The following is a 70833-nucleotide window of genomic DNA, read 5'->3' on the forward strand; positions in this document are numbered from 1 at the left end:
TTTCTTCTTGCATCTCTGTTCTGACACTGTTGAGAAGTTTACCTCCGCTCATTTCCTGTTATCTGAACACCTGGTGATACTGTGTGCCTTTCATTTGTTAGCTTTAAAAAGACTTGAGAATTTTACACTGCCACTTCTTACAAATTTGGTAAAAACTTTGTTAAAGAATCCAAGTAATATTTGCTCCTAGTGCCTCGTGCTGCAGTTGACATCTGTTAAAACAAAAAGCCAACCTTATTTTCTTTGAAATTCCAATCATCTGCTCCATTTGTAGGAGTCAGGAGGTTAAAGCTTTTCATGATAATGAACAATTTATATCTCTTTTGTTATAAAAGTTGGCCACATGTAGCTTTTGAGTATTTTAATTACAACCTTTAACTTTCTTAATGGCTTTTTGGTCAAAATTACATTCCAGATGAAGCTTTTGCATAAGTGATCATTTGATTTTCATCTACTTAACGGTTCATCTCTTTGAAACAGCAAATCTAATGTGAAAATAGTATTTAACTTTTATAAATGACCGGTCTTTTTACAGGTCTGTTTTATATTGAATAGAGTAGTTGTCTGATGTGGGACACGTTCAGCACGTGCTGTGGCAGGAGGAGCACTCATGGGACACTCTCCCTATCTTGCTTGTGAGTGTTTGTTGTGCTACTGAACAAGTGTCTGCGTAAGAGCAGCTTCCTGTTGATAACATACCTTAAAATACAGCTGCCCCAACCAATCTGCTCGCTGGGAAGGAATGCAGTGTTAAATTTGGAGGCCAGTATTTTATACTGTGAAACCTTTGCTGAAAGGGGGTTGTTTTCATTTGTCAACATAGGTTGTGTTAGTGTTAAAACACTAATTCCTGCAAGATCACAAGGAATTTATTTGCAAAGGTCTTCAGTGTTGGTAAATCTCTTCCTAGTTTGATGTTATTGCTCATTTATTTATATATAAATCTGACTTGAGAGGAGCTTTTCCAAATATGTGTTGGAATGATCCAATTAAATCGATCTTCTGGTGCGGGAAAGAAGTGCTTGTAATTAAATTTCTGTGTTAATGTACTGAACTGGAAAAACAATTTCATTTCCCTGGATGAAAAAATGTTGATTATGAAACTGTTGCTTGATCATTCTGTACTGCAGATCAATAAAAAACATGTCTTTTGTGACAAACATTGTATAAATAAGACTTTGGCTTAAAGGATAGTGTTATTCCAAGCATCAGTCTGGAAACAGCAAGAATCTCTCTTGAGTTTTTTTTTGGGATTGTTCTAAAGGTGAGGCATGTCAAAGTACAATGTGGGCGAGAGGGAGGCTGCTGCTTGGAATGTTCAGCTTGATTTGCAGTGGGGAAAAACTGGATTAATCATATCTGTTGTACTTTGTACACTGGTGGGCTGCCAGCAGCCAACTGCTGCCTGCACAGGTCTGCACAAAAATAACTGTACAAGGGGCCTGTATCAGGAGGGAAGGGAGGAGCTGCTGCATGAAATGATGAAATATGACCTTTCATCTCTGGATTGCTCCCCCTTCTGCCAAGAAAAAATTACTCCTTACAGCTGAATCTTCAGCTGAGTTCTTCCACTTCACACGTTCTTGTGCCTCACTTAAGCACTTTCTGCCTTGGGTGCTGCCCCTCCAGCCTTGCAGGGGGAAAACAGATCCTCCTGAGAGCGTTAAAGCCCAGTTTCTCCTGAAAGGTGCTGTTGATGCTGCTCAGCCCACCAGTATTACTCCTCTGCCAGCCCTGCCTGGCAGCTGTTCCTCCCTCCCTGGCTGAGCTGTGGCAGCAGCTGCAGGTTCTGGGAGGATGAGTGTGCAGAGGGTGTTTGCTGTTCCAGCCTTGTTTGTGTTCTCTTGGGTCTCAATGCAGTGTTTTGACACAACTGGCTGCTGCTAATTGTCTTGGGCTCTTGAGATGCAGGTAGTGCTAACACTTGATTAAACAAAGCATCATTATATCCAAGTCTTTCCTGCACAAATAATCCCTGTTTTCATAACATCCTTTCCCCACCTTATCTGTAGAACTGTGTGTTCTGTGCTGCTGCCCCCTTAGGCTCAGTGGGAGGCAGATGAGTCCATGTTCAGGCCAGTATGTTCCTGCTGGGCTTTGCTGGTGAGTTGCCCATCTGTAATCACACATTTCTCTTGAATTTTCAGACCTTTAAAGAGACATCTAAAGGACAACATAAATTAGCCTAGGGGAGCCTTTGTAGCTAAAGGTCTGAGAGTCAGCATTTTCCATTGGGAGCTCCTATTTTTCAGGAGTTAGTAAGTTGGCCATAAAATCCTTGGTCTAGAGTTAAAGGTCTCTCCAAGGGAGATTTCTGCCACAATTAATCAGTTAATCAGTTTTGCTTTAAATATTGACTAGATGGCTGGGATGCAGCTCTTGTAATCCTATTCGCTGATGGCAAGCTGAATTAAAGTATGGGTTTGCATGTCAGCCCATGAACTAGACTTGTAGTGTTTTGAATATTTTTAACAAAAAAATGTAAATGCTGGTATTTGATGGTTTAAGTGTATTTCTATTCTATCATGAGTACTGTTCTGATCTATTAAAGGAGGCAATAATGCAGGTGTTGACACCTTTTTCACTTCTCCAAAGGAGCATCTTTGCATTTGTACCAGGATTCCACTTTTGTATCTTTAACTGTAAAATAGCTGGTCCAGAAAGGATGTTAAATGGATGACAGAGGTCTGACTCAAACAGGCAGAAGCAAGAGAATTCAATTCCTTACTTCAGTGCATTCCAAAAATAAACATCATGAACATTTTTTGTATACATACATGTAGTTACTGTGAAGTGGAGCCGTGGTGGGACATGAGAAGGGACTCAGTGAAGCTCTTGTGTTTATTCTATGGTCCAGACTTGTCTTAAAAGGTGTGAGAGGTTCATGGCCAGATTTGAGAATTTAGCAGTTCCATGAAAATACCAGTACAACTTCCATACGCTGTTAAGTGTCTGCTACTTCACATTGCATGTTTACTTTAAACCAAATCTTTTTTTTGCTAAGCATGGTGCTTGTATTGGTTTAAATAAAATGTTTCATTAAGAGGTTGTGTTGCCCTGTTTTAATTGCAAAGCGGTCCCTGTGTGACAGTGGAAATCTGGTGATGCTTGGTATGACCTTCCTCCTTTTCTCAGCTTCCTGGAGTTTGTGTTGGACTTGTCACAGTCCAGTCTCAACTGCTCCCTCATTTGCTGTTGTATCTAAAATAATTCCTGTTTCCATCTGCTGTGCTGGGGAGGAGAGGAGCTGTTGGAACCTACAGGGAGCTGCTGTGCTCAGCTGCTTTGCACCTTTGTGTCACAGACCTCCCACTGCCTCCAGGTGAGGTGCAGGGCAACGTGGGGCTTAGCCTGCAGTGTCACATAAACTTCCCTGTTCCACTTCTCCCACACAGCTCCTGGCAGAACCTGGAGCTGTGGAACACAATACAGAGCACAGGTGCCCCCTGAACAGTGTCACAGTAGGTGTCAAGGAAACCCCAAAGCTTGAAGGGGACAGAGAACTTAGGTTTTGTTTCACCTTCCCACAATCATTGGCTCATCTCTTTCCTGCCCAAGAGACCACTGCATTAATTTGATTTAAGCCCTTCTTTTCTGCATTCTTGCTCTTTCATCCTGTCGTGATCTTTGGAGACTTTGATTCCTCTGTTGTTGAAAAAACTGCCAAGTATAATCCAAGGACTTATATCTGATGTAGATTGTTTCTGTGAACACCAAAGAACAGCATTAAAAGGCCACAGATTAGACATGACAAAAATAAACCCCTTTGCTCCCAGGTGAGAGAACTCTGTGAAGGAGAAAATGCACAGCTGCTTCAGCACATCTGGCTTCTGAATGGCATCTCAGTCACTGAAAGGCAAAATCTATTGCCAAAAGTTCAGGGAAGAAGAAGCTGCTAAGGGAGAAGAATGATTTTCCAGAAAATGAGAGAAAAAAAAAAAAAGGATAAATAGCTCTCCTATGGGAGGAGAAGGTCACCTGTGGGGTCCTGTGGCATTCTCTGCTCATCACTGAGTGTGCTTCACTCGGAAATGGGTAGTAGTGTGTTGGTATTGCCACATCACAGGCAGTAAAACCAGCAGCACAATAAAGAGAATTGCCAGGAGATCGGGGATATGAAGTGAAGGGCAGCTGCTTCCATTCAGGAAAGGTCATTGGCTTCTAATAGTTATGATGAAAAGGTCAGTTGAGTGGTGATTAAAGTCAAAGCAGAGAGGAGGGAGTGGGAATCAAAATGGGAAACCTGCACAGCAGGACAAGCCTGCAGCCTGAGCATCTCTCAGTGGTGCTTTCCCTTCCAGGCTTGTGGAGACAGCTTGCCCAGGGCTGGGAGTTTGCTAAGGAGATCTGTGGCTTGGCAGGGTGTCTGGGAATAATATGGAGAAGAGGAGAAATGTAGTTTGTTCTGAGGAGCTGGAGGAAGAACCATAGGATGCTTTGGGTTGGAAGGGACCTTAAATACTACCCAGTTCCACCCCTGGGACACCTTCCACTATCCCAGGCTGCTCCAAGAGGTGTCCAACCTGGCCTTGGGCACTGCCAGGGATGGAAGCTGGGGCAGTTGCTGTCTGTGTGTGACAGTGTGTGAGTATGCCTGTGCCTGCTGTTCCATGGGTTGTTGAATTGACTGGAATACAAGCTGGCTCTCCCAAGCTCCTCACAGGTGAAGTTCCTGCAATGTCCTGTTTAGGTGCAGGTGAGGGTGGGAAGCCAAGCACAGGCAGATGAGGTTCTGACACGGTGCCATTGAGAGGCAGAAGGGACATGGAGCAGCCTTGAAGGGAGGGCTGGTGGGGCTGTGGGAAGGACATGAGGCACTCTGTAGGTGTAAGAGTGCCTGGAATTTGATCAGCTGCACTCCTGTATGGCCGGAGTGAGGATTTAAGGTGGGCCTCATCCCTTGGAACAAAACTGAAGATGTGGCAGGTGGGTCCATCCCCTGCACTTGTTAGTTGGCACAGTTGTGTCAGCTGCAGTTTTGGTGATGTTCTACAAGGTCTAAACAAATGAAGCTCAGCTTCCTTGGGGAAAGCCTCCACAGAGGGGTTTATAAATTCTGGAGATGTTGGATTTGACTTCTACATGTGTAACTCCAGTTTGGTTACATCCTCTGCAGGGTTTCCCTTATGGTAGGTAACTGCTTTTCTCTCTGCAAAGAGAGAGCTGTGGAGATGATGTCATTTGTTCTCACCTCCTCCAGAAGGGAACTGAGCCCAGGAAATTGCTCCTGTGGGCTGAGCTGGCCTTGAGGCTGGTCTGGGAACAGAGTTTAAATGATAAGTGCTGGGGAAGAGAGAGTGTTTCTGGGATCTGAGAGGTAGCCCTGGTGTTCTTGAAGAGCAGCCTTGAACTACAAGACATGCAGGCATATAGGTTCCTGTAGTACAGCAGAGAAAAGGAGTTGTATTTCTTAAAATATGGATTTGGGATCAACATCTTGGGAAATTGGCATCCTCTCTCTGGGCTGCAGAGTAAGGGAGTGCACTGGCTTGGTTTGTGCTGTGTTCAAGGCATTGGAAATGTCAATTCCAGCATTGTTTTAATAAATACAGTTCTGAAGTACAAGGACCCCTGGATTTAGCTTTTAACTTTTCAAATTAATCCCCATTTGTATCTGGCAGGTATCTGTATTGAAAGGTTGAGCATAAGGCTGAGCAATTGCACACCTCAAATTTTCTATTTTCATTTTGTGAGAAGCAGCAAAGGGTGAAATACTAAACAGTGAATATTCTCTGGTGGTGGTTAGGACACTGCTGGCATGTCATTGACCTGTTGGAGTGAGTCCACAGGAGGCCACCAAGTTGATCAGAGAGATAGATCACCTCTGCTGTGAGGAAAGACTGAGAGAATTTGGATTGTTCAGCCTGGTGAAGAGAAGGCTTCCAGCAACTGAAAGGACCCTACAAGAAAGATGGATAGAGAATATCTACAGAGGCCTGGAGTCCCATGACAAGGGGGAATGGCTTCAAACTGAATGAGTAGGTTTAGATTGAATATCTGAAAAAAAAATTTGACTGTCAGGGTGGTGAGACACTGACACAGATTATCCAGGGAAGCTGTGGCTGCTCCTGGATGCCTGGAAGTGTTCCAGGCCAGGCTGGACAGGGCTTGGAACAACCTGGGATCGTGGAAAGTGTCCCTGCCTAGGGCAGGGGGATTGGAGCCAGATGATCTTCCAACCCAAACCATTCTGGGATTCCACAGTTCTAAGTTCACATCAGTGTAAACTTGGGCACTGTTCCCCTCCCAGGTCCTGTAGGTTTTTTTCCATGTCTGCTGTTCCTTTGGGTGCTGTTGAGATGCTGTGATCCTGTGTGGATAACAGGCTGGCTGATGCAGTGTGTGTGTGCAGCGTCCTGTGCAGCCTCGCTGTGCTCTAACCTCCCTGTCTTTTCTCCAGCCATGGAGCCAAAGGGATGATTTTGATGCCTTTTTATAGATGTGATTAATCAAGAGTGGCCATTGTGTCCCAGCATGGGGGGATCATCTCTGGACTGTCCTGTTGAGTTTCATTCCTTCAGGGACTGCAAACACGCTCTGGGTTAACCCTGTTCACCTCTGGAGCAATGTGGGGTGTCTCCTACAGAACGTGATGGAGCTGGGCTGAAACTCCCCTGACAGCTCTCACAGCTCCTCAGCAGGGGACAGAGGGGAAACAGGAGCAATTACCCAGAGGGACTCTGAATGCAGAACAGATGTAAACACTGGGAGAACAGCACGTCTGTCTTTCACGGCAAATTTACTCCTGTGACACGGCAGTCCTGTCCAGGCTGTTTGAAAGGCACACGCTGTCACCCCATTCCTGCTGTTCCATGCCATGAGCCCCATGAATGCAGCTCCTCTTCCCTCTCCTGGAGCCCTTGGCTCAGCAATTAATATAATGTACCCTTGAAATCCCTCTGCCAAACAGCAGCTGGTGTTGTCACCTCATTTCTGTGGAAAATGGGAAGACAGCAGGAGAAAATGGGGCAGAAAACATTCAGTTGAAAGGGAAAGGGGCACCAGCCATCCTATACTTTCACTGAGCCTTAGAGGATGGAAGCAGACCAATGACCAGGGGTCATTGTCCCTGTAGAGCTGAAGAAGGAACAAGAGAGATCTAACATTTCTTTAAAATAATGTCTAATTTTAAATATCCACTGTTGGAAAATGCTGCTGGATAATTGGAAGGGGAACGTGCCCGCCTTGCTCACAACTGCAGTCTGCCTGGCCATCTGCTCTGCCAGCAATAAATCCTGGATTGATCTGCGAGTGTGATTAATTCAGCAAGGACGACAGGATCAAGGGATCAGCCAGAGACAATATTTGTACCCTACCTCCAACTGTGAATGTGCAATTGTTTGCTTCAGGACTACAAAACAAATTGCATAGCTGTATTAGTGGGAGAATAGAAAAATAGAAGCATCCACTCCAGAGCCCTTCTTTCCTTGGATGGCCCCATTCCAAGGTCTGTACGTACAGTTTAGTACAAGCCAGTTCCCTGTCTGGAAGATGAACAAAGCTGTTCTCATCTACTGAGAACTTCTGCATATTTACTGCTTCTGCCTCATTCCTGTGGTTTAGTCCTAAATCCTTGGAGGTACTGGCTCTGTGCCCTCATGCACACGGGCTGTGGATGTGGAGTGTGAGTCAGCCACTCCACCCAGCTCCCTGTGCCTGAGGTTACTGGTGGGAGCTGCAGCCAGAGCAGAGCTGGACTTTAAATATCAAGAACAACCAGTGGGGTGGATTTCTAGCACTGGTACAGCTTTGAGCTGATTGGATAATATGGATGTAGCTGGAGAGATCAAAAGCAAGATATGTGAAGGAATTTAGATGTGGATGGAGGCTTTTGAAATCCTATTTAGTGTGTAAATACACATTGGGCCTGAAGGTGCCATACTCAGGGCCACAAGGGATGTCTGTGGGAGAGCAGGAAGACCAAAGTCAGAGCCCTCCACAGCTTATTTTTTTCTGATACAAAGCTGAAGTTGTGTGTATCTTGCCTCCTTTTGAGCAGAAACAATAAGGATGTTAATCCCTGGAAGTGTTCCAGGCCAGGCTGGATGGGACTTGGAGCAGCCTGGTCAAGGCTCCTTCCAACCCAAGCCATTCTGGTATTCTAAGAGCTAAGGACTAAATGTGACATTTTTGGAGCCATCACTGCTACAGCTAGATTAATGCAGAATGTTTTGGAAAATCCCCTCCATTGTTGATGAACAGCCAAATCCTGAAATGCATTATACATTTTTTTTTTTAAATACAACACTTGGTCCCTTTTCCTGTCCACACACTGTTATCATGCTCAGAATTATGTGGAAAGCCATTAACAGCTCTACCCAGCATGACAAAAACAAACCCTGTTATTATGAGGACAGGTTGAGTATTCAGTATTTAGCCTATTAAATGAAAACTGTTGCCATCTGACCATGAATGTTAGAGGGATTGAGGCCACGGGTGGATTCTCTAATGAGTCCTGGTGAGATGCCTGGCAGCACCCGTGTTCTGAAATTGGGTTTTAAATGAGATTGTTTCTCTTGAGACTGGCTTTCATGTGCAATGGAATTTATAATGTTAATTTGTTTATGTGATCACTACTAAATGGAAGAGCCTAAGTAGGGATTCTGGAGGTGAGTTAATTAGTGCAATAGGAAAGGGTATTTGCCAGTGTGGAACGGGAGTTGGGACACTGGCAAGTGCAGGGATCTGTTTATCCTACTGGTCAAAGTCTGTTAGTGGATAAAGGGGGTGAGTGAGTGAGGAGTTCTGTGCTCTGGCTGCTCCTGATGGGTATTTACAGGTGCAGGAAGGTGACCTAGGCTGGATCTGTTAGAGATACTCAGAGAGTCTCTGCTAAACTCACAGAATCACAGGATGGTTTGTGTTGGGAGGGACCTTAAAGCTCACCTCATTCCACCCCCTGCCACAGGCAAGGGCATCTCCCACTATCCCAGGCTGCTCCATGCCCTGTCCAGCCTGGCCTGGAACACTTCCAGGGATCCAGGGCAGCCACAGCTTCTCTGTGCCAGGGCCTCACCAACCTCATAGGGAAGAATTTCTTACCAATATCCCATCTAACCCTGCCCTCTATCAATTTGAAGCTGCTCCTCCTTGTCCTGTCACTCCATGCCTGTATAAAAAGTCCCTCCCCCTCCTTTTTATGAGCCCCTTAAATTGTAGATATAGACTCAGTTTTTCCTCTCCTGAAAACCCAGTAAGTCGAGTCTATTAAACTCAGCGGGATTTTTATTACCAAGTTCAATAGTATTCGATTTCTCCTTGATATCCATAACTGAAATGACAATTTTTAATGTTGAAGGATGTGGTTAACCTGTGCATAATTCAGAGAAATTGCTGCACAATCTTTCCTCACAGTTCTCTGCCAAAATCTTCCTCATGAACAGCCTTTAACACACTGAATTATGACTGATTATACGGCTGTTTTCCAATAAGGACGAGTACTTGAGAGGGATTTAGGATGAAGTGAACAGACACTGACATTTTCCCTGGGGATTCCAATCAGGATTAAACTCAGTGTGTCCAGACTAACAGGAAAGTGCATTAAGAGCTGTGGGCCATCTCCAGAGCTCCTCTGTGGCTTCCTGGCATTGTTTTCAGAGTTTAATGAGAGAAGATACTCAGTCATTGTTTGATTTGAGATACCAAATGGATGTGAAATTGATTAGACCCTTTTCTACAGAATTAGATTAGACAAATTGATTAGACCCTTTACTACAGAATTTACTTGTCATTTCCTTTTGTGCTATCTTTTAAAAAAAATAAAAATCTATGATACAAGAAATCCTTCAGTGCAGAAATCTTTGTTGTGCAAGATTACAGCTGCCTTCCGCTTTTCCTGACAGGATAATTGCAGATGAATGGTATGCCAGCACCCGAGGGAATAAAACACTGCATTCCTCGAGGCAGAATCAGGATTAATTGCAAATGCAAGTATGTAGCTGACACGCCTTTTTACTTCTGAGACTGCACATCCCTGTTGCACAACATTTTCATGTACAAAAAGTCATCAAATACTGAAGTATCTACCTTGAATGGATCAAACTGCAATGGAAAACCTGCATTCCCCAGCCCCAAGGTATAACAGGATCTCTGCACACATCCTGTTTCTCTACCTCCCACAGCTCTTGTGAAGCAAACTGGCTTTGGATGGCTTTGGAAAAGCCTGCACCAGGGAGTTTTCCAGCACAGCCCTGTCCAATGTCTGTGGGAATAAGTGTGCCTGTGCAGCTCAAGGGTTCTCCAAATAAGAAGTGAACAATTTGCAAATAAATAAGGCTAAAGAAGCATCAAGTGATAGGAAGAAAGCTGTTTTTGCGAAGGGATTGCAGAAATGGTTGCTTCTGGCTCCTCAGGAGCGAGGGATGAGGAATGGCTGGAAGGTGGCTGTGATGCACTGCCAGGGCCTCTCTTCCTAACCCATCCTGGAAGGAAACCACAACAGGCTCAGCCCTTCCTGATGTTCTCACTGCCTGGTGGTCTTGTCTATCCTTCTTGCAAGGCGATGGCAAAGCTCCTGGGACAGAGTTGGGAATGGCTCAGAGCAGCTGCCTGGGCTGCAGTACCCACCCCACTCTCCTGGCTTTCTTATTGATCTCTGAGTCACAGAATCATAGACTGGTTTGGGTTGGAAGAGTCTTCAAACCCCATCTCGTTCCAACCCCCTGCCATGGGCAGGGACACCTTCCACTACAACAGGTTTTTCAGGACTCATCTTCACTAAAATTTATTTTAAAATGTTTCCTGGGTTTTACATCAAAGTTTCATAGGTCATAGTGACACCGCAGCACTTTTATTTGGAGTAGTTTGTGGATGAGATGAGTGATTTTATACTGAAACATCAGCTTTATCTTTGCAACAGCTGATTTCCTAAAGACAGCTCATTTGCTACAGTTTTTCCTGTATTTTGATGAAGGAAATAAAGTTTCTGCTCATCTCTCTCTCGTGACACTCCATTAATTGTGTATAAAGCTTTCCAGCAGATAACACTGGAAAATATTATTTCGTTTGGCAGCTGTTGGTTTTATGGAAATCATCCCTCACTCTGCTCCAGAGGAAATGATTGCAGCAATGTCACCCCAGCTTTCCTTTACTGCAAGGTGTCACTGCTTACACTGAAACAACTTTTACATAACCTTTTGAAAGGAGAGTGGGGTGATCTCCTCAAACTGTTTTCTCATCTTGCTGTTTCCTTTGGGCAGGCTCCAATTTGTATTGATTTGGGATTGTATGACCAGCCCTCCCTTCCCCAGGGCTCACACAGCACAGCCTTCTCCAGCATTTCTTCCTAAATTTGCCATCTCCCTTTTCTCCAGATGTAGCTTGTGCTGAGCAGGGAATTTTACCTAGGGATAGGACACGGGGGAATGGATGTAAACTAAAAGAAGGAAGATTTAGATGAGGAATGAGGAAGAAATTCTTCCCTTTGAGGGTGGTGAGGCCCTGGCATGAGTTGCACAGAAAAGCTGTGGCTGCCCCGTCCCTGGAAGTGTTCAAGGCCAGGTTGGACTGGTCTAGTGGAAGGTGTACCTGCCCATGGCACTGGGTTGAAAATCAGTGGTTTTTAAGTTCCCTTTCGACACAAGTTTCTGTAAAAGCTTGGACAGGTTTACTCTAGGCTGGGCTAAGAACTGGCTGGGCCCAAACAATAGTAGGGAATGATGCTGCACATTAGTGGTGCCCCCAGGGATCAGTGTAGGGCCCAGTCATGTTTAATGTCTTTATTGATGATCTGTCTGAGGGGATTGAATCTACCATTAGCAAATTTGCAGACAATGCCAAGTTGTGTTGGGAGTATGGATCTGCTGGAGGACAGAAAGGCCCTGGAGAAGGACCTGACAGGCTGGATCAATGGACTGAGACCAACAGTCCAAGGTTGAGTAAGACCAAGTGTCAGTGACTTGGGTCACAACAACTCCATGGAGCGTTCCAGGCTGGGGCAGAGGGTCTGGAAAGTAGGAAAGGACCTGGGGGTTTTGTTTGACAGTGGCTGGACATGAGCCCAGGTTTGCCCAGGTGGGCAAGAAGGCAAATGGCACCTGGCCTGTGCCAGCAATAGTGTGGCCACAGGACCAGGGCAGAGACTGTCCCCTGTGCTGGGCATGGGTGAGGCCACCATGTACTGTGCCTGGTTCTGGGCTCCTCAGTTTGGGAAGGACATTGAGGGGCTGGAGTGTGTCCAGAGAAGGGAACAGAGCTGGGAAAGGTCTGGAGAACCAGGAGAAGCTGAGGGAGCTGGGAAGGGGCTGGGGATTCCTGAGGGAGCTGGGAAGGGGCTGGAGAGTTCCTGAGGGAGCTGGGAAGGGGCTGGGGATTCCTGAGGGAGCTGGGAAGGGGCTGGAGAGTTCCTGAGGGAGCTGGGAAGGGGCTGGAGAGTTCCTGAGGGAGCTGGGAAGGGAATGGAGAGTTCCTGAGGAGCTGGGAAGGAGCTGGAGAGTTCCTGAGGGAGCTGGGAAGGGAATGGAGAGTTCCTGAGGAGCTGGGAAGGGGCTGGAGAATTCCTGAGGGAGCTGGGAAGGGGCTGGAGAGTTCCTGAGGGAGCTGGGAAGGGAATGGAGAGTTCCTGAGGAGCTGGGAAGGGAATGGAGAGTTCCTGAGGAGCTGGGAAGGGGCTGGAGAGTTCCTGAGGAGCTGGGAAGGGGCTGGAGAGTTCCTGAGGGAGCTGGGAAGGGAATGGAGAGTTCCTGAGGAGCTGGGAAGGGGCTGGAGAGTTCCTGAGGAGCTGGGAAGGGGCTGGAGAGTTCCTGAGGAGCTGGGAAGGGGCTCAGCCTGGAGCAAAGGAGGCTCAGGGGGACCTTGTGGCTCTCACAGCTCCTGACAGGAGGGGACAGCCAGGGGGATTTGGGATCTGCTCCAGGGAACAGGGACAGGACAAGGAGAAATGACCTCAGAATGCCTCAGGGGAGGTTTGAATTGAGTATTATGGAAACTTTGTCCATGGAAACGGTGGTCAGTCATTGGGAAAAGCTGCCCAAGGAGGTGTGGAGTCCCCATCCCTTGAGATGTTCAAGGAATGACTGGAAATGACACCCAGTGCTCTGGTGTGTTGACAGTCACAGGAGTCACTGAGTCGATGATCTTGTAGGTCTTTTCTAAGCTAGATTCTGCGATTCCATGATCCTACGCCAAGCCGCTCTCCCACTGCGCTCCGCGAGGCGCGGTCGCACTGCCTCCCACGCCTCGGGTGAACTCCCGCTCTCCGCCCCATCCCCTCGCCGCCCCCCTCACGGAATGGCGGCGGCGCGCGGCCGGCAGGGGGCGCTGCGGGCGCGGCCATGGCGGCTGCGCGGCGCCGCTGAGGCGCCCGGCAGCCCCCGCGCCGCCCCGCCGCCATGGCCTTCACGTTCGCCGCCTTCTGCTACATGCTGGCGCTGCTGCTCACGGCCGCCCTCATCTTCTTCGCCATCTGGCATGTGAGTACGGGCACCGTGGAGCGGGGGGACCGCCCGGGGAACGGCCCCGGAGAGCCGCCGGGGCGTCCCCGGACTGCGCTGAGGGAGCGGGGAAACCGCGTCCGGAACCGCCCTAGGAGCGGGAATCGGCCCCTCCCGGATAAAATGGGTTTTATACAGGCACAGAGTGGCAGGACAAGGGGCTGTGGCTTCCCGCTGACAGAAGGCAGCGTTGGATGCGATATTGGGAGGGAATTCTTTGTGAGGGTGGTGAAGCCCTGGCACAGGTGCCCAGAGCAGCTGTGGCTGCCCCTGGATCCCTGGCAGTGCCCAAGGCCAGGCTGGATGGTGCTTGGAGCAACCTGGGATGGTGGAAAATATCCCTGCCATGGCAGGGTTTGGAATTGGATAATCTTTCAGGTCCTTTCCAACCGAAGCCATTCCATGATTTGTGGTTTGCTCCTCGAGCCTGGCACTGGGGGAGCAGCAGCAGGACCCTGCAGATGAGGTGCTCTGAGGGAGGATGTGATGCTTGGCAGAACACTTGTGGTGTAAAAGTGCCTTTTGTACCTCATGCTGCATCGTTATGTCAAAAAAAAAGACCAGTGTATTTTTAAATGGATGCACCTTTTGCAGGTATAACCTGCTCTGTGTGATCCTGCTTTGGCAGGAAAGTTGGACTGGATGGTCTCCAGAGGTCCCTTCCAGTCCTAAGAGTTTTGTAATTCTGGGATGTATGTGGGCTCAGCATTTACTTTGACAATGAGGAAGAATATCCTTTGGCTTTTAAGCTTGCTCTTGCTTTTTCTGTATTAAACCCCATGCCAGATTCCTGTTGGTCACCAAGAGTATCCTGGGTGAGGCTGGGGTCTGCACAGCGAGTGGGGTTGAAAACTGATAAAGGGGAGGTAGGAAATTCATTGCAGGTGGGAAGATAAAAAATTGGAGAGTAGTCAGAGGCTTTTGAATAGCTGATGAAACTACTGCTTTCGTATTTGTAAAACCTGTTCCACATCTGTCTTACCTGTGAGTTGATGTAGGCAGAACTTAGGTGAAATGTTACTGAGAGCAAAGGTAGCAGCTTTGTGCCAAAATGCTACTTTTAATGGATAAAATACACAATTGCTCCTGGGGAATCAAAACTTTCATTTTTTTTTCCTTTAGATTATAGCATTTGATGAACTGAAGACTGATTACAAGAACCCCATAGACCAGTGTAATACACTCAATCCTGTAAGTAGCACACCAAACGTTTTGTTTTGCTAAATAAATACATGTAAAGTGCTTAGTTTTGGTGTTATCTTGATGCAATCAGCCTGGGCAATAGAATTGCATCTGGGTTGAGAAGCCCTCGCTGTTGGTAGAAGTTCTAGGGCAATTCTTTGTCTGATTCTTTAGTTTCAAGTTGAATATTCTGACTGTTATTAATCTGATGATGATCTTGTCAGCTGTCATACTAACATTCTTTCAATCTGCTTTCCACATTTTCGGCACAAAGACAGTTGAAAAGGTCAAAAAGATTAAAAGAGTCAAAATTGCATTAAAGGTGTGTACTGCTTTTCAGTTTCATGTTTTTTAACTTCCCTTTCATTTTGTTAGGAACATTTGTAATACTCTTTAGCTGTTTTGTTTAGTCTGCCTGTTCATCTGCTCGTTATTTGTTTGTTGGGGTTTATAACAACCTCATGGATTTCCATATTTTATGCCAAACCAATTCTGCTTGCTTACCCAGCAACTTGGGGAAAACTGTTACATGCCTGTTAGGTGTCAGAAAATAACTTTAGGCAGAAATAAATTGTGTTTTTCAAGTCAGATTTACTCAGTTCAGATTAGAGGAGAATACTTTGGGGTTTTTTGAAGCATTGACCAAGTCAGTTCTGATCTTTTTTTGAGGATTTGGGTGAGTGGAAGGTGATAGGTGCTATCCTCACTTCTCTGTTCTGTGTTCCAGGATCAGGGGTGTGTCCCAGTGTCCTCTCTTGGATGCAGCTCAGACACTCGTTGGCTTAGGAAAAGAATTTGAGGCAAACTTTTTGGCTGCATCTCTGACAGGCCAGCAGCATCAGGGAGGCTTGTTAAAGAACACAGAAGTTGACCCTGCAGCATTTTATGCCTTTCTTATGGCTTTTCCTTTGTGTGTGCCCAGGCTGAGGGATGATGCAGGGGCAGCACAGCAGTGTGGCCTGAACTGTAGCTTTAGTTTGAAGTAAAATATGCCACCAAAAAATAAATTTGCTGTAACTGGGGGGCTGGGGGAGAGCGTGTTACGTGTGCAGCGGACAAATGAAAGTGAATATTTCAGTGTGAGGAGGGGAGGAGGAGAGGAGGTTTGCTGCTAGGAGAGCTGTGCATCTAACAGTTTCCCTTGCTTGGTCTGTTCCAGTCATCTCTGCTGCAGTGTGGGAGAGGCCAACTCTCATTACATTGATGCATTATGACCTTACTGCAACCTTTGTAGTGTAAAAATGTGCATGTTTAACTGAATATTAACCTTCTGCTGCCCCACTTGCATGGAGTGTCCTTTACATGGCAGCTTTGCAACTGAAAGTCTGAAATAACCTCATTTTTGCTGTTCCTGTGGAAGCAGGCTAATCCCCAAAAGTGAAGTTCAGGCTCTTGAGGGGGTCTGGTACATGATGCTGGACAAACACATGGGTGTGTTGTTTTCCTGTACAAAGAACCAAAGATCTTGGTAGGAATTGAGGCACCTCAGTGCAAAGATTAGCCTAAAATAGTAACTCCTTAGTACACTGCTGATTCCTTCTCTTCTCTGCTCCTGTTATAGTCGTGTCTTTTCTCAGCAACCAGATCCATCCTCCCTCACTTCTGTGATAAATATGGTAGGATCTGATGTAATTCATTTTTCTTTAGGACAGGCAGGGAGGATCAAGTGGGGGAGACTGGAAAAATGCAGGGATCCTGATGTGGTAGTAGGGTATAATAAACAAGAGAAAAGAAAAACATATTTTGAGATGTGTAGGTAAATAAATACAGATTTTTTCAGGCCCAGTGTATCTGTCTGAGCAGGCTGCCAAATGCATTGTGTGTTGGGCAGGGTGGTTGTTGTTCTGCTATAAATAATTGCCATGTGTAAATGGTAAGTATGCAGAGAAGGATCTGGATGAAAATATTTACTTGAAACATTTTGTGTACAACAGCTGAATTTTGGTGGTGTTATTGCAAGTTTGCAATATTCTTCATTTAGAGAATTAGAATTTCATAGCAAAGTAGGCAGTGAGTGTGTTTGTTGGTAGCTTTTAGATTTCTAGGAAGATATTCTTAGGTTCTAAAAGAAGAAAAAAATTGGAAACCACTGAAACTTTGATGTAATCATCCCATGCGATTTAATCATATTGCACAAAAAGAGGGCAGAGTGTGTCGTGTGTGTACCTGCACATATGTAGGCAATTTAAACCTTTTGGGTAAAAATGGGGTGTTTTCCATGAGGAGAAGTTCTATGGGGCCTGAGTTAAGAAGGCAACAGTTTTACAGATCTTCTGCTTCTGCTCTGGAGCCAGGCTGGGAGAGCTGGGGGTGCTCACCTGGAGAGGAGAAGCTCCAGGAGAGCTCAGAGCCCCTGGCAGGGCCTGAAGGGGCTCCAGGAGAGCTGGAGAGGGACTGGGGACAAGGGATGGAGGGACAGGACACAGGGAATGGCTCCCACTGCCAGAGGGCAGGGATGGGTGGGATACTGGGAAGGAATTCTTCATATGAGGGTGCTGAGGCCCTGGCACAGGGTGCCCAGAGAAGCTGTGGCTACCCCTGGATCCCTGGAAGTGTCCAGGGCCAGGCTGGACAGGGCTTGGAGCAACCTGGAATAGTGGAAGGTGTGGAACTGGATGGGTTTTCAGGTCCCTCCCAACCCAAACCAGTCTGATTTGTGCGATTCCTCTGAACCTGGTAATAAAGCAGTAAATAGCAACACTTTGGGGTGTCTTATATGAAATTTAATTCGTGTGTTGGGTGTGAGATTTCACAGCTCTTTGCATGTGTTTACTCTCTGTTCCTCTCCATGTTGTTCCTATTAACAGCACTAATCTCCGCAGCATTCCATGCTTCCTGTGATTCCATAGTACCTGGTACTGAGCTCTGTGGGCTTCTGCTGGAAGCATGATGCTGTAAAGCATGCACAGTGGGAACCTGTGAGGGAGAACCGCCCGATTCCCCCCAGACTGTGCAGAGCAGCTCCTCTGTGCAGACCTGTGTGTGCCACCACGTCACCGCTGGTTTGGTTGGGTAAAGCTCTGCCTGGGGCGTTACATTTTGGGAATAATTTGACTTTGAAAAGTTCTGGATCTGTGAAGACCATAACAAAGCTGTAAAACGGGAAACCACAAACATCTTTTTGCCTATAAACTGTTCTGCAGAGCACGTTTCCTACTGATATTTCTATGTTGCATGAGCAGAAATATCTCAGTGACTTCTTCTGAGTGTCATGCATAAAGCATAGAATCTGTTAATTTAATAGAAGTAATTAAAAAATACTGACCTGACCATTAAATCTTAGAAATTTTTCTCCTTGGTTCATGAATAGCATGTGAAAACAGCAAGGCACATAGTGCTGGCTGCTGCTTTCACGTTCCAAAGTCTTGTTCTTGTTAGTGTTGGTTTTCAATAATATTTTTAAGCAATCGCGTGCCTCCAAAGTAGCTGAAATGCCACGTTTTGCTCTGTGCAGTTGAAATTTCTAACTCGCCTTTTTCTTTTCCAGCTTGTACTTCCAGAGTACCTCATCCATGCATTCTTCTGTGTCATGTTTCTCTGTGCAGCAGAGTGGCTCACACTGGGTCTCAATATGCCCTTGTTGGCTTATCATATTTGGAGGTAATTTTGGCAAGTCTGTTATGCTCGGTGAATTGTTACTCATTCTCCTGTTGCTGTATTCCTGTCCAGTGTTCTGTGTCTTGGAAGCACACAGATGCTTTCTGGGAAGGTTCAGGTCATGGCTGTACAATAAGAACCAACACCTGGCTTTCTTGGGGTTTTTTTAATTCTCTTGTGCTGTGTGAGAATTGAGTTGTGTGTGTTAAAGTCACTGACATGTCACAGGTGCACTGAGACAATTCCCAGTGTGGAATGCCAGTCGAAGCAGCAATTCCAGTCTCCTCTCCCATTCCTTAAGACATGGGAATTGAATTGCTTCTCTGTCAAGGGTGTTACTCCTCGTCTCAGCTGTGGCAGTCCCTGGTGGGTGGGGGCAGGACTCTGGTTTCCTGTGGCTGTCACCCCACACCTGCCTGTGCCTCCTTCCAGGTACATGAGCAGACCCGTGATGAGCGGCCCGGGGCTCTACGATCCTACGACCATCATGAATGCAGATATTTTAGCCTATTGCCAGAAAGAAGGATGGTGCAAATTAGCATTCTACCTTCTATCTTTTTTTTACTACCTATATGGGTAAGTTTTCCTCTTCAGTCTGAAGCTTTGGCTCAGTGCAGAGAGAAATGCTGTCCATAGGAATATTGTTCTTCTCGTGCTGGAAGGGAGCCTGTGGGAGCTGGACAGGGACTTTGGACAAGGGTGTGTAGTGACAGGACATGTGGGAATGCCACTGCCAGAGGGCAGGATTAGATGGGATATTGGGAAGGAATTCCTGGCTGTGAGGGTGGGCAGGCCCTGGCACAGGGTGCCCAGAGAAGCTGTGGCTGCCCCTGGATCCCTGGCAGTGCCCAAGGCCAGGTTGGACAGGGCTGGGAGCAGCCTGGCATAGCCAAAGGTCTCCCAGCCTATTGCAGGGGTTGGAGTGAGGTGATCTGTAAAGTCCTTCCAACTCAAAACATGCTGGGAATCTGTATGATCACCTACTGTGCCAGCTTTCCTGAAAAAGAATCCACATTCACCCCTGATTCTGCTTTAAAACACAAATCCTCATTTGGTCAGAATTTTTGAGTCTCTGTTCATGACTGTAGACCGAAAGTTCCAAACTTCCATTAAGCATAACACAATAAATCCCAGGGTGTTTTAATTAAGAAGCGGAAACATTGTTTTCAGAGGAAAGTATTTCATGTAAATGTGGTTTTGTTGAAGTCAAAAGTAGAAGAGTCATTGTGTCAAATCTTGAGTCACGATCCACCTATCTCACATGGACTTGTTCTTTATAGTAGACCCTGTTATAATTAAATGTGTAACACTAATCAAAACGATGCATCTTAATATTTTTATTTTCTTCTGCAGCATGATTTATGTTCTGGTGAGCTCTTAAGAAGACATTCAGCAAGCTTTGTTCCAGTTAAGTGCATGCAACAGCCACAAAAAACATGGATTCTTTACAACAAGAACCTCTGACCAAGATTAAATCTGGAACCCGATGTTCAAAATTGAGTTAGAAAACAATGACTCCCCTATTTTTTAAATATTTCCACATTTTATAATTGTGGAAAGACTGTTTTCTTATATTTTACTGGGACGCTGAAATTAATGAATTATGTGTAAATTAATATAAAGATGACTGGGGTTTGAAAAGTTTTGACTTTGCACTCCATAAGGAACAGCCATAACCTTCAAGTAGGTGTTGGTTACTACTAGCCTTAGTACTCTAGGGATTTGCTGTAGGATGGGCTTTGTAGTGGCTCACTTGGACTTGTGTATCCCACTCTTTACTCTAAACCAGCCCTAGCTCCAAGTGCTTGGGAACAACTGGAATACTGTATGTTTTGCCCATAGGCAACATGGGTCTTAGGATATTAATTCATGGACACAAAAGCAAAAATAGTTCTGTTTTGGTTTATTTTTTTATTATCTGGTTAATCTTCCCCTGTGTGTGCATCCATAAGTCCACAGAGCCCTCTGTATCTTCTCCAAACATTAACCCTGCTTTAATCTCGAGTCTGTGCCATTGCGGTAGGAGAAGCTGAATTGTCCATGAAGGAATGAATTTAAATGGTTTTTTTGGGTTTTGTTTTTTTTAATGTCTGTGCTGTCTGATTAACAAATGGACAAACCTCCAATGTTTATCAAGTCCAATGATGAAAACACTCTTGGATTTAAGAGTAGTAAATACTACAGACTTTTCAAAGCAGAAGGTGAGATTGTGAAACTGCCCTGCTGTTCCTTAGTGCAATAAATGATAATAAAAAACAAATCTCAAATTCAGCAACACTTCTTTTTATGTGGTGCCTTTTGTTTTGTTTATAAATTCAACAGATCCTCACTGTTGTTTTATAGTGGATTATTGCATTCCCTTTAAAAATAGAAGACAGAATTGAATTACCTCTGGAAAAGGGAAGTTCTGAATTCCTGCTTTTTTCCCTTTAGTTAAATAGCAGATGGGGCAGGGGAAGATGTTGCAGATAAATATTGCATTGTAAATTGTGACTGTGAACAGCTGCTTAATTTACAAGTAATAATTAGAGATCTTTTTCATTTACCTGTGCTGGAGAACAATGCAGTTTCCCCGTTCTAGTAAATTTTTTTTTTTGCATAAACTGTGTATTTGTTCACTTTGGGACTCTTGGGTGTAAGGGGCAGTATAAATTGCATGAATGGCTGCACTGGGTTCCACCAGAAATCCAGATGTTCCAACACTGGTCTGTTGGGCAGTGGCTGAGGAAAGGAATATGAAACAGGCAGGTGTGGAGTATCTGCCTGAAGAGTGAGAAATTTGGAAATCTGTGTGTTACAGATGTCCTGAGTGGGCTTTGGCATTTCAAAAAGCTCTGAATGGCTTTTCTGCCATCAGTTCAGCTGCTTTTAGAGCACTTTTATAGCCTGGTCTAGAACATCACAGAATCCCAGAGCAGTTTGTGTTGGAAGGGACATTACATTAAATCCCATTTCATTCCAACTCCTGCCATGGCAGGGACCCCTTCCTCTATCCCAGGCTGCTCCAACCTGGCCTTGGACACTGCAGGGTTGGAGCAGCCACAGCTGCTCTGGGCAATCCTGACATTGAGTTCTGCAGTGGAATTGCTTGTGTAAAAACCAGGTATTTAACAGTTCTGCCGACTTCACTTAATGACTCTGTGCTCTTATTTTTTTGGACATGGTGAAAATGTCCTCCTTTCCACCTTGTTTGTGCTGGGTGTGAATGAACAGACTTTGCTCATCTGCCACAAGGCAGTCCTTCCACAGGTTTGGGACTGTCCTTTCTCCTCCACAACCTTCCCCTTTTCTAGGCTATCATCACACAAAGATTGGGTTCCATGGGGATGGAGAGTTGTAGTTTCTAGTTTTTATAAATATACTGGGGGTAAGAGAATTCAGGCTGTGATAACTTCAAATTCTCTTTCTTAATAATAGTCCTGGCAGCTTATTCCTTTGTACATAAAATTGTTTTTCTCGTGTTTCCTTGCATTGATTGAGCATTTCCCATGCCCCTACTGCTCAAGCCTTCAGCATTCCATGATTTTTTTTTACTCGTTCAACCATAATTTTTAGCTTTTCACAGAAGAATTTTTGAAAGGCTTTTTTGGAAACTCATTAATATTGTTCCTATTGGATCATTTTTACTTTTCTGCTGCTTGGCTCTTCCAAACATGTAAGAGATTACTTCAGCCTGTGGAAGCAAAGCTCATTAAACCTTTCTTATGTTTGTATGTTTATTAATGCATTATGGAAACAAGACTGGCTGCTTGTAGCCCCTGGCTCTCCTCAACCTTTTAAACAAATCTCTTGTTCCCTTGGCATTTGGGCTGGTTTGAGCCAAATTCCACACTGGAATAAACAATGCAGGCTGCTCCTGCAGCCCCTGCAGCTGCAAGGGCCCAGCAATATTTACCAAAGTGTCTGCACTGTCCTGCTGATGAGCAGCTTTAGCTGGATGTGGGGTGCAGATGAGCATTCCCAGCTATTCCATGTCCAGCAACATCAGCCTCGTGTCCCAGGAGTGTTGGCGTAGCCCTTGTGGGATTCCCTGCTGGAGTACCAGTCCTTTGGCATTCAAAATGTGAACCTGATCATTGGTTTTGGAGTTCTAGGAGGCAAAAGATTATGGAGAAGATAAAGAACATTTCTCTTGCTCTCAGCAAGCTTCCTGCTGAGTTATGTGATAAATATTTAATATCTGAAAAACATTAGTTGCAAGGACTAAGTACTGAAGCACATTTGGGGCAGGGCATTTGCTGTAAATTCTGCGCTGTGGGAACTGGAAAAGTTCCTGTTGTTTGCCATGAGTGGGGATGGGAATAGCAGTAAACACTAATTAATCTGCAGAAATCACCTTTGTGCTCAAAGTTTAATTAAAGATAAATTCTGAAGTTCGCAAAGCAGGCACTTGCTCAACTCAAGCCCCCTGGTGTTGTGTGGAGTCTTGTCCCAACTTTTGACTTGAGATGGTCCTGAACTTTAGCAAAATCTTGAACTTTAGCAAAAGCCAGGAGCTGTTTCATCTTGCTTTGAATGGAAATAGTGAAGCAGGAGGGCTGGGGACTGCTAGAGGACTGTTCTGTGAGATCCTCCCAGCCCACAGCTGATTGTTTGTTTACTCTCAGCAGTGGCAGCAGCCAGAAGGGCTGTGCCAGCTCACCCACGCAGCTGACACAGTCACCTACAACCCCCCTGCTGGGTTTGTCACAGATTTGTGGTGTCACAACACCTCCTGCTTTTGGAATGAGGAAACTCCTTCCCAAATACCCCTCAACACATCGAGCAGAACTGTGACATTTCAGAATGAGTTGTTACGAGCACCTAAGGGGTAAGTGCTCCAGCTTGACTTGACTTTGCTTTACAGCAGAGCTGATGGCATGAGGGTGTTTTTAAACGGCTCCAGAGATGGAATTTCTATCCAGCTCCCTTATCCCGGCAGAACAGCAATGGACACAAACACACTTGTACACGTATTTTTCAGGCAGTGAGTATTAAAGTCACCAAAGAGGTGACTTTGTTCCTATCCATGTTCTCTAGGATTTCCTTCCCCATCCCAATACTTTACACATAGATTTGGAAGGCAGCAGCTGAGTCACACAGGCAGTAGCACTGAGGAAAGGTCAGGAGGGGGGTGTCTTGTCCAGTTTTCCACACAGGCACAGATGGGATCAGCTACCGCGATGCCGATCTCAGCACCGGGTCCTTTGTTGCCAGGTGTGCAGCCAGGTTCTCCCGGAAGTCATGGAGGAAATTGTACTGCTGGAAATGCACAACCAGTCTGCAGTGAGTGCTCTGTGCTTCAAGAAGAGGCACCACCTGTGCTAAAAAGCTGTTTGATACCCCTGCATGAAAACCGCACCCTCTGGTTCATTTGTTCTTTGTGTGCTTACTCCACACCTCTGGGATTTTTCAGTCAGACAAATGCCATGGATCTTGCCTTGGATCCTGTGGTTCCCCAAAATGGCCACAGGGGATGCATTACCTCAGGGTAACACAAAACATGGTCCTCAGAAGTGGGAGTTGTCAGAATTCAAAGCTGCTTTATTTTGAATCATGGAATCATTTAGGTTGGAAAATCTCTCTAAGATCTTTGAGTCCAACCATTCCTCCAGCACTCTAAGGCCAGCACTACCCCAGTCCCTACGTGCATCCACATGGCTTTTAAATCCCTCCAGGGATGGGGACTCCACCACTGCCATGGGCAGCTGTGCCAGGGCTAGACAACCCTTTCAGTGAAGAAATTTTCCCTATTATCCACTTAAACCTTTTCTGGCACAGCTTAAGGCATTTTCCTCTTGTCCAGTCACCAGTTTCCTGGCAGAAGCTGTTTCCTGAAAGCAGGAAACAGCTCAAACCCCAGAGAGAGCTATTGGAAGGGCAGAGCTATCTCTGGGATAGTGAAGTGAAGGAAGAGAGTGGCTGAACTCTCACTGGGGTTTGGACCTGTGTATTACCTGCCGCAGCCCCATTACCTTGATGGTCTGTATGGCCCCTGATCCTCTCAGGTTCCTGAGGCTCTCTATCACCTGCTGAGGTGCCAGGGTGTCTGAAAGCTGGAGCAGGAGACATGCAGCCACTGCAAGGGAAAGGGTTTACACCTGAGTACTGCTGAGCACCTCTGACTGCACACAGCCACTGATTTGTCCCATGAAAACCACCTTGGCAAACCTATCCAGGTCCCAGAGCTTTTGGATCTCCTGCAGAATCCTATTTCTGGCACTGCTCCATCTGCCTGCTGCTCCTGCCTGAGCCTATGGGCTTTGGAAATAGGTGAAAACCATCCCACTATTTTCCCCCTGCCTTCCCAGCAGCATCTGGGATACAATTCTTAGGCTTTTCAGGAATGAGTGCCAGTACACCCCGTTAATTCTCCTTTGTGTCTTCTGGCCATATCACCACCTGATCCTTCTGGGAACACACAGTAACTAACACTCCTGAAAGCTTTAAGGGGCAACACTGGGATGAATCAGATGCAGAGGAATTGGTTAATGTCCTTTCTATTAACCAGGCTGCTCCTGGTAGTGGCAGTTTGGATTGCATCCACAGTGAAGCTTCCAGCAGAATTTGGGTTTGTGGGATGGGTTAGTCAGGTGTGGAGACAAATGCTTACCAAGACATGAGCGTCCAAGGCCACCATAACAGCTGGGAGAAAAGAAAACATCTGGTTGAAACAAGCTGTAGCAAACTGCAGCACCCAGGGACCCCCTGAACACAAAAATATATGGACACAGTTCTTACCTTAATATAATCAAGAGGAGCAGGTGCAAAAGTCAGAATAAGAATTTCTACATATTTTCTATATTCTATTCCTATACCTACAGGGATATATCCTATTTAGTCTCCAGATCTTCTCTATCTCTCCATGGAAACTTCAATTTTAAAGTTCCCCTTCATTCCTGCTAATAGTCCCAAAGGCACAGGAGGACAGGAAACAGTAGGAGGATGGACAATCTCAAATGTCTTTAAATCCTACTTCAGATTAATGGTTTGAGGACAGTTGTGAGGAGAACAGCAAGGGTTCTGTGTCAGCAGGAAGACCAAGGACTCAGTGGCTTTCTGTACAAGAAGCTGTCAGTGGGATCATTCAGGGGACAGAGAATTTGGTAAACTCTTCCCCTCTCTCCTGAGGTCAGCTAAATAAGTTCCTTTAAACCCATTCATGGAAATTAGGAGTGAATTTTGCACCGCTGGAACCCACTGAGTCCCTGATAAATGGTGCAGGGAAGTGTTACAGAATCATGGAGTGGTTTGGGTTGGAAGGGACCTTAGAGTCACTTCATCCCACCCCCTGCCATGGGCAGGGACACCTTCCACTGGATCAGGGACATCATCCACTGGATCAGGCTGTTCCAAGCCCCATCCCTGGCCTGGAACACTTCAAGGGATGGGCAGTCACAACCTCTGACAAAGAAGTGTTTTAGCTCCCAACTCATTCTATACATCTGATATCCAGGTAGGCTGGGAGGAAGGAGCCCTGTGGTGCCACTCAAAACACCTTAAAATTCTTGCTGGACAGAGCAAGGGGAAATGGGGCACTGTGACATCCTGAAAGGAAGAATTCTCTGCAGATAGCTCCAGGAGGAGGAACAAGCAGAATTCATAGCATGAACTAGCCTTAAAGAGTGCAACTGTCTTTTCACAGCATCCTATTTCCCCTGCTCATACATCTGGAGGGAAGCTGGCATCCTTTACAGGAATGTGGGGTGGTGGGGAGGCAGCCAGAACCTACTGTATCACTGTCTTCTGCTTATTTTCCAGGCAGGTTCTGAGCTCTTCCAGGATCTTGCAGCAGGTGGCAATGTCAGGAGCATTCCCATCAGGAATGGGGTGGTGGTGCACACACATCCCGTGCTGTTGGTAGGTGTCGAGCAGGTTTGGTACTCGGTATTTTGAGAGCTCTCCTCTGGTACAAAGCACAAAGATATCCTGGATCCCACAGCTCTTTAGTTCTCCTGCCAAGGGATTAAGACACTTGCAGATAAACAAAAGCCTATCAAGCTTAAGGATAAACAGATAAGCCCCTTGGTCCCGAGTCTCTTGTTTAATCTTTGGGGCTACAGCAATAGGAGTGAGCAGTTTTGGTTTGAGCACTCTTTCTTCCACTGAGTCTCTCCCACATTTCGCTTCAGGTAATCCAGGAGAGGAATTTTCTCTGTTCAGAGGGAATCCCGAGAGAAGTCTCACTGGAGAGCACAGCAGCACTCAGGACAGCCTGTTATCCACTTAAGTATGTTTCTGTTCTAGCTGTAGTTAAAAATCACAGAATCCCAGGGTGGTTAAAGCCCATCTCATTCCACCCCTGCTATGGGCAGGGACACCTTCCACTATCCCAGGCTGCTCCAAGCCCATCCAGCCTGGCCTTGGGCACTGCCAGGAGTTCCTTCCTAAGCTTGACTTACCCAGACACTGTGGGGATTTGCTATTAGTCTCTGCTCTTTAGTGCTTACAGCTGAATACTCAGCACAAATCTTTACGTAATTCCGTATTTTCTATCCCAATTTCACTTTTCTCTGGGAAAAAGGAAGTTTTTAATTCATCTTGATCCCAGCTGCTCTGAAGATGCTTCATGGGTACTGTGCAGCTCTTGCCTGGAAATATCCTGACTATTGATTCCATGGAATATTTATGGAATTGCCCTTGACACAAAGAAGACTCACCTATATCTTTCTGAAGATTTCTTCTGACATCCTTAAACCTGCAACCTGAAACAAGTTATGAACAACAATTACCACTGCAGGTAAGTGACATTTATGGGATGGCTGCTGCAGCAGAAGAACAGAGCCTCCTCCCAAAATCAAAAGCAAGGACCAAAGCCACATCCTGAATAAAACATAGTTCTTGTTTTTGCAAGAAGATCCCTGGTGCATAAGGCAGTTTAAACACCATTATCTGCTTAATACTGTAATGTAATAGGATTAACAAAAGAAATCTGCCCAAGGTTTTAAGGTGCTTTGTGTTTTCCAGATGAAAAGTTTTGGATATTTTAAATCAGGATACAGCATAAAATCCCCCCACAAAACACAAAAAATCATCTAACAAATAAAAGGGGTGAATAATGATCACTTAAGAGTTGAGCGGAGATTCACCATGGCTGCAGTTTTGGTAGCTAAAAATGCAGTCAAAGTTTATATGTTTACTTTTATGACTTTACAAAATGTGATCTTGCATTAAGATACTCTCTAGATTAGCTTTGGTGTTTCCAAAATGCTTCTTCCAGGAGTAGATTACAAAAGGAGTCACCCACAACACAGAAATTTGGGGTACAAGGTATTACCCCTCTTCAGCTTTCAAATATGCCTGCAAATTTCAGTGAATGCTTCTTACCTGGAAGGGAACATAATCCCAGGAACTCTGAAGAGTAGGGAGGAGACAAAGACAACCTTTTAGAAAATAAAAAGTAAAATAAATAAAATTCAGAATGCAAGATTTCAATTATTTAAATATATAAATATATTTTGGGGGGGGGTGGGGTGGTCAAGAGGGTGGGGCCAGACCTTTTCACCAGTGTCTGGTGGGATGATGAAGAGCAACAGGCACAAAATGAAACATGGGAAGTGAATATGATGAAAAATGTTTCTTTGAGGGTGACAAAAGGTTTGGGTTGGAGAGGACCTTAAAGATCATCTTTTTCTAATCCTCTGGCATGGGCAGGGACAATTTCCACTACCGCAGGTTGCTCCAAGCCCCGTCCAACCTGACCTTGGGCACTGCCAGGGATGGGGCAGCCACAGCTGCTCTGGGCACCTGTGCCAGGGATCACCACCCTGTGAAGAACAGAGGCATGGATCGGCTGCGCAGGGAGGTCGTGGAGTGTCCTTCCCTGGAAAGATTGAAAACCCAGCTGGATGTGATCCTGGGCTCCTGCTTGGGCAGGGCGGCTGGGCTCGCCGGGCTCCAGAGGCCCCTTCCAACCCCAGCCACATCCACCGGGCCACCCCCAGCCTGGAAGGCCACCAGAGCCCGCCTCGGGGTTCCCTTGCCAAGAGAAAACGCTCTTGTTTCTCAGGAGAGGGACTGAATACAATTCCCTCAGAGAAAGGATCCCGCGGGTGTCGCCTCACCAGGAGATGTGGAGCGGGCTCGACTCCCCTTCGGCGGCCTCATCGTCTGAGGAGGCAAAGCCGTCGGCTGGCGCCACAGCGGGCTGGGGGGAGAGCGGGGGGCTCACCGTGGGGCCGGGACCCTCGGCGGTATCGGGATCGATATTGGGATCGGGATCGATATCGCGATCGGGATCCCGAGCCCTCAGCGGTTTCACCATGGCGCCGCTCCCGGCCGCCGCCCGTTCAAACTGGCCACGCCCACCAGCCCATCGCCCAATGGGAAGATGCGGCTCAGCGAGCGCGTGCAAAATCGAGCAGGCTTTCCCCTCCCGTTTCATGAGAGGAGCTCTCTGATTGGTGAGCAGCGAGGACGGCGGGCTTTAATATGCAAATAGATGTGGTGATCTCTGCGCTGATTGGGTGAGGCGGCGAGGCGGGAAGGGGCGGTCTCGAGCGTTGGGGGCGGGGCTCCGTGAGGGCTCCGTGAGGGCGGGGCGGATCCCCTTCCCCCAATTCCATTTGAAATCCCTCTCGGGGGTGTGTTCATAACTGTCCCATTCCTGGTAATCCCGGTAGTTCTTAAAAGTGATAGAGCAAAGGGGAATGAATTCACAAAGATATATGACAGTGTTAGGTGGAATATTGACAAGAAAACTCTCCCTTGTGAGGGTATAGCGAGGCCCTGGCACAGGTTGCCCAGAGAATCTGTGGCTGCCCCGTTCCTGGCAATGTTCTAAGATCACCTGGTCTAGTGGAAGGTGCTGATGGCAGAGGGTGGGACTAAATGGGCTTTAAATTCCCTTTTGACCCAAACCATTCCATGATTCCATGATAAAACATAGAGATGGATGTGAGCCTTTGCCCACAGGATGTGGAAGAACAGGGATGATCTTAAGCGGGTGCCTCATGCAGGTTTTGGGTGGTGAATTCTATGGGCAGGGACCGTAGAACATTTTAACAGAAAATTATTTGTTTCTGCTCTTTTAAGCCATGAACTTGAAGTCAGATATTCTTGTCATGGTACTGCTTTAAATCGTCCTATAAAAATAAGTTTTTGAGGCTCTTGCATGGAGTTTTTATCTGAACATAACTAGCATGAAGGATTGCTCCAGGGAGGAAAAAATACTTTTGGCTCCTTCTTTTGAAGAACTGAATGCCCTGTGCTTAGGGCATTCTGGTAGATATTTTTTTTTCAGAATTTCTGGTTTATTCTGTGAGTAACTCTGGCCATTAATCAAGGAGTACATAAATTAACATTGTGGGATTTTGGTTTTTAAAATTGTATTAAGGCATTTCTACAGCCTGTGTTTAGACACGCATAGAGCTATGCTGTGAAAGATCCAGGCACAAATAGTGAATTTTGGCATCCATTTAGAGAGTAATGCCATGGAGACCTCCAAAGGTGTTCCAAGTCAAAGGAATGGCTGGGCACAAGTGGTTTGAGCTTGGCAGGAATCCCAGCAGGACCAGTGCAAGATCTCCAGGTGTGGAGATTTTAAATTTTAGTCCTACATTAGTAACTTTAGTTCCACAGCTGGAAGTTTTATTGAAATCTGCCTGAGAAGGATTGTAGGAGCAAATTGCTTGAAATGGCAGGATTTAGGATGGGCTCAGGGAATGAAGAAACAGATGATGGGAAGATCAAGGAGAAGGCAAGTTTATTAAAACTCAGAATATGATAGCAGAGGTACAAAAATTACATTACTCAGTATAATGGGGAATTAAAACAATCCAGATGTTGCAGACTATGATGAACTATGGGAAGAAATACATCCTAAGGATTGAGGCAACATGAGGACAGCCAGCCACTGTAGCTGCAAATATGATTTTAATAACTCAGGAAAGGCACAAAGGAGCAGGTATGTTGTTTTTGTTTTCCGCTGTGGTCCCATTAGATATTATGTGCAACACTTGTACTCTGATCAAAATGTGAAATTTGCTGTATTTCCCCCCCCCCCCATTATTGATTTTTGCCTATTCAGAAGAAAGTTATTGCAGATTTGAACTCTGGGGGTTACAGCTTTATGGAAGCAGCAGCGTGAGGCTGATAAATAAATATAAAAAGAGCAACAATGGTAATGCTCCTGGTCATTCTTTGAAAAGATCAAAAGAATTCTTAGGAATTTGGGTGCCTTCATGTAGTGGAAATCCTAATTGGGATCTAAAATGCTGATAATGGCTATGGCAGAAATAAATAGGGATAGTATATGTGAAATTTGAACTAGATCTAGGAAAAAGGTTGGGAAAAAGAACCCCATATCCAGGCTTAGAGAAGTCCTGTGAGTTTCCTTAGTATTTTTTAACTTGGCATCTTTCAGAATTAAATGACAAATATTGTGTTTATTGTCTAATTACCTATCAGGGTGGTCTGTTTATTTCTTAAATTGAGCTGTTGCCCAGCACATCAATTTGTTTGTTGTGTATTTCGTAGGAAAGATTAATTTTCTGCCAAAAAGTATCCTTTTGACATATAAAAAGGAGAGCATCAAGATCAAGGCTTTACATTCTGGAAGTCTTTGTCAATTCATGGACTGGGGACCTGTGAAGTGGATAAAAATAGCCTCAGATATAGGTTGAAATATGTAACTTGGAGGATTTAGTTATTGAAAGGTATGATTTGATCAGAATTTTAATTGGGCTTTTAGATAATTGGCTGGGCCAGGAACTGTGATCAGATGTTCCTCTGGGTACACATGGCTCTTGTGTCTGCCTGCACCAAGCAAAGTGAAGAGCTTTATATCCCAAGTTCATGACTTTTCATACCAGTAAAGTGTCAAAATTCCAGACAAGCACAGCTAAGCCTAACCTGCTTTTGCTGTCCCTGGGTCATGGGAGGATCCCTTTCTCTGGGGACAGTGGAGTGCTGCACACATGTGGCATCTTCTATCTGCCACTCAGCACTCAGGTTTCATGGACAAAATTAATAATTGATTTACATCAGGTAAAAGCTTGGAATGAATGTGTGGCAGAGACAGCCAGGGAAGTGGTGTGAAACAAGGAGTGGAGGAGATTGAAGGTACATCCTCTTAGATAAAGATAAACCTCAAATAAACAAGCTCCATAGATGTGATCTCTCCCTGCAAGGAGATATAAAATCAGATCTGAAATGCTCACATCATCAAAATAATTTGAAGAACATCAATAACTAATAACTCCAAACAATCATCTGTGATGCCACTTCCCATTTCATATCTCAGTTTCTGGAAGTATTAGTAAGCCTAATTAATTTATTGGTGCCCCAGGCCTCTTTGGGAGCCCTCCACCAGTCAGATCACCACAACATCCCATAAGGAATAATTTTATTTTTCCAGGTTGTTGTTTGTGGAGGGTAAAAAACAATAGGTGGAACAGATCCCTGGAAGTGCCCAAGGCCAGGCTGGGGTAGTGGAAGGTGTCCCTGCCGTGGCAGGAGCTGGAATGAAATGGGCTTTAAGGTCCCTTCCAGCCCAAACTAGTTTCTGCCAGCCTCACTCGTTCTCCTGACTCCTAAACAGTAGAGGGCGATCTTGTATTAAAAAATTTAGGTTTTACCCCCATCGAAGCCTTTCCCTTACGAATTGTCAGAGGAATGAAGGTTTTTATCTCTAGAAACATACGGGATCAGATGTCTGTATTATTCTGTGTAAATGTTATCTCTGTTAGAGATACTCGCAGTAACTATCAGGTTTTACACCACACAGCAACGTTGCTCTATAGTAAGTGAGAATTACTGAAGTAAAACCATTATGATACTAATGGAGCAAATAATAGAACTCACTGTGCAAGAACACTGTAAAGTCTGGTGTGTTGAGTAATATTCAAGGAGTCTTTTGAAGTTATTTTTTTTCGGTTTAAGAAAGCAGTTATCTGGTTTAGTATGTTACACGAAGGTTGAGGAAACAACATGCTAAAGTATTTTGTGTTTATTTCAGTCTGGGAAGTGTCCGTCCTTCACCTGTGCACACGGAGATGCCTGCCTGCAAATGGAGGTGCTGAACCAATCTCCGGTGCTCAGGTGGGGAGCCTTAGTTACACAGACTGTTCTTATGAGTACGGACAGTCTGCCTGAGCTAAAGCTCAAAGATCATTCATTGCCTCAGTTACTCAAATACAAAAGGTATGAAGCACGTGACTGGGTAGAGAATTGATATTACATTCTTTGGTGGTAGCGGCTTTAAACTGTTTTTTAACACTTTTATTTTGTGTAACAGTTTGTATCCCTGACATGTCACCTGGAGTGCTAAAGCATTTGGTCCCTGTGAAGGAGAATCACTGAACTATTGCAGATGGCCTGGCTTGATAAACTTCTTTGTCAATTAATCTGTTGCAAATGCCCTCGGTCTTCTGAATGGGTTTTCCTCTCGCAGCCCTGTGATAGTTCCCTATGGCTCCAGGATGGAACAATCCTGGGCAGTAAAGAGATTGAGATAATGACAGTCCATGGTGACAGCAGGGCTGGCAGAGCCAGCCTGGGGGAAGAAAGACACATACTTGCCAATAGAAATACCTCCATCCTTTGGGAATTGTAGCTTGGGAATCAAAGCTGACCTCATAGACAAGAATGATGGAGAACAAGCTTTTGATTTATGACTGGATGAAGCTCAAAGTCTGCCCTTCTGATCCTTCTTTACAACACACCTTTTGTATTTTATATGAGCTCTTTCACTTTATTCTCAGAATGTTATCTCCTGGGGTATCGTTTTTAAGTCTTTCAATGTTGTAATAGTTCACTCATCTCCTTCATAGTAGTTAGTTTTTGTTTTTAATGAAGTTAAAATCCCCTTTTAGAATCACAAGTAAACTGTCGTTTATATTTAACATGACTGATCAGCTGCTTTGCTTCTTAAATTTTTTAAAATTATTTTCATGAAAGCCAAATCCATATTTACCTTCTAGACCACAGCTAGGGAATTCCATTTGCACTCACTAGTGCTTTGGTTGCCTCAAATACCTATCTGTGCTTGAGTATGAAAAAAAACCCTGCATTTTTGGTACTGGAATTTATGGGTCAGATCCTTGGTAAATGTTGAGCTCTGCTGACTTTAATGAAGTTGTGCTGCTTTTCACCACCCATCTCTAATTAAGGCATCCACTACAGTGATTGTAACTCTACGTCCCTCTCCTGGGAATTCTGCTCTCTGCTACCTGCTCACTTTGCCTTAGAGGCTTTAAGCAAAATTTTGAATTCTCTGAATGTTTTAAAAATATGAATCTGGGTCTAAATCTTCTGAGCTTGCTCTTGTGCAAGTCATCCATTGTTCCCATTTTCCAAATCTTTGCTGTGCCCTCTGTGACAAGCCATAGAAAGGGCATAAAAAGCATTTACATGCCTTTTATAGATGGGAAGGAGTGTGACAGCACAAGATCAAGTGCAGCTCTCTGCAAAGGAGCATTCTGTGCATCAGCTCTGTGGTATCTGTGTTTGGGGTGTTTGTATTTCCATATATCTGTCAGTCTGTCTGTCATCTGCCTCCCTGTCCCCCTGACTTATGTGGCTGTTGATAAATACCCTCCTTGGTGATTAAAAGGAAGTGACCTCATCAGTTTGTCTTTGCAACCACAAAGGTTTGGTTGTAACGTGACATTCCATCCTATTACTCTGGTTTACACCAAATTCAACAGCTTGTGGCCTGCAGATACTCAGGATAAAGAGCAGAAAGAGACTGACCTTGACAACCTCATTTCTCATTCCTTTCTTGTTATAGGTAATATAGCTGAAAATGTGGTTTTAATTATAGTACTAATGAAAACTGAAAATCCAGACAGACACTTGACAAACTCTGGTACGCTTTATATTACATTTGTGCTAACTACAAAGTATCCAGCTGGGTGTAACATTATATCTCTTTTCCTTGAGCATCCGCCTGACTTAAGCTGTATAATTAATGTGTACTTTGGCTGCAGGTCAGCTTACAGTTGGTTTTTTAGAATTTTTACATTTTTTAAGATGTTGTAATGAAACGAATATGTTTATTACCTCTGTGCCTGCATTCCCCAGAGGGATTTAATACCTGTGGAGGAGCACTGGCTGGGAGAACTTGAATAAAATGCCTCTGCCAGCTGAGCCTGATGCATCAGAAGCCTGCTTTCAAAAGTGGGTGTAAGAAACAGAATCAAAGAATGTCATGTCCACAGATGTGTTTAACTTTGATTCACCTCCTTTGTATGGTTTGTTGATTTTAAGTTACGACACCAATACACAATTGCCCAAAGTAGAATTTGTGAAGGGATTTATTTCTTTTCTTTTTTCTTTGGAAAGAATTTTGTTTTCAGAACTCACCAACGAGAAACTGATGTTCTCAGCTAGAGCCAGAAACACTTAAAGCAGGTTCCCTGCCAAGCCCCACCAGTGCACCTTCATCCTGACCTGTCTTAACTCTACTATTCCAGTCAGGCATCTCACTGCACCAGCATGTGCATGTAATCGTGTTAAATAAAATCCCTGTTTTCATGATATGGACAAATGCTCTCTTGGGACTGGACTGAAATTAGCTTTGAAGGAATTTTATTCTGATGTAAGGCAAAGCTGAAATTGGGTTACAAATGATAAAAATCTGAATACTTCCATTATGCTGCTGTTCTCAAGGACCTGCTGCAGAACCTGAAATTTTTCTTAACAAAAGTATTAGTGTGTTTCTCTTGCCAAACTTCTAAAAACCATTTCTGACATAAAAGGAAATAGCTGCAGCACAACCACACTCACAGCAGGGACCACAAGGTGTTACTGGTAGAAATGAATGCATAATGATTTTCAAATGAACTTCTCTGGCATGTTCCTGTGGCCAGTAATGTGGTTTGATGTTTGTGTGAGTGCACAAAGCTCATATCTCCAAAACCTATCTGCAGCTGTGCTCTAAATTTGTTTGGGGATACAGATCATCTGAGGCAAGTTTGATTTTTCTCTAACAGCCTCAAATGGTTTCTGCTTTCTGCCAAACATGGATGTGAAAAAAAAAAGCTTCTTATAAAAAATTATTCATGAGCAGCTTTGCTAATGTTTAACTGAGTTTTGAAAGGCAAACTGAGTCCAACTTGTCAAAAGGTCTCCCCAAAAGACTGTAGCAACAGGTGATTGCTTTTAAAAACTGCCTTTCTAAAAAGGATTGCTGGGTAGAATCCCTTAAAGTCTGTAACTTGTTCTGGAAGAAATCTTGGAAGGCATAATGCTAAAGAGATACACGTCCTTTGTTCAGAGGAGGGTAGGGATTTTGGAATTAGCCATCTTCTCCTACATCTCTGTTTCAAAAACACTGAGAAGCTTTGCACAGGCTCAGGCTCTGTCAGACTAAGAGCACAGTCAGACACAGCTTCTATTCCAAGGGCCTGTGGTCTGCAGAGGCACCATGGGCAAATCCCAGCCCCAGCTTCTCCCACAGCTCCACAAGTGGTTTTCACAGGGTCTGCTGAGTGCCCATTTGGCACGAGGGAGATACACTGGCAGCAATCAAAGGCATTTCCCATCTCAAAGAGGAAATAACACCTGGTCTCCAGTTAGCAAACAGCTAAAAAATGAATTAAGCCAGATGTGCTGAGCTCTTGGTATTGACACACATGGCACTGCAGCCTTTAAAGTGTCCCTCCTGTGGCCTCTAGTTATACTGAGCTCTTATTTCCCTCCTATAAACATCATGGAGAATGATTAAGCAACAGTGACCCATTTATATCCCACATTTTGCCAAGCAAAGTTCATGGATGTGTTGTTTGTCGAGTGACAGTGTAATGTGTAGGTAATGTTATAACACTTATTTGTTATTCCATGAACTGTGCTAAACAGACTTATAGGACAGAAGTACCTGGAAAAGTTTTATGTTTAATATTGTGCATTATTATTATTTGTCTTATTTTCTCCCTGTGTTAATTTGGAGTCTATTTCTCCTTGACCTACTGATTAGTCCCATTAACCCCAGTGGAATCACCATGAGAAATGTTCTGCTAGGTAACACTGGCTAGGGTTGGAGGTACTGCTTTCTTTCCCCCAAGAAGTCAGTGCCTATAAGTGATAAATCCTCATCAGTGGGTGTGTTAAGTGGTGTGGAAATAAGAAGAAACTGAATTTCCTGGATGGCGATATTGTCCATTGCTCCAATGAAGTCTTCAATCACAAGTGTTCTGCATTTGTGTATTATCATTCCAGGGTAAAACTCTTCTGGAAACATGTGAAAAAGTGTTAAATTTTCTGATTTGCCCACTCATACATAACAGTATTTTGGTATTATGTCTGTCCCATACTATATGTGGTTTGAATTAATTGTGGTTTTTAAAAAGGTGCAAATAGAAGAAGCGGGGTCAGCATGACAGCACCTTTCAGTTTCAATGTTAGTTCGTTGACATTGACGAGGTGTTTGTGCATGGAATCTACTGGGGTAGTTTCTCAGATGGAGCAGTGTTTACCATTTAACATTTCCAAGGAAGGGCTGGAGGAAAGCTGAGAGAGTTTTCTATGATGGGAACAATATCAGAAAACAGATGTGTCTGGAGTAAAACCAAAAATCTGTGTTCTGTACCTGTGCCATAGTTGTCTAGGAAATGAGACAATACCTATGCATGTTCCCGGGTGTTTTGTATTTAGATTTCTGACTTATCTGAGCTTTCAGATCTGTGGAAGTAGATTTTTAAATCTGCTGCTGTTGGTTTGTTGTGTGATGGGTTTCCTGTCCATATGGGGCACTGTCTGTGTGCATGCACTGTCATGGGCCTGTCTACATGTGTGTGTGCTCAGCTGAAGTGGGGATGGTGGGGCTGCTGACTGGCAGATGCACGCCGTTGCTTCATGCCCTGACAGCAGCTTCACTCTCAAATAACACCCTGCAAAGCTTCATCTGCAGATATCATCAGCTACTCACGAATGGACTCACAGAGTGGAGGCAGGATGCAGTTCCAGTTAAATTGGAAAGCACAGTTTGGGCAGCCGGACAGCTCCTTTTGACCACACAACTGAAGGGGATTAAAAATTGGAATTACCCCAGAACTGGAATTACCTCAAAGTTCCTAGCACTGGCTGTATATTCCACGGTACAGAGAAAAACATTAGAGGGAAAATTCCTGAGGAGTTTACAGGCTAGATTACTAAGTGTAGTATTTTATACTAAATGCCATATTAGCTTGAGCCTAGAATTTTCTCTTGATCCAATTTGTGCAGATCATTCTCTCCTAATTTACAATAATTAATAATCATACAATACTTGAGAGAGGATCACGTGAAGAAGGGCACCAAGCACGATCAGTTCTAGAGCTGTAACATCAGAGGACAGAAACATAAAATTCCTTAAACAGAATCCTGGTCAAGAAAACATCTATGTACATACATTATATATGTGTGTACGTATGTACACACACATATGTACTTTGTTTCTGAAGTGGCCCTTTTATGCTTTGGAGCTGGAAGATAACAAGGTTCTCAAAACAGTAATGCTGGAAGTAGAGTCATGAATAATGGATCTAAAGATAGGATTTGTCACTAAACACCAACCATGGTTCTAATCAGTTTATAGAAAGCTTTAGAACCAATTCAGTCTTTTTAAAATTAGGAAAAAGAGGCACTATAATAATCTTCTCTCTGTGAGACCTAGATGACATAAATGGTGAGATCCATTCCTCCAACTGTGAAGTGCAGTGTACATCCAGCATGACAGCAATATATTTCTGATATATTTCTGGTACTTGGAATAATGCTACATGTGGTGGTCCTGAGTTGTGTGTGGAATAGTTGTGATCCAGCCCATGGGCTGGTTTGTACCTTGGATGCAGAGTTTTTATGATGGCCAATACTCTGAAACTCGTTCAGGCAGTAAATTTACTTGCCTTTGAGTTTACAAGGCAATAAACAGTTGAGGCCTTTGACCTCAACATTTACCAAATACATTTGCAGCAGTTGTGTTTATTGACAACTATTTATAGGGAAGTATTTTATATGGAATTTCACATGTGAAAGAGAACAGCTTAATTTTGCAGCTTTTATTCTTTCTGATTTCCATCTTCACTTCCTGTCTCTTTGACTTACTTCAATAGCTGAAGTTGCAGGTTAATGCTGCAAAATACTCAGCTATTGACAAAACAGTTAAAGCTTTGTGACAGATTTTTAGATTTCCCTCTATTTGTGTTTTAGATGACTGAGATGAAGGTATATGTGTGCTACATTTTGCAAGGCATTATATAAGGTTATTTTAAATTCTCTCAATTATCTCAATAGCCATTTACTAGCCTGAAAACGTTTCCCATGGTTAAATGGGAGACTGTCAGGCCTGAAATAACTGGAAAGCAGAAAGGTAACAGCACTTTCATCCCTCCCTGAGACTGTCAGCTGAGCTCAGAACAGATACACCTAAGTAACTGTTCCCAAAACAATCCTGGCTTTTGGAGTTGTCACTTTTAAAATTTCATTGGTGCTGGCCCAAATCCTTGAGATAATGTTTAATTTCAGGCCCAAAGCATGAGACTTCAGTGTGACTGCTCACAAGCTTAAAGATAAGGACATGCTCAAGTTCCTTGCTGGGAAACAGCCAGCATGCTTTTTATCTCACAGCATCATGCCTGTAAGATACTCATTTCAATCTGGTGAACCCTGATTGCCTGAGTTCTTCCAGAAAAAGAATTACAGATCCTGTGGAATTACAGCCATTCATATCTAAATAGCTCACCAGATTCCTGCCCCCTGTAAGTTGTTTTATGCCAATTTGCAGCAGTTCAGGATTTTCTGCAATGTTTTGATCAGGAATTCTTTGTGCCTTTGTGTAATTGGGCTTTTCTCCTTACTGCTGAGGTTTTTAACATTAATATCTGCAGGCCAAGTACAGCAACATTTTGAAATCTATTAGAAAAATCTTATTTAACCAGATGGTCAAACTCTCAGGTGGGTTACACAAAACATGTTTAGAAAGTAGTGTCTTAAGCTTCAATAAATCACCATAAATGGGCCCACAGTAGATTGTCATCCAATGTTGATTTTCATTCATGTGACAAAAAAAAAATGGGCTGATTCTCTGGAGTGGGTCTGTCCACACAGGAAGAAGTTAATAAACAAGATATTTTATGTATTTGGTGTGTTGAGCGTTTAACAGGGTAAGAAATACAATTTATCAGTGCAGCCTCAGCTTGCTTTGTGAATTATGTTTACAGCCCATATCCCAGATTCTCACCCTGGAGATCTGTGGAAATAATAGGAAATGTCACTGGCTCACATTGAGGTGGTGACAAGTTGGAGTTCTGGGGTAGGACAGCACTTTCTTGGCACCTCCATGTCAGCTTGATGAGGTGGCAGTGACAGTGGCTGGAGCTGAGTGCTCTGATAGGACATTGGGGGGGAAAGGCCATTGCTCTCTTGGGCTGGGTTTTGGATGAGCCCCAGAACCCTCTCAAGGAAATCCCATACAGAGATGCCTGGGAAGCTGCCTCAGCATGGAGGTTTGGCTGAGCTTGCAGTGAATGCAGAGGAGGAGTAGAGGCCCTCAGTCTGCAGGGATGGAGGTGTGGAGCTTTGTTAAATATGAGTCAAAGAAATAAAATGACACGGAGGGGACAAGGGGGCATGAGCAGCCTGACTGTGACAGCAGCTCCCACCTGGCAGCACACCTGTGGTGAGGAGCAAGCCAAGAGCCTGGATGCTGCTCCTGCTGCTCAGAGACTCCTTTCCACAGATGTCTGCTGGGGCCTTCAGTGTAAATCCTGCCCCACATGTGGCCAGGGGTGACCTTATTCCTGCCTAGAGTAGTGAATGTGAAGAAAAGGAGGAATCTTGTGGTTACTTGAGCTGACTTATAAATTAAAACCAAATTAATTTCAGTCAATTTAAAAGTGGGGAGGCACTTTGTACAACTTAGTGGTTTACATGTTTAGGTAGCAGCATCTGCCTTCACTGTCTGTGTATGTCTCAGCCATCATCCTCCACAAAAATGCTAATTTCTAAAAAGCTAATTTCTTTTTTATTTATAAGAAATAAATATATTAATTTTAAAATAAATTATACACTTCTCATTAGCTTAACTTAAAATCACTCCTCTGCTTTTGTCTTCCTTTGCATTTAAAACAGATTTCCTTTTTTTCCTTTGCACATATCTGTCCTAAAGCATTAGGCCTTCACATCCTGGGTGGAGGAGTCATACTGGCCTTTGGAGGCCAGTGAAAAGAAATCCCCACAAACAGAGCCTGAAGGAATTGCAGCATCATTCCTAGATCCCACTGGCTGCTCTCTGGGATCATTCTGTGTTTCTGTGTAAGAAGTCACAAAGGTGCTGTTCTTTGTGGCCCACAAGGATTTACTCAGAAAAACAACAATAAGGAAACTTAAAATGCATCAGAGTATTTGTGATCATAATTTGCTGTTGACTCTTTTTTGATTAAAACATGTAGATTTTTGGGTTTTATGTTGAAAATATCTACGTTTGTGAAAATTTTTGACAAAATCACAAAAGATGTTTTATGCTGATTTTTTAAAAAATATTATTAGGATTTTATTGGTTGAAGTTAATTATTTTCTACTGGAAACTTGTCAGAAATATCTACCCTTCCTTGACATTTTCAGCAAGGGGAAAAACACAATTTGGTAATTTTTAATAAACTTTTAATATTTTCCTGCTATTCAGTACATTTTGGCTTTTATATTTGCATTGTGACCCAAAATTTGAGGGATGAGGGAAGAGCTAGGTACTCAAATAGCTGGAAGAGAATAGAAAAGGCACTACTGAGATTTCCTTTGGGAATCTTCTCTTGCTGACTGGAGTTGAATGCCAGCTGCCAGGAATGTCATTGGTGCTCCAGAGAAACTGCACCCCTGGAAGGTGCCCAGAGGGAAAAACCTTCCTGGGTAGTGCCTGCAGCTCACAGATCCTGCCAGCCTGTGAACAGCACCCTTGTGCCATGGGTTTTACACTGATATTCCCTTTCTTTTCCAGGACAACTGGCCACCAGGAGTCACTTCAAGGTCTAACATACCTTTGCCTAATAATCTGTATTACTTATCCTTAAAATCAAGGAGCCTTAGTCCTAAATTTTTTATTTTAAATCTCAATTGACATCCCCAGAAGAACTGAGATGCTTTGAGTCATATTACACTGATCTCTGTTATGACTTGTTAAGTGTTTTTGATTAGCAACACTCCTCTCACTGTACTAGAAATGCTTTAATGAAAAAGACACTGTGTAAATCAAACAAACAAATAACCCAAAAGCAAACCAAAGGTTTGTCCATTCTCGTTGTAAGCCCAAGAGGCTTTGGTCAAACACCTGAAACCTGCCATGAAAGTTGTTCTGATATCAAATCAGGATCTTTTAGCATCCCTATAAAATTTTTCCCAAATCTGGCCAAGCTGTATGCCTCTCAAAAGATTTTAGTTCACAGATGTTTAGTACAGGATTTTTAGGATTTGGCAGCCAAATTCTCTGAAATTTTCATCTCATAATTCTTTTTCTTTGCTTCTAGTGCTGTCTCTCAAGTACATAGGATAAATAGTAGGAAGAAGCACGTGATGAGAATTCCAGTGGAGAAAATGGGAGGGAAGTAGAGGTATCAGGAAACAACAATTGATCCGAGTGGAAGCTGTTAATTCTGTTCTCACATATCTGTTGTGAAAACAAGCTTTTTATCCAGTGTGATGTACTTGGATGTTTTGCCAAAAGAACCCTAGGAATGTCTGTGAGGAAATGGATCATTCCATATGAAATGTGGAGTTTAAGACCATGTACAGGATAAAACCTGGGGCTGGATGTAGAATGGAAAAATAGAAATAAATTGAGTAACTGCTTGATTTTGAAATCAGTGAGCATCTCTACAGACAGCCCTAATTCTTTCCTCACAATGAGTGAAGTAGTGGGTTGGTGGAAAAGAACTGTGCATGACCATGTAATGGACACCTGGATCAAAAAAGGGCTGAATGAAGTTTGTGGCATTTCCTAACTTTTGGATTCTTAGCATTGTATTGTCACTGTTATTTTTATTTTAAGGCAGTGTTTGGATGTCCTAAGTAAAAGTCATGCCTTCAAAGCCTGTATTCTATCCTTAGCCCCAGAGAAGCATTCCTAATCATTGTCTGAATTAGTCTAGAGGGGCTTGTTTGTCAGACTTCCAGCCAGTGACAAATTGTTCACAGCAGCATTTTAGAAAACAAACCTCATGCCAAGTTTACAAATGATCCTCCAAGAGCTTGGGACAGTCACTTCCACACTCAGAAGATATTTGCATGCAGAGCTCAGGAGGTGAGATGTACAGTAATGTAGCTGGGATGTCTGTGTGGATTTGAGTGGCTTTCTTCTGGAAACTGCATTTGGATTTAATGCTTGAAATCGTCTGAAAGACCACATCCCATTTCCCTTGTAGTAAAAGGGCCCAGTCCCTTTGTCAGTGTAGCAGGAGCACTAATGAGGGTCCTGGCTCAGGGCTGCCATCTGTAAAAGAGTTAAGCATATTCTGATCGTTGTTATATCATTAAGGGCATACTTAACCCCACCGACTTAATGAGGAACATACAGCCTTAAAGGTAATCACATACATAAGTGCTCTGCTGAAAAGGGATTGATTTAAACCTGATACAACTCTGTAACTCATCCTGTTCACCAAGCACCCCTTCAAATTCCTTGCTTAACTACAGGGCAGGCGTACACCTTGTGGACATGGTTTTGAGCAGCAGCAATGTGGAACTGAACTGCTTCTCCCAGAGCTGGAGTAGCAAAATATGGCTGAAAAACACCTGCAGAGGTTCTTGATCACAAGGGTGCTCAGCTGTGATCCACAAGCTGCAGCAGTGCTCACCCAGAGGATTAAACCAGTTTGCAACCTGCTCCTTCTTTCCAGGTAGCAACTCAGGAGCACAGAAAGCATGCAGTGTTGGCTTACAGAGTTGTTTGGGTAGTGAAAACCCAAGATCAGGACTTCTGTTTTCCTTGTGGGGTTCCTGGACTTGCATCCTGGGGTTCCTGAGGTGCATGCTGCCAGGTGTGAGCTCCAGGGAAGAATATCAGCAAGGTGTAGGTACCATCTCTGGAGCAGTTCCTCTGCATCTTCCCAGCTCTCCCTCCAAAAACACGGCAACAACTGGGGACAACCTCATCAAAATGATCCAGCACACATTTGTGACTTTTTTTTTTTCCCCCAAGGGAATGCTGTGATCCTTAGAAGCTTTTCTGCATGCGTGAAAAACTGAGAGACTCCAGGAAGTGCCATTCCTGCTGTTTGTGCACCCCAAATCTTATAGGGGAAGGTAATGAAAAATGATCCATCCAGCCAGAGAGTCTGAATACTATTCACCTAGCTTACTTTCTTGCATGATGAGACTGGCTTTACCTACTTTTTCCTGGCAGTTTTGTGTTTGTATAAATTTTTTTATCATTTAAAAATAATTATTGCCCCTTTTTTTAATAATATCTCAGAACAAAGGTATGAAATTTTCCTCCTGTCTGTTAATACAAGGGCAGCAAGCATAGTGTTACTGTGTGTGTTGTATCACAAGGCAGAGACACATTTGGCCAGCAGACTGTGAATCCTCATGGGAAGTGGCACAAGGGTTTTCCAAACCTCAGAATTTTATGTTGAAAATAATTGTCTGGAAGGTAATAGTCCCCCAGAATGGACTAATAGCCTGTCAGGTTTCACATTTCCTTGAGTCACTTTTGAATTCATAAAACATTCTGAAATACTCTGATCCAAATTTGGTGCTCAAAAATGTCAGCTTCATGTGGGATGAAGCTTTTCACTGCAGGTTTTATCTGAGGAGGATTCCTGTCCACCTTTCTCCTTTGGATTGCTGGAGACAACCAGGTGAGTCAGGTTGTGTGTTTACTGTCAGTACAAACTCTGTGAAAGTCCTAATGAGGCTGTTGGTGTTGTAAGTGTCCAGCTGCTAAAATACAGATGTTGTCCAACTAAACTGGATTGATCCAGATCCAGAATGGTATTTCCCTGGCAAGGTTTAGCATTCTTAATGCAAAGTGAACCCTCATAGCAGGGCCTCTTATACTGTAGAGTTTGTATTTTAATGAGGTAGATATTTAATCAATTTTAGGGTATACTGGTATCTGCCTTTTGCACATGTTTCAAATAACAATGAAATTTATCCGCAGATGAAGTAATTGAGGCATAGCCCGATTTCAGAAGGGTGCACAGCCCTTACTGCAGTGTAATTCTAAGAGATTGGGGATCAATCAAAATGTTTTAAAATTAAGAGTTTTCTGCAGCTGGGACACTCCCAAGTTGAGCTACTTTGGTTTCAGTTTATAGCTCAACTTTTTTTCCCCAAGTCAAATGGTTTATTGTACCCAGCATTTTTTAACTGTCACATCTGAAAACAAAAAGTATCTTTAAAAACCCCGATATCCTGTAGAGATCTAAACCCATATTGAGCTGTGTGACCCAAACAAACCCCGAAGTTTAATGGCAAGAAGTTTAAAATTTAAATCCAGGTCTGTATTTCACATGAGTTCCTAGCCTTGTATGTCAAAATTTGAACACCATATTCATCTAAAATACCTTGGAATTTGCCTTTGCTTAACTGCTCTCACTTGAGTTACAGCTCTGACAATTGTTTATTGCCTCTAAGCATGATTTTGGTGATTGTTTAGAAAATAACCCTTATCCTTGTGGTGGTTCATTCCACACCATTTGGTTTACATCTTATCTATAAAGGTTGAAGTATTTGAAATCCAGATATGGATTGTTGGGCCAGAACCATGGCCAGATTTTCCCAGGGTTGCTTTACAAATCCTCTTACTTTTGTAATGTGTTTTCAAACTTTCTCTGTATTACTAAGTTCTCCTCTGAGGTCCGGTTTCTGATACATTTTCTTGTGCTAACACCACATTTTTGGGCTGGGAACTGTTCATTCTGGGAATAAAACAGGACAATTTTGGCCATCAAGGTCCCATCCAAGACCCATTGAGTACAACGTAGGTATCTCATTGCTTAGCAGGGCTTTATATGTGGTTGAAGAACAGGATAATCAAGTCATCAAGAGTAAAAATTAAGATAAATTGCATTTAACTGTAGTTAAACAGGTCATTTAACTGTGTCTCACAGTGATGTAGGTGGTTTCTGTGCTGGATTCTGAACTTTATAGTTGACAATTTTCTCAGAGTATTTCTGCTAACAAAGAGTCTCATCTGACTGAATGTTGAATCTTAAATGCATTGCTCAAATATTCCTAGATGGATTTCATGAGAAAATTCCAGGGGGGTTATTATAGGATTGGGTCCTGTAGTATGGATCTTATAACACACATACAAATGAAACTGTATTGAAAGAACTACATTGAGCAGGAAAGCATAGTTTAGTTTTAGTGCTATTTTCAATGATTTGGAACAAAACACTTAAAATGTTTCAGTAGTTTTTTGCAAGTTTTTAAGTGGTTTTGTATTAAAATTTTCTTTCCCATTTGAAAGAATTTACCTGGCATCCTTCTTATTAATTCAAACTGCTTTGAAACTGTGCTTCAGTAGGAAAATCTTAAAATAAAGTTTGTGCCATATTTTTCAGAATTCCATCTCTTTCTGAGCACATTGCTGATGGGAGTCATTAGATGTAGAATGCACATTTTCAAAATTCCTTCAAAAAGTTTTTGAGGCTGATGTGTGCGATTCAGAGATAAATTATAAATTACATCTTTAGATCTTGATCAGCAGTAAGCATAAATATCAGGTTCTGTAATGGGACATAGCAGCTGGCAGCTAGCATGACACTCAGTGCTTATCACTATTTCTTTCTCTCCCTGGAGTTATTATTTATTTAGTTTTTCTCCCTCACCTGCCTCTTACTCAGCCCATAATGTCTCACACAGGTTACACCACGGAGCAGCTGGGGGCCAGGCTGCCCTGGGGGCTTGGATTGCCCCCCTGTCCCCGTGGTGCTCCTGCACCCTCTCCTACCTGCTCAGAACAGGATCACTTTTTTGAGCCCTTCTGTGCTGCTAAGATAGTAAAGAGATGAAATTGGGGTCACTCCTCACTAGACACATTCACTAAACCTTCCAGTTCCTGATGCACTGGTGGCTGTAGTTTAGAAGGACTTTCCATGAGCAAAATTCTCTCATAGAATATTATTTGCAGGGTAAATTATGGTGTAGTTAAGTGGAGAAAAACTCCAAGCAAACCACAGCAAATTATTTAGCAAAATAAATATTAGGAAAAGTGATCTCAATTGTTGCCTTTTGTGCAGCATTAATGGAAGGTGAAAACACATTGTCAAATCTCTTCACCTTTAAAAAGAGAAGTTTGCCTCATGTGAAATATGTGACAGCAGCTCCTGATCCCATACACGGGGAGCACAAGGGTTGGAGACGCAGTGTTTTAGAACAGAAGATTCTCTGTGTTTTGTCTTTTCTATCAATAAATGAAAATAGAAGCTTGTGGTTAGAATATGGCTTTAAGTGCATAGATAAGAGCCCAAGTAAATACTTGCACTCTTCCATTCCTGAGGGAAGTTGGTGGCCTGCCCATATAATTCGCTGATAAAGTCCCATCTGTTAAAACAAAGTCCTGCAGCACAAGTAATAAATTTCAGGCAAAGACCATGAGAGGTTATATTTGCATGACAGTCTTTGCTGAGCTTTATTTTAAACCAGAAAAAGCATGTGAAACTGAAATAAAGATTATAATATTGGCTTTAAATTAGCTTTACACTTTTGGAGGGCAAATGAGAAATCCTGCTCCACTTTATTTCCCTGGTAAACAGTGTGGCATGATAAACTGTGAGGAGAATAAAGTCATAAGGAAAACTCTGCTTCACAAATGACATACGTAGAAAAACAGCAGATGTCTGATGAAGTAAAGACCCAACTTATTGCCAAGTCTTTGGAAAACAAAATTAATTTCCTTTCGTCTTTGATAATGATGATGTAATGTAGTTAATAGGAAGAGCCTGCCATGCTCATGGAGTTATTAAAGAAGAAATGTTAGACATGCAGCAGGTCAGAAATATGGGTTTACTTACCAGGGCCTTTTCCATGAGAGCATTTATAGATGTAGAGGAAAAAGAAAGATTGATAATGATGTAGAATGTTTCTTTATGTCTTACTTGAAACATAAGATACATATAATGAAACAAAACTTCTGAACGTCCTCTTAAGAAGTTCATAATTCTAGTAATCTGTGCAAAGAAGAAAATTATTTTTATTAGGCAGCTTTTCCTATTGAGTTATTACTGCAAGGAAATATATTTTTCTAGAGTGAAATTAAAAAATAAATTATTTACCCTCTGATTTTCTTTGATAAGATTTAAAGCAAGTGAAGATTGTGGGTGACTAGACATGCTATTGGCTAATTTAATGTGTTGAAAATATCTCATCAGCGACAGCAACAAAATAGATTTGATTTTAGCAAAACAATGTAGGAAATCGATGTGATTATTTCTTTGCAATATCCTTTTTTAGTCGCTAGATGTCCCTGCCTGCTGGGAGGAACCAGAGGTGAGTTACCTGGGAAACGAAACAGGTGAAGCTCAAACCAAGGCTGGGCAGAGTCCTTGCGGGTATGGGATCACGGATCCTTTAGGCTGGAAAAGCCTCTAAAATCATCGAGTCCAGCTATGAACGCAGCATGTCCAAGGTCCCCACTAACTCATGTCCCCTGGTGCCATGTAGGCAGCTGTCCTGTTTAGGGATATTTTTTGATCTTTGTGTGCACTTAAATGGTAGGAGAAGTAGTACTGGAATGTATTTTAACTGGAGATACAGGATGAAAATTAGATTTGTTCATGAAAACTTTTGAGGAGCTACTTACTGGAATGGTTGAAGCAATCAAGCTTGGTTTGGCACAGCCTTGGTGACTCAATCTCCTCCCCAGTGATTAAAAAAATACAGTGTTTTTACTGTAACCATAAAGATGATGTTTAAAATTGGAGTTTTATTGCTAAGACATGAGAATAACTACAATGCATATGCATATATATACAGGCATGTGTGTGTATGTGTATATATCTGAGAGATATATACATACACCCTAACATCATTGGGGCTGATGTTTGTTTTAACACTGTCCATGACAACAGTCTCAACAATAAAGTTTTATATCATACAGCAGATTTTACATTGTGTGACACGATTATGAGTAGCCCCTAATTAACTGGAAAGATAATGTTAAAGAAGATTTGCATCTACGTCTAAAATTTCTCCCTTTGAGTACAAAAGACACATTTTGATGCATCTGATGGCTAAACTCCACGCTGGTGTGAACAGACATGATGCTGGAGGCTCGTTCTCATGCAGGTTGTAGAATTGGCTTTTGTCTTTCCAGCTTTTGCTGCAGATGGAAGCCAGGACTCACTTTGTGGAAGGTCAGCTCCAAGGAGAGCTGGGACAGATGTTGTTCCCTTCTCAGGACAGCTTTGGACTTTAAATATTTGACGTTGAGTGCAGATCACAAGTACAGAAAGCAGAGCAAAACACTGCAGAAGTGATTGTGGTTTCCAATTAACAAGTGAAAAATAGTGCCAGAGTTGAGTGTAAAATACCAAACATAACTCTCCAGAGAAAAAGCACATGTGACTGAAACAGTTCCCTTCAGCTGAAACGTGGGCATGGGGACTGCTAAACAACTTTTATTGTAGAATTTTATTTTTTTGCATATATGGCTAAAAGTTTATGGGAGTTTAGCTTTAGTCTGCCCTATTCCCAATTTGACTTGCCACAGGTTGTTGTAAAAATAAAATTATTTGGGGTTTTTTGAATACCTACAAAATTGTTACGGTTATTAAAACACACACAAGCTGATAGACTGCATGTTTATTAAGCTTGGATACTTGTCCCTTTGGAGCCCACCTGCCAGTGAATATTTTGCTCCAAAAGAGTCAGTTAAAGTTCAACAAGTTAATTTTGTAGTGGGTAAGTCATGCAGAGATGAGAGCTGCTAAAATGCCATCAAAATATTGAGAGCAATCATAATTTGCTTCACTAAGCTGAGTTTAAGCAGTGAATTTTATTGATGTTGCAGACTCAAGGAAGTATCTTGTCCTGGAAAGCTGCTTTCCTGGCCATGGAATTCCCAATCCTTTTAGGAAATGAAAAGCTGAAGATTCTTTGTTACATACCTGATGAGTTCAAACCACTCTCTGTCCACCCACCTCCCCTCCCACAAATGCTTTGTGGGTAAAAGAATTCCAAAGAATAATTTCTATTGTGCTGTGTTTGTTTAGATTAGGGGACCCAGGGTTACCCAGCTGAACAAGGGCTCTTAAAATAAAATGGATCCTTTGAAATTCTTGCATTTAATACATATTTGGTCTAATTTCAGCTGGATAACTAATTTTTTTTATTGTGCTAATGGGCTGTTATGCATATGTGGAAGCCATTTACTGTATGCCCTAGGTGGAAACAGACTCATATTTCATCTCTGAATATTTAACACTTAATAAGGTAACCACCTGCTTTTAAACTTATTCCAACATATTTGAATGGCCTTTACTGCTCATTGTGAACACCAAGATTGTTTTTGATCTCCTGTAATGAAACAAATAACCAACCAATTGAAGCACTAAATTAAAAAAAAAAAATTCTAGCCCCTCTATTTTTCACTAATTCAAACCACTTTATAATATTATAAATCACTTAGAAGGAATTCTGTAACTTTAAAAGCCAAGGTTGCACATAGTGAAAGTTTGTCCTTCTCACCATGACACAGTGAAACCACAGAGTGTGGAGTGGGGTGAGGGCAGGTGCTGAGCTCTGCCTGTTCCCTTCAACCCTCACCAAAGCTGTCTGGAGCATTCCTGTTGAAACCTCAAACCAGGAGAAACAATTCTCTGCATCTGTTCCACTTCGCCCCCAAATTTTGTCATGGCTCATGAACCTGCATCTGGGGAGGATGAAATTGGCAGGGAGGCATTGCAAATGTGGCTGGAAGCCATGTACTTACTCCTCACTTTGGAGCTGGCTGCTCAGGACTTCAAACAGCTTGAGAAGTCTAATTTACTGGGATTGGCATGGCTGAGGCACAGGATTCGGTCAGAGTGGTGGTTTATGTGGGGGAAGTGTTACCTTAATTCAGCATTTCCTGTTCCTCTTGGTTTTGCTGTTTGATTTTGATGATGACTATACAGGACAAGAACATGATTAATACCATATTATCAAGCTCTGAGATGCCAACCTTCTTCAGGCAATGCCAGCAAGGCTGGGGATTACTGAGCTAAATTTTCCTTCTGGGAGTAGTCATCCTCTTGCCATTCCCTAGTGCAGTCAGCTGCCAGGTTAACACTCTGTAGTCTGCTTCAGTGCTTCACTTCTGGTGATTATTTGCAAAAACCCTATGCTTCTTTCCAGGTTCAAAGCATGGCAGTGCATGGATTGTGTAACTGTGGGGAGAAAAAGGAGGGAGGGCTGCCTTTTGTTTGTTGCTTATTGGATGGGTTGAGTAGTGCATTTTTCCTATGGAAGGGAAGGTTTAAGATGGGCTTGGATAGGAAGGTGAAAGTGCTTGTGGCTGGCTTGGGTACAGCAGAAAATGTTCTACTGCCTGGCAGCTCTATTTCCAGGGCAATAATCCTCATTTTAATATCAGCTGTGGCAGTATCCTTGAGATGGGAACTATGGAAGTGGCAGTAGGCTTCTGGACAGGTTTTCTTTAGGCCATTTGGTCATTTGAAAATAAGGATGAGAACTTCCTTCCAGACCACAACTGCTTTATTCCCTTCCAAAACATAAAGAATACTTACGAAAGAGCTTGAGAGGGACTTTGAACAAGGGCCTGGAGTGACAGAACAAGGGGGGAATGGCTTCCTATTGACAGAAGGCAGGGTTAGATGAGATACTGGGAAGGAATTATTGGCTGTGAGGGTGGTGGCACAGGTTACACAGGGAAGCTGTGGCTGCCCCTGGATCCCTGGAAGTGTCCAAAACCAGGCTGGACAGGGCTTGGAGCAACCTGGGCTAGTGGAAGTATCCCTGCCCATGGCAGAAGTTGGGAACAAGACGGTATTTAAGGTCTCTTCCAACCCAGACCAGCCCATGATTCCATGAATTTAAGACAGTATTTTGTGGATAGCTGGTGTGATAGCAAGGGAGCAGCCTGCTTACAATTGCTGTGGGAAAGAAGTTGTGCTACAGCCCTTGGTACCATCTGGAGGTTCTTTGTTGGCAAGACTCCAAGTCCAAATGGGCTACAATGCCATAGCCAGCTGGGAAGTGAGGAGAGCATTTATCTCTGAGGCTGGGTCATCACATGGATGTAACACAGCCTTTTAGCTTACCAGAGATGGTAGAAAGTCCTGCTCACAGATGTTGCTGTGAGAGAGCTCAGTATCAAGAAGGAGAAAGAAACCTTCCAGAACACGGATTCTCCTGATAATCCATAAGCATATGTCCTCGCTCTGAAGGAACTGCAACACTCCTTGGAGCCTTTCCCTCTACCCACAAGCTTAACCTCTGTCCTGCTGAGCCTTAGCCCTGGCCAGCTCCTGCTCTTCCACGTGCTAAACTTGGCGAGACACTGGGACAACTGAGTGTCTGTTGTGTTATCCTGGGCTGTAAACAATAGGCAGAGCCACGTGTCATCTCCAGGCTCTCTAATCCAAACAGTGGCGTGAGCACTGTGCACTGTTGGGAGCAGTTTTGTGGAGCGCTCGGCATGCGAGGGGGACAAAGGGTGCTCAGCCTGCCAAATATCCCGAGCACAGACGAGGCTCAGACACGTGTGTTGGACAAAAGTAGAGCAATAGTGGCAGAAGGATCAGTAAAGCAGCTTGAGTAGTTACAGCCACTGGTTTTCCTTCTTTTGATGCAGAGAATAGAGAATAATGTTTTTAGGAGAATGGTTCCCCCTTGGGGGAGCTGGTGGATGTCAGAAAAGGGTGATAGCAGGAAGGGTCAAAGTCATTGATGATGTTAGCAGAAAAAGACTTTTTTTTTTGTTCAAACTTCCTCTCTTTGTGGAAAACTATAGATTTTGAGGAAGAAAATAATTTCTGTCATCTCAGAGTTTGCTCTCCACTTCTGGACTTAACCAGGGCTTTTGTGAAGCAGATGAGTTATTTCAACTCCTGAGTCATATTGAGCCTTTTTACCCTTAAAATGAAAAAGATTAAAATCTGTTTTTTGTACAGCAGAGGTTACTAAAACAAGGAGAAAACTTGGTTCTTTTCCTGGGTTTTGAAAGAAATCTGATATGTAATATTGAGGAATTTATTTCACCGCTGTGTCTTTCTTTAACCATCTGTAAAATGGGAGTGATACTGGCTCTGTTATGTCAGGTGTCTCAGAAATGAGGACAAATGAGCCAGGGAACAAGCCAGATACCAATTGTATTGGAGGATCTTTCAAAGCCCTGAATCTGACAAATCCTAACAGCACATGGATCTGTCATTTTTCTTCGCTCCCAGTATCAACCCTGTGCAGAATAACTTGAAGAAGTTCTGAGCTGTGAGGGAGCTGAGGCCCTGGCACAGGTTGCCCAGAGAAGCTGTGACAGCCCCATCCCTGGAAGTGTTCAAGGCCATGTTGGATGCAACCTGGTCTAGTGAAAGGTGACCCTGCCCATGGCAGGAGGTTGGAATGTAATGAGCTTTAAAGTTCTGTCCAATGCAAATCATTCTGGGATTCTATGAATATGAAATTCTGCTTTCATAAGATATATGTACTTCATTGTAAACTTCCGGTGATGGGCTAAACACCACTTCACTACTAAGAAGTTTTTTTTCTTGGAAGGATGTAGAATACACAGACTTTGTAGCTTTAGCTGCCACTTATTTTAAACAATTCATCCCTGTCAATAACAGGGAACAAATTATTTTGAGCAGCATGACACTTTGCATATTTTCAGTATATTCATCTTCCCAGAGAAGACAGAGCTTGAGCTTTTAAAGCAAGAGCATGCGAAGTGTAGCTGTACTCTTTAACAGTCCTCCTGTGCCCTGGTTTCATGCCCAGTTATCACCTCTCTCTTTCTTTTGTGGGTCACAAAGAGAGCTCAGAGCAATCCTCATGCTGGGCACTGGAAGTGTGTGGGATCAGCACGCAGTGACTTGCTCCCCTGTGGATACAGCATGGAGCAAAACAGGTGAACTGGTATCTGCTACTTGCCTCTGCTGGGGGGCAGGATGCCTCACAAAACCTATATCCAGCAAGAGTTAATTAGATTCTATATCGAGTTAGATGTGATGCATCACAAGACACAGATCACATATATTGTCCTTTTCTGCTTCCTCTGCTGTGTCTTCCTCTACATCCTGTAAATGCTGTAGGAGAGAGCCTTTAGTGATGTGCTGCTAATGCTGTGTGTGTGTTACACAGGCTCTTGGTGCAGGAATGCTGACACAAACAAAAAGGAGATAACTTGGAAATTCTATTGCTCCATTTATGTTATTATTGTAGTTAATGGTCTGTCAGCATTTCCATTATAAATCCCTATTTTCAGGGTTTTATAACTCAGCCGTAAAAATTCTCTCCAGGCTGAATTTGGCATGTGTGTTTTCAGACTGAGAGCACATGTGTTGTTTTTTTTTTAACAAGTTTTTTTTTTTTAAAAAAATAGAACTGCATTCACAATTTTTAAGATATAGAATTGCCAGGAAAAAAACCACCAACAAAAATAGGTGATTGGTTGCAGATGCTTTCTTTGCACTCATATAACTCAAAAATTGCTGAGTTATTTCAGCTGTAATTGTGGGTATGTGTAAGGTTAAGATGGTGGATTTAGTACTATTCCTTTCTTTATGGTGTTGGTATTTGACAAGCAAATAGAAAACAGACCCTGATACTGTATACACCACATCTGAGCTGACCTGGGTGTAAACTGACCTCCCAAACCTGCCCCACGCTCCCCTCGCCGAGGCCACGCTGTTCCAGCCTCAGCCAGGATGGGGATGCTGCAGGAGGAGAGTGGGGACCCCAGCTCTGATTCACATCCAATAGGTATGTGCCAGTCTGTGGCTTCAGAATCCAGAATCCCCGTCAGCCAGGTGGTGTTAGGAATAAAGAGCTACAATAGACACGTGTTCCTCACTCTGAGGCCCAGCTTTGTCCACCTTGTTTACAGAGGGCCTGCCCTGTGTCTGAAATCACCCCGGAGAAGTTTACACAAAGATGAGTGTAAACCACATGTTTTACACCAAAGCATCTGAAAAGAAAAGAAACAAGGGAAAAGACTAAAAGATTATGTCTGAATTCTTTGCTGTCTGCACACACAGATTTTCCTTCTGTTCTCTCCACAGTACCTGTGGCTCTTCACTTGTGTTTATTCACCATGGCTGGAACAGAAAAGGGTGACCAGCCTCCAGACACATTTTATTTTAGAATCTCCAGTTTTACAATTACTCAAATGAATTGATTACCTCAAGAACTGACTCCAAGAGCAGGCTGCAGTAGAGTCCATAGATTTTTGATTTCTCTTGCATGTAGGGTGCTTTCTGCATAATATTTTACTGTGCATAAAACCATCTCATGTCTTCCCAAGAATGAACAGTTCCCTTTCATACTAAGAGAAAGTGTGCAAGAATTGTAGCAATTCCATGCCATAGTGATTCCTGCCATTACTGTATTTTGGCACTGTAAAACCAGTGGTGTCTATAAAAGTGTGTCAAATAATGATTATGGAAATTTATAATCTGATTTTCTTTCTTTTTTTTATCATATCAGATGAATCTTTTTGTAAGTGTTCAATTCTTTACATTTTTGCTATCCATATTGAATTTTCTCTGTGATGTTTTTAACATCCTGTGATATATAACATCCCATCATATCTTAAACATTCCTTTACATCAGTATGAAAGGTCATGTACTTGGACTGTTTTTCATTTCACGAACATCTGGGCTTATGAGATTAACAGAACAGTATAGCATTGCCTTCTTTTTGGTCTCTTTTATTAATAACTTGTGAATAACACTTGTCTTCTACCATGTGGATTATACTTCTGTTGGGGTAATTTCCTCGCTATAGTAATGGCTGCTAGTTAACCCCTTACTCACAACTGCTGCTGCTACCAGCTCAGATGTGTTTCTTTTATGTTCAGATGTATAGTCCTTTATGTTTCCATTGGGTGGGAACAGGTCATTTCCCTAAACACAGACATCTCACACCATTTCCACATAAGGAATCTCACCTGGCCTCCAGCTGTCACTCTGGACAAGGCCTGGGGCTCTTGTAGGTCCTCTGGTGTATCCCCCAGCCCTGTGCAGATGTCTCTGAGTCTGAAGGTGTGTTCAGTGGCTCCATTGGGTGCCTGTGTTTATGTCAGAAAGTTACTTTTTTATCTGTGGTATTCACAGTTAGGAATTGGGCTCCTCCAATGGTGCAATGGGATGGCCACATGATGTAATGATGAGGGACTTTGAACAAGGGCCTGGAGTGACATGGCAAGAGGGGAATGGCTTCCTAGCGACAGAAGGCAGGATTAGATGAGATATTGGGAAAGAGTTCCTGACTGTGAAGGTGGTGAGGCCCTGGCACAGGGTGCCCAGAGGAGCTGTGGCTGCCCCTGGATCCCTGGAAGCGTTCCAGGCCAGACTGGATGGGGCTTGGAGCAACCTGGGCTAGTGGAAGGTGTCACTGCCCATGGCAGGGAGGGGAAGTGCATGATCTTTAAGGTTGTTTCCTAGCCAAACCAGTCTGTGATCCTATAATTTTTAATTAAAAACCCATGAAACAGGAATGAGAGTAATTTAAAATGGGCAACAGTAAAGGCTTTCCCTGATTTTGTGGTGATTTCATATTCTGCAAAGAACACATAACCAGTCATATGGGACATGACAGGTGATCTGAAATGATCTACAAGGCCATAAGTAGCTTTTCTATGCATAGAATCATAGTATGGTTTTGGTTGGAAGGGGTCATAAAGACCATCTCATCATTAATTAAATCTTTTACTGGAGTTTAATTGTCAGAAGTATGGAGGAATTGGTTTTGCACCTGCAAACAGAAAAACATTTAACAGAGAACTAGAAACCTGGAGACTAAAAGTCTCCATAGTGTGTCACCAGTCTTTTAATCCTTTATTTCTTTTTTGTCTGTGTATTTATTGTGTGTTATGTGGCTATTTTGTATCTCCCACAGCAATTCCATGAGGTTTGGCCACAAGATGGCATCTGATTTCATAACCTTTTAAAATATCACTTTTTTTTTTTTTTTTTTTTTTTTTTTTTTTTTTGTCTTGATGGAGTAATGCCCAGTTTTCCTGCAGCAAATTATAACCTACTTTCCTTCTGCCTTAGGGAATGCCTTCAGGGGAAAATGCAGTAGGATTTTCCATGGCATTCTTGGTTGGAACCACCAGCAGAGATGATGGGTGACAGTTGCTGTGAATCTTCTGCTCAGTAACCCCAATCCTCCACCCTTCCAGGGTGTAACTGCTGCCTCTGTCATGATTGTTGCATGGTAAATGAGAACTGACACAAAAACCTCAGCTCATTTCATTTGTGAAATGATCCAGAGTCCCTCAAAGCTGTTGAACAAACTCTCACTGACATAGAGGAAACTTTTCCTGAGCCTCTGCTTACAGAAAATATCTTACAATTTTTATTAAATTCTAACTAAGCTGCCCAAAGTTAGGAATTATGTGTTTCTTTTTTTCTGCTTCAGAACATCTCCCATGTCCCTGCATTTGGGGAATGAGGAACAAACAGATTTGAAGGATGAACAGACAATCCAGCCAACTCTTCTGAGCAGGCTGAGAATTCTGCTTCTGCAGTGGCAGGAGAAATAGGTACCTGGGATTTATCAGGGATCAGACCTACAGCAAATTTCAAGAGTTGGTTCCTGGAGTGGGAGTTGGATGAAACAGTATCTTAATTTGCAAAGGGAGATGTAAATTATTCAAAAATTATTCAAATGGATTTAGCTTAACTGCAAAAGCCAGTGATTCAAGACAGCTAAGCACTATTTAGATAACATTCTGTTTGGAAACTACTGGATTATGTGAAAGAGGCCATTTTGCCTTTTTCTAAGGAACTTCAGCAAATAACAAAATTGTGAATTGCTCTGGAATATTTTATCACAGCTGACCTTCCAATGACTTAGAGAAGGCAAAAAGAACCATAAAGCTCTTGGTGGCTTTTGCAAGTGTTTATTTGTTGCAACCCTGGCTCAGAAGCTCCACACCCCTTTGATTGCTGGAAGCTGGTGAGGTTCAGGCTGAGCTGTGCTGTATTTGGCCAGTGTCCTGCATACACAGAATCCCAGAATGGTTGGAAGGGACCTTAAAGCCCATCTCACTCCAGCCCCTGAGTGGACAGGGACACCTTCCACCAGACCAAGTAATTCAGAGCCTCATCCAGCCTGATCTTGAACACTTCAGGAATGAGGAGTCCATCACCTCTCTGAGCACATCCTTCCTTCAATATCTGCTACTCTCTCCCCTCTTCCTTCCCAGGGACAAGGATGAACTCAGTAGATTTTTGGATCTGACAAAGTGGGCAGTTTCTGTGCTCTTCCTTGAGCTGCTTTGGCCTGAATCCTAATTGATGTCTATGATGCTGTTTTGGAGTTTGGAAAGGTGTGTGTACAAAGACTTCCATTCAGAGCTACACAGTCCATATCCTCTCCATTGGACAGCCACAGAAACCATTTCCTCTCTGTTTTGCAACAGATTATAGAAATAGGAACTGCAGGACCTGTGTCCTTGGCTGATCAAACAAAGCAATATTAGAAGGTGCCAAATGCACTTTAATTTTTAATAATAGCAACTCAGTAGGGTTATTCCAATCCAGTTGGAGAAAGAAGCTTCAGAAGCATTGCAGAACTAAATGCCCTCTACAGGTCACCAGGAAGGACTGTAAGGACTCTTCTCAAATTACAGACTACAAGGTAAGAACCTCTGTGCTGGGCTGGGAGAGCATGCAGGAATTTCAGAGGTGGGTGGAACTACCCAGGGAATGGGGGACTGTAGGTAATGGTTTGTCCTCATGGCTGCTGCTGAACTGATAAATCAAGAAAAAGGGGAGATTTATCTATGCAGTCTGGTAACCCTGTATGAAATGCAGAAGAAAAGGTAAATGAATCATAGAATCATGGAATTGTTAAGGTTGGAAAAGACCTTTAAGGTTATCAAGTCCAATCTTCAATTTAGCACCACCACCATGTTCACCATTAAACCATTTCCCCAAAGTGTTCACAAAAGAGAGGTGAGTACCAGGCAAAGTGATAATGCCTGAAGCAGTGAAAAGGATCTTTAAACAAGAAGTTTGGCAAAGAATGGAACAATCAATCATGGCCCCTGTATTGGTGTGTGCCATTGGATTTTCTGAATGAAGTTTTTCTGTTTGGGGCAAAGCTAAAGCCTCTTTGTCCTGTGGATTCCTGGTGCCTGGTGAGGGCTGACCTTGCCCAACAGGTACTTCTCAGTGGTGGGGCATTGCCAAGCTCTTGTAGAAGAGGTACCTTCTTTTAAAATATAGAGTGTCTTTAATTTCTCTGAAACCTCTTCCTCTCAGTGCAGGCACTAATGACTTAAATGTGCAAGTGAGGATGTTTGTGGAGAGGACAGACCCTGTATGATCAGAAAGCTGAGCTAAACCCTCTTTTTAAAAATGACATTTTAATACAAGCTCTGTTAACTTCATTAAATGTCTCTGCTGATCCTAAATGTCCCTGCCATCTCTAAGACTTTTCTTTATTTTTATTGCATTCCACAGAAGCAAGGAAAGGTTGATGTCTTATTTTTCACTGGGATGACTGGAACAGAGAAATTTTAACTGAGATGACTGAGATGACAAAGCTATTCAAGTATATAATTCTGAGCAGTAACTTAAGGTTCTGTAAAAGTAATCCCCTGAAGGATCTGGATCCAAGCAGCTTGCTCGAGATCACACTGAAATTGTGTATCAGAGTGTGAGCCCTGACTTCCCTGCATCTGCACCCCCATTTCTGGCTGGAGACAGACACTGCCCTGCACAGCAGGTGGGGTGGGAAGGATGTTGGAGGCAACCTGCTGCAGCTGCTCTCCTGCCCTTCTGCCCTGTCACAGCCACCCCAGCTGTCCCAACAAGGTGCTTGTGGGCGTCCCATGCCAGGCTAACAGAGCAGGGCTATTTTAAAGGGTGTAAATAGCAGACCTTTGCTAATTCAGCCTGCTATCCAGTGCTTCCATGAGCAATTTTCCTAGGAAGCTGACAGGACTGAAAGCTGTCCCATTTTCCACAGGTATTGCTGGATCCAGGAGAGGATGTTTGCAGAGTCTGTAACTTTGCACATTTCCATTCTGCCTGAGCCTCCCTTCAGCTTTCTGTGGTTGAGAAGTCAAGAAAAAGCTGCTGTTGGCAGAATTTGCTCTTGTGCTGAGATTTGGCTTGAGGAGCTCAAGGGTGTGTTTTGGTGAGGTTTGCTTCAGGTAATTATTTGTCTCTTGGTGCGCTTGGTGGTACCAAAGCTCTATGTGAATGTGAAAGAGTGTATTTTCAAAGAGTTTACAGCTAGTCAAGAGAATATTCCAGCTAAAATTTATTTTTAAAAGAACTGACTCTCTTAGTGAGAGGGGCTGTCTTTGTTTGGCATGGAGGAGTTTCAAACTCTTCCACTCCAGGTCTTAAGGAAAGAGATGACTGCAACACTGAGGAGCTAAGGACAGCTATCCACTGACACCTCCATTTTCAGCTTTCCACATCTGGTTAAGTGCATTATGGCATTTTTGCTTTTACATATGAATCATTAACTCTTGGCTGTGGCCTGTAGGAAAAAGAGACAGCAATTTTCATGTGCCTGTCCATATTCTTATATAGAAAGGGGATAATATTTTTCTAAAATACACTGTGTGAATGCTGCTGTTACTTCTCTCATCTAAGTACCTCCAAGTTCTCTGCAAGTTGTAATCAAACCAGCTCTATTATGAGACAATTCAAATAATAAGGAGAAATATCAGATCAGCTTCCATTTCTTTTATGAATCCAGAGAGAAACACATATTCCTTTCCTACTAAACAATGGGAAGTTCCAGTTTTATTCGGATGCACTTGAAATGTGAAGTGGGACTACTGTTTATCCATACTCTTGTTATTCTGCTAATGTGCTCAGACTGGGGTTTACTTAGAAAATGTGCTTTCTTCAGCAGAACTGGAGTCTTCATCTAAACAGTCTTTCCCAATCTAAGAAGGATAGTAAGTGGAAACGGAGGTTATTCCTCTATTAATCTCCTGTGTGGCTCAGTAAAAGCTCTGGCAACTCTTGTGTGACTTTCCTGTGTCAAATGGAGAAAATTTGTATACTTTCTACTCCTCATTTCTGTACTTCAGTCTCAAGCCAAAATTTCCTTTGCTGTCAGCTGCCACCTTTGTTCCCTTTGAAGCACCATCATGAAACCTGGGGAGATCTGAACTGCATTTTACTGCTTTGTTGTCTCACCTGCTCCAGTTCTGACAGCTTGGAACTGGCAAGCAAGCCTTCTGGAAAGGCTCAGACTTGGGAAATCTCTGGTAGCTCCTTGGCAAAGCCACTTATCCCCAGTGTCTGAGTGACTTCCAGGCACTCCTAAGGTTCTCTGAGAGTGCTCCTGTGATCCTGGTTGACTGCCCAACAGTCTTGCTGTGACAGAGACACTTTCTGCCATCTCTCCTTGATCCACAAAACCACCCCAAAACAGCTGCTGCAGAAAACTTAGCTTTTATTTTCCTGTAGCTTTTGTGAAGACAGAGCAAATCTTACCCCTTTATAAGGAAAGTAGGCTTTTTGGGTGTCAGAGAGCAGTTTAAAACATGGGATAAAACTGTGTCTCAGTTATGAGTCTATTCAAGGGATGGGAATACTGGCTCTATTTCTAGAAGGAGCATTTTCCATTGAACCTGTGATTCCATAGCAGTTTAAGCCAAAATAAATTGCTGTGCTGTAGTCTAGTGCTACCCCTAACCTCGGCTTGCACATTCTCACTCCCATCTCCTTCCCTCTCTGTTCTGTGCCTGCAGCTGTGGATGGGGCAGGGCTGCTCCCTACATGCAGGAGGGTTTGCAGGGTGGCAGGAGGGCAGGGCAGAGGTGCTGTGTTTCTGTAACACCCAAAAGCTAAGTCACCACCTGGCCAAAAATTCTGGGAACTTGTGGCCTGCCTTAATCAAATCCACATGTCCAAACAGGAAGCCACTCAGTGCTGTTCTGCAGTTCCATGGGCAGCCTGGGATGGAGACTGGGGAAGATACTGTGGAGTATTTTTCCTAGTTCTCCCACTAATTTATGCTCTTTCTGACCTTTGGCAAAACAATTTAATTTGCAGATGTCCAAACTGTACAATGGAGCTATCAATACATTTCACCCCATAGGAAACTTGCTCAGTGACAGTCTGAAAGCCAAGACATCTGAGATCCCTGCACAGAAAATGCTTCTGTATAATTGCTATAATTATGATTTTGTTTGTTACTGCATGTTTGTAAACATGGGACAAGAAGTCTGAGAAAATACCATAAATCAAGGAAAAATGTCCAAAGGAAATCCTTTGGACATTACTTTCACTCTGGAGTTTGTAAATATTACAGTCCGTACTAGAAAAATTATTTTTCTGCATTCTGTTGTCACTGAAACTGCTGGAAAAACAGAGTGACATCTTGTCCCCATTTAAAAATACTGAGATCAAAATAAAAGTGGCTTATAAATAAAACCAAAAATGTAAACATTACAAAAATTATAAAATAGTAAAAATATTTTAAAAATCTAAAAAATTATTTTAAAAAGTAAAAATATTGAGATCAAAATAAAAATGGCTTATAATTATTTCCACCTTGATTCTTTTCTTCAGAGCTAAAAAAAGAGTGTTACAGGGAACCCAGAACATTACCCTATCTGGGCTGTGCTGCACAGAGCTAATTCAAAACTGAATCACAGAGTCATGGAATTATTTGGATTGGAAGGGCATAAAAGATCATCTTCTTCTAACCCAAAGTCCTCGAGATCCAGCAGAGAAGAATAAAGTAAGGGGAACTCAGCCAGGCATCTCTGCTTGTCCCAACTGTTGGAGTTTATCAGAGTCTAGATTCAAGTCTGGGCTTTGTGACCCTCATGAGAAAGGTAGAACAGGTTACCAATAATGGAAACACTCAGAAAGATGGTTTTGCTTCCTGTTTAAATGTTTCTGCTCTCGCACATGTGCAGCCAGGGTGTTTCCACGGGCAGCACTGCTGGAAGTCTGCTTCCTCCTCCTGCATCTGGGCTGACAGTCAGGAGTGAATGCGGGAGACCAGGTTGACAAAGAGCTGAGTATTATCCTGAGGATAAATGAGTTAACCCATCACTGCAAACACTGTGCTGGCGGATTTTAGTGCAATTAGCTCCACAAATACCAAGACATGCAGTCTGCAACCAGACTAAAAGGTCTCCTAAACAATTAGGGGACCACGGCCCCATGGACCCCTGTCATGCACATTAATGTCACTGGCCTTAGCAAGGGGGGGGTGTGTGCTTTGATGCCAGGGGAATCCAGGGTTTGACGGCCCCATAAACTTCATCCCATTTTTGGTCCCACGACTCAGTGGCATTTTATTTACTGCACCTAATAACATTTAGTCAATAAACACGTACAGGTTGGATAGAAGGTCTAGTGTGAGCTTAATTACCTCAACTCTCTGCCTTCTCTTTTGTTATGTACATCATGGATACTTGACAGCATTAACATTCCTGGAATTGTATCTGCCATCCTTTGTAAAAGGATTGAATACTACGCATTAGTTCGGGCTCGTGGGGCATTTGTGTCTCCAACAACAGCTTAATTATGGACATTGTTTACTAATCAGTATTAAATTGACAGACTATGAGGGCTAATCTGGAGATTAACACAATAGCTTGTTTTCATTTTGTTCTTCTAGCAGTTTATTGAATGCAAGATTTAAAACAAGACCCTTTTGTAAGCTTCACCTTCCCCATCACTGCTGTGTGAGTGGAAAGATCTGTGCATTTCCTTTCTGTAACTTTAGAGTTTGGGTACAAACATTTTGCTCAATATCTAAGAAAAACCATAAAAATGTATTTGTTGTATTGGGTGTAAATGCAATACAGGGTGTTCTTTCTGCAGGATCAGCAGCTCACAAATCTTTAGGCTCATTTTAAGCCTCCTGTTTGTTCTGTTTCGTGAACTACACAGAGTATCATCACTCAAACAAATGCCAACAGACCCCAGGCCCCAAGGAGTAATTTGTGTAGTGAGGAGATCTGATGACACTGTGTGCAAAGTCATTCAGTGAAAGCGATGGGCACCTCTGGGCCATCTGTTTTGCCCGTACAAATTATGGAATTCCCTGATAGTTCTGATTTCCCTGTGAAAAATTTCCATTGTTGGCCATGAAAGCTGCCCAGAGTTGAGTTTGCTCTGCACAGGCATGTGCCTGTTTGATTATGAGGAGTAAGAGGGTTTGTTTAGGGAAGGACACACATATGAGAGTGTCTTACACACGTTGTGTGTCTGCTCTTGTCTGACTGCAGCACTGGTGATTTACAGCCATGACACTGATCTGACATGTCAAGTTTCCAAAATATTCACAGCTGCATCCCACTCGGATTTTCCAAACTGCTGCAGAGACCTCAGGTTTTTTAGTCTGGGAAACTTTGCTTCCTGCAGGATTGCTATCTGATTGAGTATAAATGAATGAAAACTCACTTAGTAATAATGAGGTAATCTTTTTCTAGACTCTTACTTTCTCCAAGAGCAATGTAGAGTGGAAGAAAGTGATGACACACTGACCTTCACAACACCAGTGATGGTGGTAGAGTGGATAAAAAAACCAGAAACAAGAGGAAAAGGGCTGTCACTTCCCTTTGTCCCACACATGGCAATTCCCCATGGCAAGGTTTAATGATAGTGTGGCACTCCAAACTACCTTATGGAGCGACAGTCATTTAACTCATGGCAAAAAATATGACAAATCCAAGAAAAAATCTGACAAATATTTCTGAACTGCCCAGCAGAGTGTCTTCAAAATCAGAGCTCTTCTTGTCCATGCACTCCTCATGCTGGAAATAATTAGTATAAAAACCCTAATCTTTTTTTTGCATCCGAGCCACGTGGTATAATCCAGCCTTTCAGAAGGATAAGTCAGTATTTCTAAGCTCACTTGGATTTAATGTAAACAATAAAGGGCTAATTCAATAAAATGGCTTTGACCCATCAAAATCTTCTTTCAGGAGCTGTACTGTGGGCTGGGAGCCCACATGGGGTGTTGTACATGCAGGAGTCTTCAAACCTGCCTCTTTGGAGAACAGCTCAGAGTGCAGATGGACCAGCCCTAAGGAGAGACACTTGTTAGAGATTTTGCACCTCACTTTTTGGATCATTTTTAAAGAATTTGCTTGTCAAATACAATATGAAACTTTTTTGATTTATTCACAGGACTTTAGAAAAACAAAGGAAGAAAAAAGTAACTTTTTCTCCATTTTTAAAGTTTTTGATTTTAAGCTTCTTTAGAGGACTTTAGTTTTCAGGAAGCTTGGAAGATTTCTACTGTCTGTCTCATTAAAAAAAAAAAAATCACAAGAATGGTGTTAAAAATTAAGGCATTTAAATGCATTTGTTGGTTTCTGAAAATTGAAGCTAGAGGTCTCCAAACATTTCAGCTCACAGCCTCTGACAAGTCTCTCAAAAGAAGTGTAGGCTCCTGCACAGTGAGCTTAAGACCATGGCAAATAGGGCCTTTTATAGTTGTGCTGCTGACTCCTTGAAAGTCTGTTAATCACAGGCTGCAAGTGGTGTAAATGATTGGTTATTGGAGCACAGACAAGTTTTATTTACATTTTACTTTTGCTCTTTGCTGCTTAACTCAAGTTGTTGGGAGATGTCCCTGCCCATGGCAGGGGATTGGAACTAGATGGATTTTAAATTCCCTTCGAATCCAAACTGTTCTGGGATTATATGATTGTGTGGTTGTTCTTTTTCACAGGAGCAGCAGGGTTTTACAAATTTATTCATATTGACTTCATAGCTGTGAATATAAATACATAAACCATGCATTTTCTCTATTATGTACACAGGTTAACCATTCTGCTCTCTGGATCCACCTTTTTAGCTGTTGTTTATATTCAGTCCTTTTTAAGCAACATTTTTGAAAGGCTGGGCACTCAAATGTTTTCCTGGGACTCTTGGGAAGCTGATAAAGTTTGCCAGTTAATCCAATAAAGCTAAGTCTGTTGCATCAGACCACATCAGTCAGATCAGTTTACACTCTGTCTTTTAAAGCAGGTCTTTGTTTATTTTCTTAAAGAAGTACCTGCTACCTGTACATGTGCTCTCTGGGCAGGAGGGACCACCCGACTGATCATCTGTTTCCAAGCCCTGTTTCTGTAGGCCATGGAATGTTTTTTGGAAGCTGGATTGAAGTGTAGAATTACAACAATATCTGGTCTTTCTTAAAGGCTAAGAAGAACGAAGTCAGCCAAATTCTGCACTAATGTGTTCCAATATTTAATAAGTGTTATTACAAATAAATTACTTTTTGTTTTAGGGTTTTTAGGGTTTTAGAATTCACCTGTCTCCATGCAGCCACTGGATTTTGTTATAGTTCCATTAGATCAAGAAGATCCTGGTCTCAGGCCACTTCTCCATGCATTAAGCTCAACAGACTGAACTCCTTAAGGCTCTTACTATAAGCTTTCCTTTCCAAGATCTGAATATTTTTTGAGCCCTTCTTTGAATACTTGAGGAATATTCCAACCTCCTTCAAAGCATGAGCATCAGGAGAAAGCAGCTGCTCTAAGAGATGTCTAATAGATGTGTACAGAGGCAGTGTTGCATTTGTCTTTATTTCATAGATGTCTTATGATCAAATAAACTATTGTTTTTTGCCACAGTATCTCACAGATTTGTGTCTGTCCATTTCCCTTTGAAGCCTTACTGCTTTCCAAGTCTCTCTCCTATCTGCTGACAAAACCTACATGTTACATTTCAATATATATTAAAATAGATGGCCAAGTCACCCACCCCATGCCACCCATTACCTGTGGTAATACCATTTTTCTTTCTATCCACTGCAGATAGAGGCTTGAAAGCAGCTTTTCTCACACCCTGATGACAACTGGATTCACATTATTGCTCCCTTAGACCTTTAGAAGCATTCAGGCTTGTGTGTTTCTGTACAATCTCTGACAACCTAACAGGTAAGAGTTTGCAAAAAACCCAAATATTCTCTGGCTCCTCCTTTCCTTGCTGAAGGAGATGTAACCACTGGTTAAGTGATTTATCCCCAAGTTTCAACTGTATAATCCTTTCTTCAGGGAGTGAAGGAAAGAAAGGGAGGTTTCTGACACCTCCCTTTTACTACTTTTGCTATTACAACACAGAGGTTTTTAAACTTAGTCTCTCTCAAACCACATCATCTTAAAATGCCTTTAGACATTGTCTTCTAGGCCTTGCTGTGCCAGTTGAAGATAGGATTACCTCAACTGTCTTTACCACTAGCATGTAAAGATTCCTTCTTGCCAGCTTACCAAAAAGGAGCCAGATTAAATCAGGCTGGTGTCCAAATAGTTTTAGTTTCTCTAAAGCAGAACAGCCTCAGCAACACACTCACCTCTGCTTCTTCTTCTCCTGTCTTCCCACAGACTTCAGTTGCTATCAGATTGTGCAGTGAGGCAGCTTGGAGAAGGCAAACCCATTAATAATTACTCACTTTTCGTTAGGGTTAAGCTACAACTACATTTGGTTTCTTTTATAATGCAGGCAGAAATCTCTAGAGAGTAATCTAGACCACCTAAATTCTGATTTTCTTCCTCTCCTTTTAGGAAAGCCGAGGGTGAAGTTATATGATACAGTTGAGCTGACCTAACATCTTGCCCTGCTGTTGAAAGAGGCAGTTCTGCTCCTCCCCACTTCTCACTCCACAGTATCATGATTATCCCATTCTCAACCTCCATTTACTCAGTTTGGTAAGAGATTACCAGCCCATCTTCCAGGAGGTTGTTAACCCTCTGTATGAGACTAAAAACCCTGTTCTCTGTAAAAGCTGTTGCACTGTACAACAAAATGAGTTTTTCCCTCCTTCACTGCTTCCTTAATGAGCTAAACTTTCACTTACTGTTCTTGGCCTTGCTTGGGAAGTTTTATGAGAGCTTCCTTTATCAACCTTTTTCTGCAGTCTGTCAGGAGCTCTGGGATGATGCTTGCTGTAATATCATGGATGTCAGTGTGGATTCTACTCAAAGAAGTACAGCTGGACTCGGTGATGTTAGAGGTCTTTCCCAACCTCAAAGATTTTGGCATATATATAGTCCTTTTAGAGCTTGGAATCTTCCATGTTCATTGTAATAATGTGTTGTCTTAATTCCTGGAAAACTACTGATTTTCTTTTTTTCTGTCTTCTGTCTCTTGCAGATCATCCTAATCAGTCTCCTTTATGGGGTTCTCAGGCAGGACTGAGAAATTTAGGGTTATGTCTCTGACCCTGAAGTCTGTGGTTTGAGCCAGTGACAATTCTCAAGCAGTTCTTCCAGCTTATTCTTGCAAGACAATCTCTTCATGTCTGCAGTGTCAGGTACAATTAAATACACTCAAGGATAAAGATGTTGGGCTTCTTCCTTGCTCTGACATATTTTCATTCATCCTTTGTTTCCTTGCCTATGCTTTTTATGTGATTCCTCTGGAAGAGAGTGCAGGAGGCCCTATGCAGTGATTTTGACCTATCAGTTGTGGAAAGATGCTTCTCTCAGCCTCAAATTTTCTCCTCCACATGAGCTATTACTTTGTAATTCATAAAGGCAAACCCATGTCTCTTTTGAAGGAGAAATCAAAATTTGGACATCCAGTAGCATAAGTTGATGACCCTCTGTCCAGCTGTCTTGCCGATGGGAAACTCTGCAAAGCAAAGACTCAAGATCAGCTCTGGGAATATTCTGGGAATCTCAGAAATTCCATGGCCACCCACTTGCCTTTCACACTCTGTACTTCCTCAGCACCATCCCCTGGCGATGGGTTGCAAACAAGCTTAAGAAACCACAGTTGGAACCTCCAGCACATCCTTGTTCCTAATGCCAGCTACTCAAGAATCCTAAAAGCAATCACACAAACCCCAAAAGACCCTGAGGGTGATCTTTGCACAGTGTCCAAAGATGATGCTGCTGCAGGGGCATCATGGAACTGCCAAGTCACACCAGGACCCCTCAGCTGTGACTGTCTGGTTTTATCACTCACTGTTCACCATGAAGAGTCAGGGGTTGATAACTTTGTTTCAGGCCAATGTTCCTTTATTTCCTGCTTTTCTCAAAGCTCTGTGCCCAGATGAAGCCAAACCTGTTAAAATTACTGCCAGTCATAGAGATGCAAATGTCCATTGGCTTTTTATTGGATTTTCCCATCTATAACTCCACCTTTTCCTTGAGCAAAGGAAGCAGTGAGGGAGGAAAGGAGCTGCCCTATGTTAATTAGAGACTCTGCTTTTCCCAGTGACAGACTATCACTAATTACAACACATCAGTGACCCCCCACTTGCCTCAATGCTGCTGCTTGGTGAGCTAATGAGGGGGAGAGGAGGAGCTGGAGCAAGAGGCTGTCCTGAGTGGTTTGAAGTGTGTAGGGAGTGTTTAACTTCACTCTAAAATGGAGTTTGGGCTATAAGACTGGGGTTTGCAACAACAATACTGGTATGTTCTTGTGACTTGATACTAAAGATGCTACTAATGCTTCAATTAATGAATAAACTTTGCAGCATATGCTTGTCTTTGCCTCTGAGTGGAAGGAGGCCTGTCCCCATTCCTTGTTTGTGTGCAGATGACCTGCTCCACCTCATTAGCTGTGCAGTGCTGGTTGGTGTGCTGGGAAGGATGATCCTGAAAGATCCACCCATCTGAAAGGGATGAAGAGCGGCAGCCCGGACAAAGCTGCCGTCCCTGCTTTCCCCACGGGAATTGATTCCACGAGGGCACAAGTACAGGGATGCAAAGGAGCAAAAAGCTCCCATTTCCTTGCGAAATGAATAAGAATCTTCCTGCTCTGATTTTTTAAATCATGCACATGCATTTAATATTAAACCATATTCTATAATCAACAGTCCAGGTCCTGATTTGATTTAAATAGTCCTCAGCTGGGGAGCTGACCTTCCCATTCCTGTGGCATTTGAAACTGCCAGCTGCTGAGTTATTTTAGGTGTTTTTTCAAGAACACAATGCACAGCTAGATCCAATGATCAGCCCCTGAAGGAAGTGCTGTCCCCTTTAGTTTTGTACAATTATAAATTTAAAAGACTTTTCATCCTTGAAAAAGCTGGATAAAAAATACCCCTTTCCTCTCAAAAGGTAATATAAATAGCAAACTAGCAAACTAAGCAGTCAACTAAAATAGTAGATTTACATTTTTCAGAATTCTCTAATTCAGTTCAGCTCTCAAAACCTGATATTTAAAAAAGGTGTTACTACAATTCAAAGCAATTCAGCAAATTTTGCTAGATGATGTGGTTTAAACAATATACCTTATCTCTTCTGACACCAGTGAGATTTGACTATTTACTCATAAGCACTACAATATTTTGCTGAACAGGAATATAAGAAAATATGTCATTAAATTAAAATTATTCTTGAGAACCTAAATGAGTTACATGTCAGTATTTGCTAGACTCAGTACCATTAAAAGGAAGAAACACATTTAGGAGAGATCCAGAGAATCAAGTTCAGGATGAAATGAACTTTTCTTGTCTGTAAAGCAGTTGTTGAAGTCTCAGGAAGAGAGATTTGTACTGGGAATGCTGTTGGCATAGTGATAACCATCAAACTGAATGGACTCTTGGAAAGAACAACACTTGATAACAGCTGTGTTTGCATTAAACATTTTTAGAGTTCAGTTCAGAGCAGTTTTGCACCATATATGTAGAATTTTTATGCAGAATTTGCATACAGAAAGCATGGAATGCTCTTTACTGGGTAAATTATTTGCTTCTGCTATTTATTACACTCCCCCTCGGCCCCCTCCATCCCCTGGGCACACGTGGCTGCAAGGATTTGAGTTAGTAGAGAAAACAGGTGTGCTTGGTCAGAAGAGCAAAAAAGCAAGTATTCAAGGGAAAAGCAGGATTTTTGTTTGGAGAGAGATGTATAAAGCAGCCCTCCCTCTGGGTCCAGCTAAAGTGATCTTTTGGCAAGACTGAATCAAGGCACAGATACCATGGGCTGTATTTACCTCAGCTAATGCAGATGTTTTAATTTTCTCCTTATTTGGCAAAGCATTAAAGAACAATCTTAAATCAGGAATATTGCTGTACCAGGCTTACTGTCTCCTCTCAGGGAAAAGGTTTCTTCTAGATGCTTCTTCAGGCCATCAATGCAATGGGCCAAATTCTCTCACTTTAGATAAACCTCAGGGAACTTGCCTGATAAAACTGAAACAGTCCAATACCTCATTTCAGGTGACAGGGACATTCTCACTCCTCTTCACCGTTCTTCCCAATGATGTGGATCTATTTCCTCTGCTGCAGCTGTTCCCCTACTTGCCTGACTGCATAGTAAAAGCTGAATCAACTCACAAATCTGTAAGAAAACAATCTTTTTTCTTTGGTCAGGTGTAGCAAAAACATTCCTGCAGGCTGAGGGAATCTCATCTGAGGTCAGGGGAGTGCCAGGGAACACATAAGGAATACTGCAATGTGATGGATTCTTTCCTTCCAGCAGATCTGGCCTCAGAAAATTGTCTCCTGTTTTCCAAAAAGCCAAGGATAAAGTAAACAAAAAAATCTGACTTCTGCTATCCAAAAAGCCAAGCATCAAGAAATCTGGTCTAATGGAAGGTGCCCCTGGTTGTGGCAGTGGGATTAGAACTAGATAATCCATAAGGTCCTTTCCAACCCCAA

At 43.0% G+C, this 70833-nt stretch overlaps 2 protein-coding genes and 1 long non-coding RNA gene across 9 annotated transcripts; 2 read left to right on the top strand and 1 right to left on the bottom strand.

Moving 5' to 3' along the window:
• The first annotated feature begins 13256 nt into the window (after positions 1 to 13256).
• On the top strand, positions 13257 to 20486 carry CNIH1 (cornichon family member 1). Of its 2 annotated transcripts, XM_021546819.3 has the most exons (6): positions 13257 to 13409; positions 14553 to 14621; positions 14887 to 14934; positions 18100 to 18212; positions 18642 to 18785; positions 19563 to 20486. In XM_021546819.3, the coding sequence occupies exons 1-6, from the start codon at positions 13329 to 13331 to the stop codon at positions 19588 to 19590; spliced, it is 483 nt and encodes a 160-aa protein (XP_021402494.1). In that variant the 5' UTR covers positions 13257 to 13328; the 3' UTR covers positions 19591 to 20486. The 2 variants fall into 2 exon arrangements, with proteins under 2 accessions (XP_021402494.1, XP_021402496.1); XM_021546821.3 differs by lacking the exon at positions 14887 to 14934.
• Positions 20302 to 28484, bottom strand: CDKN3 (cyclin dependent kinase inhibitor 3). Of its 6 annotated transcripts, none has more exons than XR_014955853.1 (8): positions 28253 to 28484; positions 27516 to 27571; positions 26849 to 26893; positions 25921 to 26143; positions 24802 to 24833; positions 24164 to 24267; positions 23257 to 23450; positions 20302 to 22299 (listed from the first exon to the last, which is right to left on the bottom strand). XR_014955853.1 is itself a non-coding variant. In XM_085581027.1 (7 exons), the coding sequence occupies exons 1-7, from the start codon at positions 28450 to 28452 to the stop codon at positions 23364 to 23366; spliced, it is 744 nt and encodes a 247-aa protein (XP_085437153.1). In that variant the 5' UTR covers positions 28453 to 28484; the 3' UTR covers positions 23149 to 23363. The 6 variants fall into 6 exon arrangements, 4 of the variants coding, with proteins under 4 accessions (XP_085437153.1, XP_021402493.3, XP_085437152.1 ...); XR_014955852.1 differs by having other exon boundaries at positions 24802 to 24896; XM_085581027.1 differs by lacking the exon at positions 20302 to 22299 and having other exon boundaries at positions 23149 to 23447.
• A 14810-nt stretch (positions 28485 to 43294) lies between these two features.
• LOC146767436 (uncharacterized) lies at positions 43295 to 47592 on the top strand. Its single transcript, XR_014955854.1, has 3 exons — positions 43295 to 43400; positions 43899 to 43957; positions 47559 to 47592. It is a non-coding gene; the product is annotated as an uncharacterized LOC146767436 (long non-coding RNA).
• Positions 47593 to 70833: the final 23241 nt, after the last annotated feature.

Source organism: Lonchura striata, chromosome 5, assembly GCF_050655825.1.
Source record: "Lonchura striata isolate lonStrDom1 chromosome 5, ASM5065582v1, whole genome shotgun sequence".
Taxonomy (NCBI): Eukaryota; Metazoa; Chordata; class Aves; order Passeriformes; family Estrildidae; genus Lonchura; species Lonchura striata.

Coding starts and splice junctions, on each gene's coding strand:
- CNIH1 (XM_021546819.3), top strand. CDS start 13,329: ATGGCCTTCACGTTCGCCGCCTTCTGCTACATGCTGGCGCTGCTGCTC. Junction 13,410..14,552: donor TCTTCTTCGCCATCTGGCAT/GTGAGTACGGGC, acceptor TTTTTCCTTTAG/ATTATAGCATTTGATGAACT. Junction 14,935..18,099: donor GAGTCAAAATTGCATTAAAG/GTGTGTACTGCT, acceptor TTTCTTTTCCAG/CTTGTACTTCCAGAGTACCT.
- CDKN3 (XM_085581025.1), bottom strand. CDS start 28,452: ATGGTGAAACCGCTGAGGGCTCGGGATCCCGATCGCGATATCGATCCC. Junction 26,144..26,848: donor AAATCTTCAGAAAGATATAG/GTGAGTCTTCTT, acceptor ATCCCTTGGCAG/GAGAACTAAAGAGCTGTGGG. Junction 23,451..24,163: donor GGGCCATACAGACCATCAAG/GTAATGGGGCTG, acceptor GTGCATTTCCAG/CAGTACAATTTCCTCCATGA.